Consider the following 72,089-nt stretch of genomic DNA (forward strand, 5'->3'; position numbering starts at 1 on the left):
AAGTAGACTAAAACACTCCCATTCAAGGTTAGGAAGTGTTCAAATGGATAAGCAAGCAAGACCCATATCTATATGTATAAGACATACATTATAAAGTTGAGAGTAAAAAGATCCAAGATATAAACTATTCAAACACTAAGCACAATAAAACCAGTGAGGCAATATTAATGTTAGGCAAAGCAGATTTCAGGACAAAGAATATAATCAGAGACAAAAGAGAGATATTCCATAAGGATAAAAGGGCCAATTCTTTGAAGAGACACAATCATGCTAAATACATCTATACCCATTAACACCGGTCTAACAAATTTCATGACACAGGTAGCAAAACTAGAAAAAAATTAAACAAGGAGTAGGCAGAGTCACAATCAGCCAGAGATTTTAATATCCCTCTCTCAGCAATTAATAGAAACAGTAGTCCAAAAAATCAGCAATGATAAAGAGGACTTGAACTCCACTAAAATACCAAAGCCAAGAAATTGTGTTACGTTAAAGAGGTAAGATTTGATCACCTTAACCCTGTCTCTGGAAGCACCTCATTTCCAGGTGTTACTTGATAAGCAACATCCGCCTGTAGACATTTTGATGTGGTGGTGATTGGGATATGGTCTGTAGAGATCAACTAAAAATTGCTCCCATGCGCCACTTGGGGTGGGAGCCCTGAGGTCACAGAAATACTGCATGGTCTTTATGCTTTAGGATGTCTTGATGTGCCAGTGTTGTGAAGTATTTATTAATGTGACATGTTATAGTATAGGCAGAAAGAAACTCTGACCTTTTCTCTTGTGAACTATAACAAGTAACTAAAGCAGCTTCTTAACACTGAGTGATTTCATCTCTTTGGGTTAGATGCACGAGCTTTCTTTAGCTGAACCCAACAGCTTCCTCCAATGTTACTTTGTGGGCAGAAAGCAAACTCCAGTCCCTTAGGAACAAGGTTGCCAGACTTGGCAAAGAGAAATACGGAGTGCCCAGCTAAATTTGAATTTCAGATAAACAACAGAGATTTTTTTACTTTAGGACATATTTACACTAAAATATATCTGAAATTAAAATTTCAGCAGGCCTTCTGGAAATGATGTTTTCATGTAAGCAGTTCTTTTTTTTTTTTTTAAGATTATTTATTTATTTATTTGACACAGAGAGAGAGACAGTGAGAGTGGGAACACGAGCAGGGGGAGTGGGAGAGGGAGAAGCAGGCTTCCCGCCGAGCAAGGAGCCTGATGCGGGCCTCAATCCCAGGACCCTGGGATCATGACCTGAGCTGAAGGCAGACGCTTAACCAACTGAGCCACCCAGGCACCCCAATGTAAGCAGTTCTAATTCAAATACCAAAGTCAAACAAACGCCTGTTTTCAGGGGAGATCTCTCTTCTGATGCAAAACTATAGTCCTTGTAAAATATGACGGAACAATAAAAAGATGATGGAAAAGGGTCACTCTAAAGGTCATCTTTTTATTTAAATATTTCATGATGATGCACGTACAAATATAATCTCCCAAGGAACAAATGTAAAACCTAATACAAATCACCATTTCAGGTACAAAAAAACCATTTAGAAAATGTGATTATGCTACATACAAGAGAGACAGGTTAGGTTTTCTGAGTCTGTCCAAGGAGGACGGTTAAGACCAAGTTTGGATTTTTGGAGTCCGCAGATCATATTCACATTTCACACAGTAGTGAAATTCCTGTTGCATATATAGCAAAATATAACTACTAAGTATATAATGGGGGGGGGAAGCAACAATTACTAAGTAGAGTAAAAAACTTAGATCATGGAAGACTGACCTTCACCTTGGCCACACACTTAATGATATTTAAAAATATATGCCTTTTGCCCATATCCAGTCAGTAGGGGAAAAACATATCAATCTTTTGTATAGCATAATTCAGGTAAAAAAACACGTCTAAAAAAAGAATTTTTAAAGATTCATTTCCCTCGCAAAATACCTTGAAAAATAAAAAAATTACATAGTCTTTAATTTTGTTGTGGGAAATATTCACATCAACTGTTACTGATAAGCACGCATGCTTTGAAACTTTAAATGAACTATTTTTTCAAGGAGCAATGAAAGCGTAATCTACTGAGAAGCCAAAATACCCAAATAACTTTTCAAAATGAAAGGCAAAAGGATGTTGTACAATTTCAGGCCATATGTTCAACTGAATGATCTTTAATATTTACTATTCACATAGTAAGTCAGGACTGGGCAGTCAGCGACTTTGAGATGTAGAATAAAATCACTTCAAACTCACAATTACTGACAGTATAGGGTTTTTCAGTATTTTTTGCAACTGTAAACAAAAAAGGATGGTTTCTAAAATTTGGTTTGATGCCACAGTATTTATTTGGCATTTATGTCACGTACTGAGGATACATAGCTGTGAAACAGGCAGGTTCTTACCACGGCGGAGAAGAAGCCAATCTGGTGGTTAAGTTAGCTGTACAGAATTAGAAGATAATGTATCCTGAGTTTGTAAAAATAGTATATTACTCTAAAAAGTAAAGTGATTTTATATTTGTGAATTTTGCCCTGGATTATTCAACTGAGTTTGAAGCGTTCATTATTTTCATGATTTTGGGGAGACACAGGGAAGCAATAATGTTATTTTTATGGTCATACAACACACACGCACAGAGACCTACAACGTGTGCTCTTTACTGTGTCGATGTCCCCAAATTCAGTCATCCTAAAATAGATTAAAAGGCCAGGCCTCTAGTCTTCAAACAGTCGTCCCGACTGTGCACGTGGTTTTGGAGAAATGAGGTGCTGATAACCTGCTGGGGGCTGTCAAGTATGGGATACAGAACGGCAACGTTCAAGGCGAATGCAGTAGGCCAAGAGGCCCAGTCAGCTTCATGGGTGGCTGGACTGCACGGCGGAAGCCCTGGCTACTCTGTGTCCATTTGGTGAACTCTTGGAAGCTGGACTGACTCTCTAATTTGCTTTGTGAATATTGTTTGGCCATCACTCACTAAAAGGCACTTGAGACATCGCCTCGTCCTTATGCCTTCAGCAAACCCTGGAGCATTTCTGAAGCCCACCCCCGGAGGCTAGGACGGCGAGGCTGGTTGTGTATTAGTGACTGAGAAGAGTTTTAAGCCCGATGTGTAGGTCTCGCAAGTCTACAGGCTCATCAGAAGACAGGCCTGTTGAAACTGTGAAATGGGACTCCGGGTCAGACCGTGGCGGACTACGGTTCAGGAGTAAGAATGCTGCACGATGCTGTGCTTGGAGACTCTGGTAGACGTGGTGCGAGTAGAATTAGAATGACCAGACTCCTCTAAACTGAAATCTGGCAGGGGGCCATGGACTGCGGCTCCAGAAACCTCTGTCTTTCTGGCCACCACCGAGGTTTTGGCAGGAAACTGGTAACTGGAGGCGGGGATTCGCTCCCTTTCTGTCACTGTCAGGTTCGGTCCCACTGCCACAGCGGCCGCAGCCAGCGGGGGCTGCAGCCCTGAACCGGGGGCAAGGAAGCACTCTCTCTCCCTCACCATAATGTAATGCGCATCTGGCAGATGCTGAGAGCCTTCCAGAGGACCAGGCAGGCCCCCGTTAGGCTGAATGATTCTCTCAGTAACCACACCACTGTTATTAGCATAATGCTGCTCTGCGAAGGGAGGGGCCGGTGCGTACGTCCGCTCCGTCACAATAAGGGCCTGGGACGGGCCAGGCCCCAGGATCACGGTGCTTGGTGGCATCGTGGAGCCTGTGATGTAGGAAGTTTCCGTCACTACAACGTTACCAGAAGCCAATGGATCAGGGAGCAGCGTAGCTACCTTTTGACTCTGCCTAGAAGATACGGAGCCTTCAGTGACTATTTCCTGAGTTACTTTCTCTGCATTTGCTTCATGCAAAGGTTTTGGAACCTGAAAGCTACTACCAGAGAAGTAGGCATTCTCCGAATTAATCCTGGTTTGCTCACTGAATGAATGTGAAGCTGCCTTCGTACTTGACGCTCCCACAGGTTTTTGCCTCTGCTCGGTTTCCCCATCCATATCTATTTTGTGACCCAAGCAAATTTCAGCTAGTGTCCTGAATTTAAACCCTAAATCATCTAGAAAGCGATCATCGAGTTCTCCTTCAATAAAACTGCAGCAGCCAATGGAACCATGGAGAGACGCAGTGTCTTCCTGAGAATAAACCAGAAGGCAATCTTTGCCTATGTGAATGTCATCTTCTTCAGTGCAAGAGGCAGCTTTCTAAAATGGAAATAAAACACAGAGGCGTAGAATTAGTGACACAACTTCATTTAAGAATAAGACTACGTTCTGGGCGCCTGGGTGGCTCAGTCGGTTGAGCGACTGCCTTCGGCTCAGGTCATGATCCTGGAGTCCCGGGATCGAGTCCCGCATCGGGCTCCCTACTCGGCGGGGAGTCTGCTTCTCCCTCTGACCCTCCCCCCTCTCATGTGCTCTCTCTCTCTCATTCTCTCTGTCAAATAATAAATAAAATCTTTAAAAAAAAAAAGAATAAGACTATGTTCTTGCCCCAAATGCATAACCTGAGTCTCCTTATGAGAAAACATCAGAGAAACACAAATGGAAGGACATCCTACAACACGGCTGGCATGTACTCTTAAAAAAAAAAATTCATATTGTGAAAGATAAGAAAGGCAGGACTCTGAATTAGGTCTTGGACGGGAAAAACAATGGCTACGAAAAGACATTATTGGGATAATTGGCAAAATTGAAATATGGAATATGGCACTATTAAATCTCTAAATTTGTTCACTGTATTATATTAAGAAAACGTACATGTGTGTGTGAGAGAGAGGGGGAGAGATTAAGAAAGGAAATAGCAAATAGCAAAGGGTTAATAATTGGGTAGTCTGGGTAAAGAATATACAGGAGTTCAAAATTTCTATTGTTCTTGGAAATTTTCTGGTAAGTGTGAAATGATTTCTGAATAAAAAATTGCTCACATACACACACAGCCAAGTCTGACTGGAGCAGGATTCGAGTGGAGAGGGAAAACTATCAAAATGAAACTAACAGGGCACCCCAGACTGGAGCTTGGCAGTGAGACAGAAAGAGGATGAGGAGAAGTGGTTTTCCTGACATGGACCGCATCACCACCTTCCCGTCAAGCTAACAGGTGGGCAGATGGTCTGAAAGAAAACGCGGGGGGTAGGAGACGGGAAGAGCAAAAGCACTCCGGTAATTGGTTATCACGTAGAGAGGGGACAGAAATAAACTGGCCTCCTTAGAAGCCATCCCTTCACTCATCTCAAGTGTCCTTCAGATGCCCAACACTCTGACTCTGCCCATCCCTGTGTGGGACACATGGGTCTTCTTCTCAAGAAAGGTACCCAGCCCTGCTTCTAATTCCTCGTTCCAGGCATAAGCTTTCTGACTACATCCCATCATCTTTCCTACACCCGTCCTCCTGATTTTTTAAGAACTTCCTCAATAGTGAGGCCAAGTAGACAAAATGTAAACGCACATAATAGACTGTGATTGTTAGGTCACGTATTCTCTCTGCTCCCTGCGGGCTCATCCCTATCAGGTCTGCTCTGGCAGAGGAACTGTGCTCTGGAGCCACTGACATCTGGCTTCGCCGCGCGACTCGCTCTGACCAGTGAAATGTGAGCCCCCCTCAAAGGCAGCTGTTTGAGGAGCCGGTCGTTGCCTGGTTCTGCGTGGCTCTGTTCCCTGTTCCCTGAGGACCGCACCTGCCCAGTCCAATCTGCTCTCTCCGAGTGCAGCTTAGAATGAAGGCAACACGGAGAAGAGCAGAGTTGTGTCAACTGACGAAAACAGGCCTGTGAGAAATAGGCTTCTGCAAGAGGTGAGATTGTGGGGTCATTTGCTATCACTGCAGAATGGAGCTGATTTAATGGGCCACATCTGTCTTTCCTCTCTGCCTATAAGCATTCTCTTAAAAAACGACCCAGTCCTATTTAGATCCAAGGCGATGATTACCTGACTAATACCACAGTCACATATAAATGTCCCCCTGCACCAGCACCTATAAAAACCAACCCTTACCTCAATGAAATAACTTCTTAAGAATTCTTCGTTGCCTGCAACAGTAGCTGCTCGAGCTCCGGCCAGGTCTCTGGAAGACCCTGTGACTTTTGTGATCCTTGTCATTTCAGCGCCTACGTTGGCTCCTGTTGTCCCTGTCACTTCGGTAACTCCACCAGAAATCAGGCTTCTGTGTTCCTCCCATCTTCCATCCACCTCAGCCATCTCATGATGCCCCTCGAGGAAGGTACCTCTACTTTCTTTTGTGGTTTCCTTGGTTGTTACACTTCCCACTCGCATGTCGACGGCTACACCCTCTCCGTGATCTGCTGTCATATGCAAAGGCACCACCTGTGACAGCAAATACAGTGGAGGGGTGAGAAGGACAGAGGGTCAGTACAAGGGGTAAAAGGATCTGAGCTAAGCAGGCAGGCGAAGGGAATAATAAGCTATTTCCACAGAGGCGACCTAGGAAAAATATTTTGGGTTGAATAACTTGTATTTGAGTCTTCTGAAGACCTCCACTCCACCTTCGTGTTTTGTTAGCTGATTATAACCTAAGGGGAAAACAAACATTATTTAAATATGGTCTCAGCTCATTTACTCTATTGGCATCAATGGCATTTCAACTTTCCTCTAGGGTTTAATGCCTCCTTCTATAGTTATTAAATTTTTTTTTTCTTAGCTGGTCGTATCGTTGCTCCAAATAAAGACTATCTTTCCAAGCCTCCACTGCTACTCAGAAGGGCTACCTGACTAAGTTCTGGTTAATGTGATTCCAAGCAGAAATGGGGTAGGCAACTCCTGGGAAGTGTTCTTTAAGAACATTTCTCCCAATCTGCTTTTTGGAATGTGGAGACAGCAGCTAGTGTCTGGAGCATGAAGACAGCATGGGAATGGAACTCATCCACGGAGGAACAACAAGGAAGGAGGAGCCGGGACCATACTGTAGAGGAGTCATCATGCTGGTCCTTGACTGCCCACATTCGTATTTAAGCCTCTGTTATTCTGAGTTCTCTGATGCTTGATGCTAAATCGTGTCCTACTGAACACAATGCTTATTGGAGATGGTGATGACAGGCCCGGGGTGAAGACGCAACAGACAGACAATGGAATCTCCTCCTGTCTATTAAGTAGGGAGGAGAGGAGATTTTGCAAAATCTTATAACTGTTCCGGGGGTGGTGGGTTTACCTCTCCCAACCCTATGTATTGAGAGGAACGGAAATGGAGAAGCACATCCTTCATTCCCTGACCCTTTCTTAACATTCTCTGTAACATAGGACCTATCACAGTAGAATAAGACCACTTCAACTCTGCCCTGGCAACCAACACAAAATATGTGGTCATCTGAACTCTTTGTTTTAACAAAGATATGTGAATGAAATCTATAATGACTACGTTACTCTCTCATGACTTAAAATGTTAGAAACAGTTCCCAAAGGCCCTTAAATGGGGAAAGAAGACAAGTTCCACTGATTATCTGATTGTCTGACCTTGTCTTCAGGTGGCGCCCCTTCATTATTCCAAGGATGCAGCATCTCTATAGTGCCAGGAATGGGGGTGAAGCCTTTGGCGCCTTCTCCACAATGGCACATCAGCAGTAAAAGTGGTACAACTGGACAGAAACAAAATTGAGTCCAGAGAAGGTTAGTCCCGACATATTTCTAAATTTATATTGCCTAATTTTGGAATTTGCATTTTGCTTCCTAATTAAGAGTTCAGTCTTCACTTATTTACAGTCCTATTTTTGCATTTTTCTTTTCTTCACTCTGATCCAGCCTCACCAAGCTTGTTTTGGGGAATCATATCAAAGCCTAAAGGCAGCATGAGGGAGTCCTCATTCATCACAAAAAGGCTGTATGTGCTTGCTGGATGGAGCACCAAGGCTGGATTCCATAGCATACAAATCATCAAAGCCAATTTAGAGACTTAAATCTTCTGTTGTTCTTTTAAATCACTTTTTTAATATAAGAAAATTCACTATCCAAAAAATATATATATGTTAAAAAGATCAAACGCTCCGAGGGGTAGGAAAATTTTAGTATGTTCAAATATTCTAGAACATTGGAACTTCTAAAATACTTTGCCACTTCATCCTGGAGTAGAATTTAGCAGAAGGCATAGCGAACTGAGGATCAAATTAACATTTGAATTACCTGAGGATTATTTTCGAGAATGACTCTACATTAAAAGCCCTTAAAATACATATAACGTTTCATCACGAATTCAATAAGATTTCAGAACTCCCTCCTTAAATTTTATTCTACCTCAGGGAGGAAGTGAAAGCCAAAGTTGTCTTCTTGATCAATGTAGTCAAGAATTAATTACACCTGAGGACAGTCCTTCTCCAATTAGCTTTTACTACCACTTCCATTTGGCAGCTTCCAGTTGATGAATTGACTACTTCCTAGATTCCCTTTTGTGTGAAATAGCCGACAGCTCAGTAAATACAGCCACTGTGAGTAGCTACACTGTGAGTAAAAAACTGGAATTAGCCAGTGGCAACTCAACCATTTCAACAGATTTAGCAAATGCTTACCAAGTGTCTACCACGAGCCAAGCAACACACGGGCCCTGGGGTGTCTGAGATGAGAAGGCAATGCAAAGGGTCTCTGGGTAAAAGATACAGTCCCAGCTCCAGTACCTGGTGACAGACCTGGGAGCCGAGACAAGTCATTTCTCCACCTACGTCTGTATTTTTACCCATAAAACAGAGACGACGGTATAAACGTACATTGTAAACTATTGAGTGCTGTGCATTCAGTTGCACATCTAACACTGGCTTTGACAAGCCCCTCCTTCATCCCTGAGATCTCTGGGGGTGCCTGAGAAGTGGCCCTCGTTCAGGGTCAAGTGGAGTGGGATTCCACATGACCCCAAGCTGCAGTACTTTGCTCTTTCATGAAAGGAAACCAGAGGTCTTCGGAGGCCATGCAGGGAAGGCAGGACTGGTTGTCATTGCCAGAAAGCACAGAAGTGCTCAGAGGTGGGGCTACTGTTGGTGCAGGGGAAGGGGCAAGCAAAGCAGAGGGTAGGAGGAGGCCGAGCCCCGGCAAGTTGAGGGTGCAAAGCAAGAACTGATGGGAACAGGAGGAGTCCGTAAAATATCTTTGTATCCATCACCCAAATTTACCCAACAAATCTTTTCTTTGAGAGCCTACCGTGTGCAAGGCACTGTTCTAAGCAAAGGTGTGGAAGAACAGACAACGTCCCTCATCACAGAGCTTATCACCAACCAGGCTGTCTAGTAACCCCTGGTTATTTAAATCGGGAAATGACATGTTTTTATAAAACAAAAATACACTTTTATGAGATAAAATTCTGCGGAGGGCTAGAATAATCTTTGGTGAATTTATTAATGGTCACTTATTGTTTCCCTAATCACCCTCGGAAGTGTTCCCTTGTGGTGAAAGACTCGCTGTGAAGAAATCAATGACTACTACCGCAGCAAAACACTGGTAGGGCACTGAAAGGACTAGATGAGCCAAAGAGTGGCTTTTAAAATACTTACGTAGCAAGAGCAGGAGGGCAAAAATTATTAGTGCGATGGCTGCGGGTCCCAGGCCAACGTAGGAGTCCCTCAGATTTTCCATGCAACCGCCACCATCCAGACACTTACAGATTGTGAGTTTAAGCACCTGCTTTTCAGGGCAACTGAAGCCCTGGCTATCCGAAATCAGAAACTGAATTTCACATCTCCCAAGCTTTTGTTCCTTTTGTTGCAGTAGCACACTGGTACCTACAGGGGGAGAGGAGGGCAAAAGGAAACAGAAATGAGTGATCACCAAGGAAGGGGTGAACGGAAACATTCTTCAATTACTGATAATATTTAGCGCCAGTGAGAAGCTTTATTCTTGCTTAGCTTCTCTACTGAATTCACATCGTGGGCTTGTTAAAATTAGTCCAGATCCCCCCAAGAGGCAGGTTGAAAGCAAAGAATCGGATTTGGACACATCTTCCTTTTATGATGATTAATTTTAACAAATATGTGTGATATCTACCAAATGCTAGAAACTGTTCTACGTACTAGGACTACAGTAACAAACAAGTGGCAAGTTAAATGACATTTCCATTAAATGACCTTTATTTTACCATCTTGAAAAAACTTTGTTAAGGCAATTTTCAAACAGACAATAATAGAAGAGTGTAGTTAACGCTTCCCCAGCTTTAGTAACTTTCAACAATGGGCCACTCTCATTTTATCTAGTCTCCTCCTTTTTGTTCCTGATACTGTATCACTATAGATTCAAAATTTTGAAAAATTTCAAATCTACAGAAAAATTGTAAGAATATTACAGTGAATACCCTTACCCTTTGTGACTTGTTTACATTTTATAACAGTATTTTCTATCCACTCACTTTTTTCTGAACTATTTGCAAGGAAGTTGCAGATATTATGGTACACACATCAGCACGTACCTTCTAAGACCAAGGGACATTAGCCCTCTCAAAAAATTTAGTATTGATATAACTCATAGTCAAACTTTTCTTTTCTTTTTTTTTTTTTAAAGATTTTATTTATTTATTTGAGACAGAGAGAATGAGAGAGACAGAGAGCACATGAGAGGGGGGAGGGTCAGAGGGAGAAGCAGGCTCCCCGCCGAGCAGGGAGCCTGATGCGGGACTCGATCCCGGGACTCCAGGATCATGACCTGAGCCGAAGGCAGTCGCGTAACCAACTGAGCCACCCAGGCGCCCCCCCATAGTCAAACTTGTTGCAATAATGCCCTTTATAGTTCTCGTTCTTTCTGTTTTTTTTTTCCCCTTGATCCTGCATTTAGTCAAGAATTATGCATTGCTTTTATTTATTTATTTTATTTATTTATTTTTATTCTTATGTTAATCCCCATACATTACATCATTAGTTTTAGATGAAGTGTTCCATGATTCATTGTTTGTGCACAACACCCAGTGCTCCATGCAGAATGTGCCCTCCTCAATACCCACCACCAGGCTAACCCATCCTCCCACCCCCCTCCCCTCTAGAACCCTCAGTTTGTTTTTCAGAGTCCATCGTCTCTCATGGTTCGTCTCCCCCTCCGATTTCCCCCCCTTCATTCTTCCCCTCCTGCTATCTTCTTCCTTTTTTTTTTTAAACATATAATGTATTATTTGCTTCAGAGGTACAGATCTGTGATTCAACATTCTTGCACAATTCACAGAGCTCACCATAACACATACCCTCCCTAATGTCTATCACCCAGCCACCCCATCCCTCCCACCCCCCACCACTCCAGCAACCCTCAGTTTGTTTCCTGAGATTAAGAATTCCTCATATCAGTGAGATCATATGATACATGCCTTTCTCTGATTGACTTATTTCGCTCAGCATAATACCCTCCAGTTCCATCCACGTCGTTGCAAATGGCAAGATCTCATTCCTTTTGATGGCTTATGCATTGCTTTTAGTTGTCACCCTAATCTCTATGAATGGTCTAGGTCAGTCCCACCCTTTTTTTTGGCCATCAAGACCTTGCATCTTTGAAGGCCGCCTGTTTCAAAGGATGCTCTGCAGTTTGAATTTGTCTGATTATTTCCTCATGATCGGATTCAGGTTACACATTTCTGGCAAGAACATGACACAAAGTGTTGTATCAATGAACTTCTATCTTACTATTTTTTTAATGTGACTGATGATTATTTTCAAATTTTTCTTTCACATGAATAAAAATAATCACCAGTTTTCATGTGAGTAAAAATAATGATCAGGTACAAGAGCTTAAAAATTATTTTGACATGTTCATAACATTTATTTAAAAATAATAAACTTGCAAGACATGTAAACCCGGATGAACACAAAGATAAAAATGAGGTGCTTAGGGTTTGTTTTGTTTTGTTTATTTTTAGAAGTAAAAAACAGCCTCTTTTCATTTTAAGGTCCAAATTTTACGGAATTTGATCTGCATAGCTAGAATATAGTTATTAAATCATCCTCAAAGCTTTGGAGAAGGGAGAAAAGCATCTAGTCATTTAAAGGAGTAAAAACTCATGAAACAAAAAATCCATGAAAACATGGCCTGGAAGAAGAACATAATTAAATTTGTGATTGGCTCTGAGGGGGCAAGTTGAGAGGGGAGAAAAGCAAAAAGAGGACCTCTATTTTATCCATTATCATAAAAAAAAGAGGTCTCATTCAAATATAAGAAATTGCTAATATTTCTTAAATTCTAGGTGGTAGGTACAAAGATGTCTGCCATATTGGTCGCTGGAATTTTCTGTGCTTTAAAATTTTCCCAGATAAATAAAAATAGATAAGAGCTATTTATTCTCATGACAGCCAGCCGATCACCTTATTATGTAACCAAGGAGAAAAAATTGGTTTACAGAATCCTCTCTCTCTAAATTGTCTAGGTATACAAAGTATAAATCTCAGTGACTTCCTCTTATAACACTCCAACATGCATATCCTTAAGAGTTTTGTGGTTCCTGAGACTATAAAAAATTCAAGGATCCATCAGATTCAAACATCTTGATCTTTAGATAGAAAACGTATTTATGTATCCAGAAAGATTCCAGAGCTGGACTGCTTGGGTTCAAATCCTAGTTCCAGCTTTTAACTAGCTGTGACCTTGAGACTGGATTTTTTTTTTTTTAAGATTCTATTTATTTATTTGAGAGAGAGAGAGAGAGAGCGAGTGCAACTGAGCAGGGGCAGAGGGAAGAGAAGCAGACTCCCCTGCTGAGCAGGGAGCCCGACTCGGGACTTGATCCCAGGAGCCTGGGATCATGACCTAAGCTGAAGGCAGACGCTTAACCCACTGCACCACCCAGGTGCCCCTGACCTTGAGAATGTTAAGAAAACTCTCTGTACCCTTGTTTCTTCAACTGTAAAATGTTGACAACAGTAGGGCCAAACTTGTAAGGTGGTTAACATTAGTAGAGTGCTTAGGACAGTGCCTGGCATCTCCCAAACATCATATGTTTCTTAGATAAAATAAGTAAGAGTTGGAAACCCAGTAAGTTCAATGCAAAAACATGTTTACACATCTTAGTAAAACAAAAGCCAGCTCCAATTAAGCATTTGACCTGGGTGGGAATCCCAGGCTTCTGTGAGTACAGAATTAGACACTGAACAGGGAGACCAACCACTTTCCAAGTTTTGAGGCCTGTGACTTAATTACCCTAAGAGGAATCATCTGGATGTCTGCCACCCAGGGCTCATGCTAGCTGAAAACTTGATCTTAAGTAATCGGTAATCTGGAGGTGACGGTCGTCCTCAGACGGGAGGCAACTTGAGTTAACTAAAAGCATAACTACCTTCTGCCAGTGAGTACATAAACCCCAAGAAGATTTAAAATTAGTTATAGGATATTTAAGCAAATTAAAGACATGGTTTTAATATTTTTGTATCATGGGAATTATTTGTAATTGTTACTGTGTTTTTACACTTGCATAATTTTTAGGAAAATTAGCCCTATTAACGTGACAGCTTTGTACTCCAATTTAAAATATGTGATTATGTTACTGATTTGGTCTTGTAGCTGTAGGTTGAAATATCACTGGTTTGTTCAGTATGAGACCACTGAAGAGGATTTCAGGTTCAGTGTCACATTTATTGGAATTTTAGAGTATAGGGATCACAAGAAGCGAGAATAATGCATTTGATTTATTAATTCAGATCACTGAAATACACAGGCAAAACCCAAAATATACTAAATTTATAAACGTAGTTTGAGATGTTGAAGGTGTTTGTTTACTCTGTAAATTGGATCAAACATTTTCCCAAAGCTTCTAAAAATGGCTATAAAAATCTGTTAGACTTAAAATAACAATAAATTTGTTAATTAAGAAAAGCTTGGGTCTTATATTTGAAACTTTTCTAAAATGAACACTAATTATTTAAAACAAAATAGTCTCCTGGATAGTTTGTGGTATTCAAAACCACCCTGGAGAACATGCAGAAGCTCACATCAACAAGGGGGTATGTCTAAGACACGATATACACACAAGGCCACCTTGAATGGGAGCGGGGGTCAGACAGACCCTTCCTGATGCTGTGTCCATCACTGACCAGCTTTGTGACTTTGAACAGCTACTTAATTCTAGGTAAGCCAAGATTTCTCAGCTGTAATCAGGGAATCATGTTATAAAGGATTAAATGAGGTAATGCCTATGAAGGGCCAGCAGAGGGCCTCGTACACAGTAAGTCATTCATAAATATTATTTTATTTTATTTATTTATTTATTTATTTTTTAAGATTTTATTTATTTATTTGAGACAGAGAGAATGAGAGACAGCATGAGAGGGAGGAGGGTCAGAGGGAGAAGCAGACTCCCTGAGCCTGATGCGGGACTTGATCCCGGGACTCCAGGATCATGACCTGAGCCCAAGGCAGTCGCTTAACCAACTGAGCCACCCAGGCGCCCCATAAATATTATTTTAATGGAACTGTTACCATAGCTTAAGAATTTAGAAGGCATCTACTCTGATTGCTGTGCTTAGACAGGCCAACCACTCCTCGTAAGACAAAACAACTATTTCAGGAGTGACTTAGGGAATACCCAGGTATCTTTAAGACACCAGGTTATTTTTCTTCTCTCCATCTTCTGTGACTCCAAATGGGGCATCTACTATAGGCCTACGATTGAAAGACACTATCTCTGAATTCCACAACCTCATTTTATCAACTTCTGTACAAAACTGTATCGGAAATATAATTTATGGAAAAAAAACAGCCTATGTTATAACGATTTTAGATTTCTCTCAGGTTTAATATTTAAATATATAGTCCAGTGATTTTGCTTACTTTCTTGGTGTACTATTTGCCATTTTTCTGCCATTCCGGCCGGTTTGTCGATGATGGAGAAACTGAAAGGCTCGCTGTATGGGGGTCCATCCAGGTCCTCTGCGGTCACATTCACGTACTGCACGTCATCACAGAGAGTCTGCACTGGGTCGACCAGCGTGGGACAATTGTCATTGATGTCCCCCACTGTAATAACAATAGTGCCCGTGATGGTTTTTCTTGGATAACCTTAAAAAAATGAGAAAGAAGAAATATGTATATGCTGCTCATATTGCTGACAACAGACACAGTTTGAATTCTCCTTCCGGTTTGGTAAGGAGAAGGTACTAACAAATTACGGCACTTTCCATCCTAGATACGTTTTAATATTCAGATCAAGTCATGTTTTTTAATTCACTAAATGAGTAGAAATGTGAAGGTTTGTCCATTGGAGAGATCTGGTTTTCCTGCAAGAACAAAATGAACGTCCCAGGTGTTCCAAAATAATATTTAGATACACATAACCAAGAAAAATACATTTGTAATAACTTACTTTCGGATATTGCCAAAATCTTTGCAGTGTATGTACCATTTTGGACATATCTGGATTCAAAATCAGGAATTTTTACAAGCTTAATTTCAGATGTAACAGAATCCACAGAGATCCAGTTGTCTATATCTTCCAATTTGGCATATCTGTTACAAAACAAACATAAAGATAATTTTCACTTCTGGATAAATTGATAATCTCTAGTAATCTACAACTCTCTCAAGCTTAATTTTTGGTTCATTATCTATGTTCTTGTTATAGGCATTAGTTTGAAATGTTTTTAATTTCTTGAAACTCTCCTAAAAGGCCCCTCTCTTTACTGCGTATCACCCTTATTTGGAACCTTCCCTATTTCTGTAATATACCCAAGACATATGCAAAGGCGATCCTTTCTTGCCTACAAACCCAGGAAATTTGCAAGTTGTTCTGCAGTCTGTCCTACAGCTTTTGGTCTAGTCTCCCTTAAATTTGGGGTAAACCTTTGGAGAGTAACTTAGTTACCCAACAACAGCTGGTGGAGAAAATGTATTTGCTACTTTCTTGCCTCTAATACTTTCTTTCAGGAAATAAGACAGGTTTAGACAGAATGTAAGACAGGAAGTTTCTTTCTGAACTTTCTCTTTGTTGCTTTTCAGCTTTCTCTAGCCGGAATTACTTGGAGGTGAAGCACCCAGTCTCTGCCGCACACTCAATTGGTGGAGGTTAGGTGGTCTGGGGTGGGGGGCGGATTTCTCCCTGATTCTCAGGTGCAGGTACAACTCTGGATAATTTAATTTCCAGACCTTTGGGGGATTGTAATGCTGGGAGGAAAGGAATAAAGTGTTCATATTTCATTAAGATTTTTTGAAGACCGACATTTAAAGTAATTTAAAATAAGGAAATATATTCATAACTATCTCTTACTTCACACGGGCTACTTGTCCAGTGTCTTCGTCAAAAGCTTGAAATTTTCCAATTATTTGGCTTTGGCTTGATTTATCCATGCTCTCGCTAACATGAACTGAGACTGTGCTGCTTTTAAAACGAATGCCTTCTTTCACATTTTTCACCTTTACTTTGAAGGGAATGGATATAGGCTTATATTTATTCTTAACTGATTTGTGAAAAGCTGCTTTGTTGGTGACAGTAATGCTGAAATCAAGATTCTTTATTTCTTCATAATCTACTTCCTAGGAAGACAAAATCAAAGGGAATTCTTTCAAAAGAGAAAACAACTAGAACACACATAGAGCATACATACACACACATATAGTTTTAATGTTAGATATAACAATTTAACACATGGGGAATACATTAGCACTCAGTACTCTAACTCATACTGATACCAAGCAATTAAAAAATCTGTTAGTTTGGATATTCATCAATGTTAAGGATGATTTAGGGTGCAGCCCCAATTTATCTTTTTAAAGTTCAAATTATTTAAAATATATTATACAGAGCGCCTGAGTGGCTCAGTTGGTTAAGCGACTGCCTTCGGCTCAGGTCATGATCCTGGAGTCCCAGGATTGAGTCCCACATCGGGATCCCTGCTCAGTGGGGAGTCTGCTTCTCCCTCTGACCCTTCCTCCCTCTCATGTGCGTGCTCGCTCTCATTCACTCTCTCTCAAATAAATAAATAGGGCGCCTGGGTGGCTCAGTTGGTTAAGCGACTGCCTTCGGCTCAGGTCATGATCCTGGAGTCCCGGGATCGAGTCCCGCATCGGGCTCCCTGCTCGGCGGGGAGTCTGCTTCTCCCTCTGACCCTCCTCCCTCTCATGCTCTCTGTCTCATTCTCTCTGTCTCAAATAAATAAATAAAATCTTAAAAAAAATAAAATAAAATAAAATAAAATATATTATACAGACACACACACATGTATATTTAAGAATCCAAAGTGATTCTTTTACTTTACTGAAAAAAGTTAATGGACATGCAATATAATATTCCTTAAAATGTATTCTATATGTTTGTTCTGGTGAAAAGGGATACATGCCTAGTGGTAGCAGCCAGCTGTCCCCCTAGTATAGACTTTCACTGCACATGAGCATACCAAAAAGCGGAGACCTCCTGGTTTAACCTGCCTAAATCCAAGGGTTTTCAAATTTATTTAAACAAAGAACCTATCCCCCTCAACATTTCTACAGTATTCTACTATTTAGATATATTTATTTTACTTAGCCATTTGATTATTAGGCATTTGGACTATATGTCATGTTTAAATATAATTAATACTGCTGTGAACATCTTTACACAAATTATTTTTCCTCTGTTGAGCTATATCCCACTATGAAAAGAAATACCTAGTCAAAGGTTATTTAGATCCTGTTGATTTTTATTTCTAGTGGTCCTGACCATTTAGAGTCACGGGCCATTTTTGCTTGTTTCTTCAGTATAACATTAAATGTATTACATGTGTTTACATGAATTACTGCAAAGCTGTTCACTTTGTTTTTCGATGATTTATTACAAAATCATGTTCCTCTCTGTAGGGTTCTGGATGGGTAACAGCTTCTGCCCTCTTTTTAAAATGGGCCACTAGGGTGTTGAGACAAGGACTCAACGGAAAATGACTAGAGAAAATATATGCTTTGTGACTGCAGAATCCTTTTGAAAGTTACTTTCCTTTTAAGCTGCTGTTGCACTTGACATGCTTTTTTAGTAGCATGATGTACGCTGGATGCAAAATAAAATATTCCAGCCAGATGTCATTAGTATTCACAGACCATGGAAGGCCACAACAATGGTAAAAAATGAGCTAGGTACTAGGGCCATAGAAACTGTTTCATGGTGTTTATGATAAATAGCCATACTTCTCCAAAGAGAAAGAAAAAAATTTTCAGCATCATGAATAATGAATGAGGGCAAATACCTCTGTTTTTAAAACTGTCAACATATTTTATCACTTCCAGTTTTGCTACTTTTAATAGCATTAAAGATTTTAAATGTATTTGTGAAATTGTTAACAAAGCTGTGGCTTTTTCTCATACGATGAAATACCAGTATCTGTATTTCCACAGCTTAAAGTATCTGTTCTCGGGGTGCCTGGGTGGCTCAGTCTGTTATGCGTCTGCCTTCGGCTCAGGTCATGATCCCAGGGTGCTGGGATCGAGCCCCACATCAGGCAACCTGCTCAGCGGGGAGTCTGCTTCTCCCTCTCCCTCTGCCTGCCGCTCCCCCTGCTTGTGCTCTCTCTCTGTCAAATAAATAAACAAAATCTTAAAAAAAATAAAGTATCTGTTCTCCTTTTGACAGCTTTATTGAGGTATAATTTACATAGAATAAAATTCACCCATTTGAAGTGTACAATATGGTGATTTTTAGCAAACCCATAGTTTTGCCAATGTCACTACCATCCAGTTTGAGAACATGTTCATCACCCCAAGAAGTTCCTTTTTGCCTGTTTTTAGTCAATCATTACTCACAGCCCCAGCCCTGAGCAATCAATGTCTATATCCATTGTTTTGCTTTTCTAGAAATTTCACAAAGATAAAAGCATACAATATGTAGTATTTTGTGTCTGGCTTCTTATACAAAGCATGATTTTGAGATTCATCCATGCTGTAGTAAGTATGAGTACTCCATTCCCTTTTATTAACCAGTAGTGTTCCATTATGTGGATATACTGCATTTTATCTGTTCATCAGCTGATGGGCATTTTAATTGTTACCAGCTTTCGACTATTATGAATAAAAGCTGCTTATAAACATTTTGTATAGATATATTTCTTTCTTTCTGGACATGCAATGTTTTATTAGTCTTAAGTGTACAACACAGTGATTTGACAATTCTACACATTATGCAATGTTCACCATGATAAGTGGTTACCACTGACATCATACAAGTTATTACAATATATGCTTTTATTTTTCATGGGTGGATACCTAGGGCTAAATCTTTGGGTCACTGAGTAACTACCTGGTGTTTAACGTTTTAAAAAACTGCCAAACTAGCTGTATCATTTTATGTTTCCACCAGCAAGAGATAGGAGTTCAGTTTTTGCATAATGTTGCCGATTGCTGGTGTTGTCAGTCTTTTTGACTATAGCCACTCAAGTAGATGCACTGTGCTATCTCTTATAGCTTTAATTTTCATCTTCCCTAATGACTAATGATGTTGAGTATCCTTTATGTGCATATTTGCTATCTGTATATCTTCTTCGTCTAACTTCCTTTGAATGGAATCTGACTATTGCTCTTAAAATTTGGAAGCAATTCTTTATATAATTGAGAGAGTAAATTTACAATTTTCTCAACCTGCTGTTGTCACTCTAATGCTAATTTTACTATTTTTTGCTATGCCCCCTTTGGTAGAAAGAACTATATCCCTTTTTGTGCTACCATGGTAGAGTGAGAATATTTCTAGAACTTCTATCATTCATCACTGACTTTCTCCTTATGTATTATTGGCTTTTTGTCTTAAGCATCTAGCAAGGTTGTACTCATATTCTATGACTAAGAGGACTGCTTACTTCTATATAAGGAGGCAAATCTATTTGTCTCTGATGCCATTATCCACTTCTTGCATAATCATAAAATGGGTCTTCCCTTTAAACATGAGGTAATCTTATTCTATTTTCCTTTGCTTTATAAGTGGTAGTCTAAGTGCATACAATAGCCTATTAGTAAATGGTGCACATAATTATTACCATGAAAATTCAAGTTAATATTTCTCTATTCTGTTATCATTATTCCTCTCTCTATGGTTGGACTTTACCTACTCTGTCATGTATTAAGTTTTTGTAAAAATTTAGAAACTTTTGGAATCAACTTTGTGTGTGATTAATGCAATAGTATTTTGAAAGCTGTAAGCCATTTAAAAATACATTGACATTCTTCCTTACTTATAATGTTAGATAAAAAAATCCATCCTATAATTTTTGTTTAAAAAATTCTGTGGGGGTAGGGGCATCTGGGTGGCTCAGTGATTAAGCATCTGCCTTTGGCTCAGGTCATGATCCCAGGATCCTGGGATCGAGCCCCACATCGGGCTCCCTGCTCGGCGGGGAGCCTGCTTCTCCCTCTCCCACTCCCTCTGCTTGTGATCCTGCTCTTGCTGTTTCTCTCTCTGTCAGATAAATAAATAAAATCTTTAAAAAAAATTCTGTGGGGGTAATAAATTTCAAATGTATAAGACCCATATGCTTAATAAGATTATTTTTTTTCACTGATTCAATTAAGCACAAGAAGTTAGGCCCCTGTGTTTCAAAATGTGACCCTCATACCACTTACATTAGAATCACAAGTGGATTTCTGTTATAAAGGCATGTTCCTGAGCTCCACCCCACAGACTTGATCAGGGGGCCCAGGAACATGCATTTGGGGCATATAACTTTACAAGGTGACTCTTAGGCATAGTTAAGTATGAAGACAAATGGATTCAAGCTTTGTCAAGTTATTACAGCTTTTGTTTTTAGATGCTATTAGTGAGGTCTGGCTTTATGTTAAGTTGATCAAATAAGAGGTAATAAATTGGGGATAATTAGTAGAGGCAAGAGGTCATGATGTAAGGATGCCCCAGTCAGACACAGGTTGCAAGAAAGACAGGAAATGTGCTGAGCAATAATGATGCTGGTATCATGTTGTCAGATTAGGATTCAAGTTCCCTGATCTGAATTTGGACTGTAGTGTGACCATCTGCTAACTACAGAACTGGGGCAAACAGCGAGGTCTCCAATCTCAAATGTGGTGTCGATTGAGTATATAAAGCACTCCTAAGTGTTTGAGGCTTAAAATACAATCATTTCTTTCTCTGCACCAACTTTTCCCATTCCAATTTTGAACACTAAGTGCTTACCTTAATAAGGGTCACGATTCCTTCGTTTGTTTGAGTATCAGTTTCTATGTGGAAATAACCCATTTCATTTCCTGATACAAATGTAAAATTTGCTAACCAATTATCAGAGCCTATTTCATCTGCATCGAACACTTTTATGCGCATAACTTCTACATTGGCTTGATTTTCTTCAACTACCCATTCAGTCTGCAAAACATGAACATAGGGTTTTTATTTTAATGTAGCACAAACGTAAGTGATGTATTTTTAGGTAGGACTAAAATATGAGTAAGAAGATACATCTGTGGGCGCCTGGGTGGCTCAGTTGGTTAAGCGACTGCTTTCAGCTCAGGTCATGATCCTGGAGTCCCTGGATCGAGTCCCGCATCGGGCTCCCTGCTCGGCGGGGAGCCTGCTTCTCCCTCTGACCCTCCCCCCTCTCATGTGCTCTCTCTCTTTCATTCTCTCTGTCTCAAATAAATAAATAAAATCTTTAAAAAAAAAAAAAAGAAGATACATCTGTTATAAAAATAATAGTTACCATTCCATTTTTGACTACAGGTATATTGTCATTGATATCCAAAATATGAATCTGAACTTGAGCTTGTTTTACTGGTTTATCTGTAATTTGTCCATTGCCGTCTCTTGCTTCTACCGTCAAAGTATAGCTGCTGTGTTCCTGCAAGGCAATGAAAAATATCCATCTGGGGTGAAAATTGATCACTCCCAAATCTGTCTTTCTAGTTCATTTCATCATCAAGAGAATGAACCACAGCATATTTTATTCATAAATATGTTTTATGATCTGTTATTCATGTGAAGATGCTGTTTATTTGCCGTCAGAGCATTTCTAGAAGCCAGAAAAAGCCTAGAGAATTTGTTGGTAGTCAAATTCTTAAATATGGCATTGGTGACATTATCAGGAAATGAGTCCCTCCTTAAAATAGTCTGTGCACAAAGAAGTGCCATTCAAAATGTAGTTTGCTCTACAGGGAAGTGATGCGGAGTGGGGGGGGTGACTATAGGAATTGGTTCTCTCTTTATTTTTAGCTAAGAATTAAGCAAGGAAAACCTAGTCCCCAAGAAAACTTGGCTGGTGAGGAAAAAATGTGGTTGACTTTGTCCAAACATTCTGAGAGAGATGATTCTTAGAGAACCTGTCCTGGAGAATGATGTCTCACATGCTATTCCAAAGTGAGCCCTTCTCTTCCACACGGTCCCCTTATGGGGGCTCCATTTGGTAATGCTGGAGTGTAAGAAAAAGCGGGGGCAGCCAGTGCCAATGCATGGGGGTCCTGTGTGGGACAGAACAGCTCAGTGCAAGTCAGGACAACTAAGGCCCTGGAGCCAGTTGCTTGGATTCCATTCTGTCTTTGTCACTTGCTAGCTGTGCTGGATATACCCTTAATCCTTCTGACCCTTGGCTTCCTTCTGTGTAAAATGGGGATAATAACTGGATTTGCATCACAGAGTTTTTAGCTGGATTAAATGGGTTAATCTATGTAAAAGGCTTCAAATAGCACTTGGCACATGGTTGATGCCCAATAAGTGACAGACATCGTTATTGGCTACACTTGCCCTACTTCACAGACAGCAGCTTGTCACAAATCAGGATAGTTAAAAATAATACTTTTCCATTGTAATTTTATGTGGAAAGGTACAGAGTAGAATTTTAGGGAGTAATAACATTCTTTAGTTTTACAGAGATCCTGTTAGCGATGTTGGGCACAATCTTCTCCCTCTCTGGGCAAAATGAAATCATTTTCCCAAGTAATACAAAATATAGTGACTGCACCTGGATGATGACTTATGTTTGATGACAATACAGTGTTCTTAGGATCATCCACATTTTCCTCGTGCACACTGTTAAAACCTTCATGTATGTAGCATTTAAAAAATCTTCTATTTCCTGTTTTCATCTAAAACTTTCCCTTTGAGTTAGAAATAAAAAAGTGAAATGTTTGAGAATAGCCTGCTCAGGAATCCCACTGAAATTTTCCTCCAATTTGGGATTTACAACGATTCTTTCCTTTACGAATATTTCTATTATCCTGAGTAGGACTCTTACGTCAGTCTCTGTTCCTCCCTCTATGTCTGTATTAGTGGTAGAGGAGACTCCTGATGTTTCATTACAGAAGGGCAAATTATGGAACATTGCTTTAGGATGCTCTAGCAAACAGAATCCTGACTGGAAAGGCCCTAGAACAGAGCTGTCCTCATGTTAAGTTTCCTAACAGTCAAATTTTAAAAAGTTAAAAAAAGGTGATACTACTAATTTTAAACAAATACATTTTATTTAACCCATGGTATCTTAAATACTATTGTGTCAACATGCAATCAATAGAATATTACTAAGGTGATATGTTACAATTTTTAATTCATGCTAAGTTTTTCCAAGCTGGTGACTTTTTTACATTTATAGCACATCTCAATTTGGACAAATCACACTTCAAGTGCTCAATGGCCACATATGGCTAATGGCTACCATACTGGACTGCACATCACTAGAAGAGGGTATTTCTAGGAGTTATCCTATAAATGAAGAATAGCTAAGAAAGTAAGAAAATTTAAAAAGAAATAAAGAGAAAGGAAAACCTGAAAAGATAAAGAAGAGTTTAAAAGATGAGCAACATAAAATACTAATTTACCTCTCTGTCCAAGGTGAAACTGGTTGTATAAATCTCCCCTGTGTCTTTATTTAGATGGAACACTGGAGGATAAGCAGGCTCCTGAGATACGATTCTATAGGAAATTTTAGAATTCAAGGTATTGGGCTCATCTGCATCTGTGGCGCTGATTTTCATCACAAGGGTATCTGGCATTAGAAACAAAGGTGTCCAAGGTGAAGCTCAACTTTAAGCACAAGTTATGTACATTATTATTTTCTTATAATTTCAGCCTGTTCACAAAAGGATTTCAAGTGCTTATCAAAATCACAGTTTACCAAGATGAAAACCTTTAATTGGATGAGAAAGTAAGTGTGAATGGGGTGCAGAAATAGGAAAGATAAGAAGAGGGCAAGCCTGCAAATTTATTTATAATAGTTCTAATAATCAATACAAAGAAAGAAGGATGAACAGGTACAAATACATGGTTAGTAAAATACAAACAATTCAGGAGAAGCATAGCAGTTCTTTATATTATGATCAAAGAGAAATCTCTCCTGCAAGTCTTCACATGGACCACTGCATTGGACCATGTTGTCAATAAACCCGACAATAGGAATAATGTAAGTCAAAGGTCAGTGAACTACGGCCAGTGGGCCTAAGCCAAAGCCAGCCATCTGTTTCTGTAAATAACATTTTATGGGAACACAGCCACTCCCATTTGTTCAGAGGTGTCAATGGCTACTTTCCAGCTACAAGGCATCACAGTTGCTACAGAGACCTAACCCATCCCATTGATCTGCCATGTCTGTTCTTTTTTTTTTAAAGATTTTATTTATTTATTTGACAGAGAGAGACACAGCGAGAGCAGGAACACACACAGGTAGAGTGGGAGAGGGAGAAGCAGGCTTCCCGCCCAGCAGGGAGCCCGATGCGGGGCTTGATCCCAGGACCCTGGGATCATGACCTGAGCCAAAGGTTTAATGACTGAGCCACCCAGGTGTCCCTGCCATGTCTGTTCTGAGGGTAAAAAAAAGATGTCACGTAAAGCCTTCAGAATTTATCACAGAAAAAGCAGTTCCAAACCTAGAGGGATAGGTTTATTACCATTTGTCCTGTGGTAGTACTTAGCCTCCATCAAGATATAGGATTTAGCGTTCAGTTACATAATGGGGTTAATATGACTGGTGGTACTCATTCATAAAATTAACAAGCTCTGACCTGCGGCACTCAGCTCTTCAATAGACCCAGCAAAGACGTCCTGTGTGAACACTGGCTCATTGTCATTGATATCTAAAACTTTAATGCGGAGTTCTAATGGTTTCTCCAGATTGTTTCCTCTTTCATCCAAAGCATAACCAAATAGCTGAAATCATGACATAAATAATAGAAGAGATTAAATGTAAGCTAAAGTAATTAAATTACCACAATATAAAAACAAATCATAACTATTACCAAAGAAAAACTGCAAACTAATTAATGTAAAACTGTTCTCCTTACCAGAAAACTCGGCGTTTCTTCTCGATCAAGAATCCTGGTGATGTTCAATTCTCCCGTGTTTTTATTAAAGACAAACACACCAAACGGTGACTCTGTGATCCCTTTTCCAGTGTATTTGTATGTAATTTTTAGTCCTCTTTCTATGGCAATATCAGAATGTATCTAACATGAAAATAACAGAAGAACGCCCCAAGTTAAACTCTCTGTAACTTACATGCACATATTTTTAATGGAAAATTTCCCTCTGAAGTTGTCATAATGTTGATAGGAGGGAGGGGGGAGGACACAAGCACTCAAGAGAAGATGTGCTGATGTCAGAGAACCTGGGTTCAAATCCTGTCTCAGCCACTCACTGGTTATGTGATACTAAGAGTTACTTAACCTCTCTGTGCCTCAGTGTTCCTATCAGTAGAGTGGGGAGACACTACTGCATACCTCTTATGGTTGCTATGAAACTAAGATATCATTAGGGGTATATCTTGGGAGGACAGATTTCAAATTTAGCACATGAGGAGGGGCGCCTGGGTGGCTCAGTCAGTTAAGCATCAGACTCTTGATTCTGGCTCTGGACGTGATCTCAGGGTCATGAGATTGAGCCCAGTGTCCGGCTTCACGATGGGTGTGGAATCTGCTTGAGATTCTCTCTCCCTCTCTCTCTGCCCTTCCCCCCCGCGCTCTCTCTCTCTCTCTAAAAAATAAAAAATAAATAAAATAAAGTTTATAATTAGCACATGAAGAAAAAATTGCAGTGTCAAAATCACCTCTATAAATCCATTCAATCATCTGGAAAGTCTGAATAAGGCATCCTTCTATAGAAGGATTAAAAAAGTCAAGCACCTTCCCTGCTTGGAATGCCTCAGGAAATTCATGCATCTAACCCATTTCTAATGTCTTTGGTAGTCGTCTTTTTTTTTCTATAAATAATTTCATTCGTGTCCGTAATTCTTCATTAGTAAATGTGTCTCTGTGGTCCCCTATTGGTTCCTTAATATTCTTCTTCAGACATCTTAGAAGCCATGGCCACTCACCTACCTGATCACTTCTTTGTCCTGAAACCTGGGGATTAGTTACACTTCCTTCCTATAGGTTTCCCAACGTGCACTGGGGGTGGGGAACTGCTGTCGAGAATGACCAAGGAGACTGCAGATGGGGGCCTCCAACCTCCTGCTACACCACACCAGCTCTGCTCCTGGAGTGGAACGGTGAACCTGGGGCAGTCCATGATTACCTGAGCTTCTGTCTCCATCTATCTGCCTTTCTCTTTCTCTTGTGCTTCTGTCTGTCTCTGTTTTTTGCCAAGTATATGCATATATATACAAACATGTATGTGTGTGTGTGTGTGTGTGTAGTATTTCTAAAGAATTCTAGGTCTTCATGTACTAGTTATATATATATATATATATATATATATATAGTTATATATTACATCATGCTATTTAGGTTAAAAATAACCTAAATGAAACTGAGTGTGGACATAACTGTTGGTTTGTTTATATTTATGTATATACATAAGAGTATGTAAGTATACACATACTTAAGAATTTCTTAAGATTTAGAGGATACTACACTGTTGACAGTATTACCTTTACAAAGAGAATTTGGAAAGTTGGGGAAATTCAACAAGAACTTTTACTTCTTATGTAAATTTTAATATGTAACAACTTTTTATGTAAATTTTACATATGTAACAACTCATGTAACAAAAATGTACTATAAATGTAAAATTACTAAGAACAACTAATGCTTACTGAATCCCAAAGAATCAATGCATTTTGGAGAAACCTATTGAAAAAAATGTATGAGGGCGCCTGGGTGGCTCAGTTGGTTAAGCGACTGCCTTCGGCTCAGGTCATGATCCTGGAGTCCCTGGATCGAGTCCCGCATCGGGCTCCCTGTTCGGCAGGAAGCCTGCTTCTCCCTCTCCCACTCCCCGTTTGTGTTCCCTCTCTCGCTGTGTCTTTCTCTTTCAAATAAATAAATAAAATCTTAAAAAAAAAAAATGTATGAATGACTCAAACACCTCAGACAACCAAACCAAACCAGCAAATATAATTGCTTGTATACATACTATTATGTAAAGCCATAATTAAAAATTCGAATTTTAGAAGGCTTTTATGAAAAAAATATGTTCCTAGACAGAGGAAATCATTGTCTTCTGTTCTGTAGCTGCTCTTCCTTTGAAGGAGCTCGTTTACAATTTGGAACGATAAAGATAATACTTGGATATGAACATGTATTCATTCACACATGTCTCATGAGCCCCCACTGGATGTTGGCATTGCTTGGGGGTACAGGGCATGAGCTGTGAGCCTAAGAACTAAGCCCCTGCCGCCAGGGAGCTTACACTCTACTAAGGAAGCCAGACAACAAGCAAGCAATGTATAGCATGTCATGTAGTGGAATGCACTATACCCAGGCTGAAATGGGGGGAAAGGGATAGAGAGAGATGGGGTGAGGCAGAAAAAGGAACTCTTTTAAGGGATGACACTTGGGCAAAGGCTTGATGCTGTGAGATACTGCAAGTATCTATGGGGAGGGGAATCCAGGCACAGGGAATAGCAAGGGCCAAGGGTGAGGAGCTGGGAAGAATCTGTTGGTTTAGGGATGTAGGAGAGTGAGAGACGGCGGCGGGTTGGGTTGTTAGGAGCTGAAGTTAGAAAGGAGGTCTTGTATTAGAACTCTACAGGTAAGAGTAAAGAATATTCCTTCCACTGCAGCAGGAAGGTTGAACATTGGGGGTGAACATTGAAAGCCCTTCATAAGGGGGTGAACATGCTTTGATTTGTCTTTTTAAAAGATCACTCTGGCTGCTTTCTGGGGAATGGACTGTGGCAGGGTGGGGGATGGCAAGAGCGAAGCAGGCAGACAAGGTCAGGGGCTCTTTTGCTGGCTCAGGTCAGAGATGACACTGACTTGGACGATGGGGGTGGCCATGGAGAGAAGTGAGCAGATCTGGAATATATTCTGGAGGTAGAACTAATAGTGTCTGCTACATTTTTGAAAAACTGGGTAGAATTATAGTGTCATTGACTGAAATGGGTAGAACTGATGGAGGACAGCTTCAGGGGACAAATTAAGGGCTCAGGTGTGCACATGCTAAGTCCGAGATACATACTAGCAGGATTACCAACTAATTTATCAAAAATAGGACACTTTGAGAGTGAAAGGGGGTTATCAATTATTAGGTCAGGACAATGGGTATACACCAAGGATGTATGGTCACCCTCCCTATTAGATACCAGTTCTTTTCATTTTGAAAATTACTTTTTATATGTAGAGTGGCAGAATATGCCATCCCCAAATATGTCACTTTGGTGTAGTATTAATTTGAGCTGAAAGCAATTGAAAAGCAGATTCAAGAAAAGTTCTCTGCCCTTCCCCTATGTGCCTAAAAGCAGTCCATAAATTTGTAAAGGTGTCCTCCCTCCCTTCTCTACCAGGAAGGACAAAATTTAATCATCAGAGACAACTTCAGACCCTTATCAGCTCAGAGAAGACACCAAGCATCCACATAATGAACTGTATTAACTAGCCTATCTCTATCACTGGCTCCCCATATATTGACCTTCCCACAATTTTCCATCCCTAGAGATTCAAGGACCTTTTCCTTTGTCTTGTCACGTCTCTAAAGTTTACTGTTGCTTTGCTAAGATGCTTTATAAGCCCCAATTCCAACCAAACCTTTGAATTATTCATCTCTGGGTACTCCCATGTGTTATAGGAGCAATACACACATTAATAAACTTGTTTGTTATTCTCCTGCTAATCTGTCTTTTGTCAGTCCAATTTATAGGGCACCAGCCAGAGAACGGAGGGGGGATAGCAGGAAAAAGAATTTTTCCTCCTCTACATATAATATCCTCTTTTGAGTATTGTAGCCCTCTCAATTAAACGAAGATTCAACCAGTGTCAGATCCCTGACTCTTAGGTGAATCAAAGCCCCAGATTCTATAATACATATAGAATATTAAAAGACTCATTAAGTACATTATATTATTCTCTTTAAATTTAAAAATGAACATAAAAGTCTTCTCCCACTATATTTCAACAATATACATATATTTCCTATTTCTCTGTAGAAGGTACCTTGGCAATCGGATTCCTTTTGGACAGATCCTCTCCTTCCCGAAGTGCCACAGGGGCAGTGATCCAGGCACGCTTTTGCCGAACTAAGTGAGTGTGTTTAGGAAGCAGAGTATTTTCATTTCTTGTGTTTAAAACCTACAACAATAAAATATTGTCAAAAAATTATTAAGTATCCTAAAACATTAGTATGGTATTCTGTAATTTACTAAAACTTTAAAAATAGTTATGCAAATCTTAAGGTATAAATTTCATATTTTTTAACAGGGTTCATTTTCAAAGGGGAAGTATATACACTCTAACAAACTCCACGGGCATTCAAGAAATTGTCTCTAAACCAGTAGAACAGTATAGTTTTGTTTTTATCAGTAAGAATAGATTTCCCAGAGTGAAGAGTTACAAAGGCTTATTAAAGTGTCCAGACTAAGGCCTAAGATGCCTTAGGGCCTATGCTAAGCCCCACATCAATACATTGGAACCTAACTAAATTTCTGTGTTTGGATCTCCCAGAAAAGGAAGGCCTAGGCCAAGCAGTCAGCCCTGCCCTGCTCAGGACCTTATCTTATCTGCCCCAGCTCCAAAGTGACTCTGCTCTAATCAATCAGCAAATACCCAGTGTATGACTTCCTATTCTTGCTGGCTTTGGTCTATAAAACCCTCTTACTTTGTATAACTCTTTCCTAGACTGGATGCTTCCCTATTCATGATCACTGAATAAAGCCAACCAGATCTTTTCAAGATTTATGATCACTGGATTGTTCTTTTAACAGCCTAGAGTAATTGAGTGACCATAAAAATTGGCAAATTAAGAAATAATATAGTGTGTCAAAAATTCTTTCCTTACCGAAAATGAAGTTTCATTTTTCTGTGGTGGCTGATAGTTTAAAAATGAATTATTAAATGTTTTAAAACTAAATCTTAGTAACTAACCTGTGGCATCAATTTAACTGAAATCTAGTGAAACTGTCAGTTAATGAATTTATTGTTTAAAGGATGAGGTAAAGGATTAAACTGTCCACTTTTGTTTTCAGAACCTTAAGTAGAAAAGATTTATTCTATATATTTTCAGTTGGGCTTTAATGGACAAACATTTTATGCAAGGAAAATTTCAATACAGCTGACCTAGTATATTAAGATCAGAAATGATTATTATACTAGGTTTATCATCTTACTTATTGTGTTGCTCTATATAACATGTATTTTTTTCAGAATATACTGGTTATCACTAGGTCATTGATTTTTTAAATTTTTAGTTGAAAAAATTTTTCTAGGACTTAAAAAATTAAATTATGTAACAAAAGAGCAAAATAACATTACAGTTCAGAATGTAAAATACAAAACTTTATTCTACTTTTTCTCTTACACTTCAGAGTATTCACTGTTTACTGCTTGATGATCTTGTCTTATGACCTTACAGTTGCACATGTATAAAGCTCTTTGTCCTATAAAAATGGAATTACATCATACATCTTATTCTGCCCCTTGATTTTTCATTCAGTACCTCATCGTGGACATTCTTCATGTACCATAAGTTGTTTTACCATCTATCAATGAACATTTAGATTGCCACAAAATGCTGCATTGAACATCCCTGGATATATGTTCTGTGCACTTGACTGAGTGGGAATGGCTAGCTCTAAGGGACTGTGCATTTTTAATCTGGTAAGGCATAGCCAAATTGCCCTCCATGAAATTAAGCCTCTGAGTCCAAAACACAGAAATGATCCTCTTGGTTCCTTACCTCTAAATGGAGTCCATTTCCAAAGTTAAAGCAGATCTGGAAAATAAAATTATTTATTTGTTGTTTGATATAATTTATCACTCAGTTCAGTTTAAATACTTATTGATAACTTACCACGTAAAGTAGTATAGATATTTAAAAAAGGTTTAACCACCACCATTACTATCCTTGTTTGTAAAAAAATATTTAATTTTCCCCTTTGTCCACCCTCCACCCCCCCATGACCAGGGCCAGAGACAGGAATCTACATTCTTCTTGATCCACACTGCCTCCTCCAGGAAACTCAGAACACAACTAATAGCTGAAAAACAAAAATAAGAACCCTCCATCTCATGTTCTCAGGGACCCACACAACTTTCCTCAAGGCCTTTAGTGTGAAATATACCCTCCACTCCTGGCTCTCCTAACTCCCATCATTTCCAGGGTCACCCACATGACTGCCCATATTCAGATTTCATACTTAAATCCCACCAACTCTTTTCTTTGGTTCTTATCGAGAACTGTCACACTTTGGGCTTCATCATCACACAGAACTACATTACAGTTATGCTTACTCTAAAATCTGCACAATAGGGGAGCACCTGGATGGCTCAGTTGGTTAAGTGGCTGACCCTTGATTTTGGCTCAGGCCATGATCTCAGGGTCGTGAAATCCAGCCCCACCTCGGGCTCCATGCTCTGTGTGGAGCCTGCTTAAGATTCTCTCTCCCTCTGCCCCTTCCCACTATGCCCTCTTTCTTTTTCTTTTTTTTTTTTTTAAGATTTTTATTTATTTATTTGACAGAGAGAGACACAGTGAGAGAAGGAACACAAGCAGGGAGAGTGGGAGAGGGAGAAGCAGGCTCCCCGCCGAGCAGGGAGCCAGATGCGGGGCTCGATCCCAGGACCCTGGGACCATGACCTGAGCCGAAGGCAGACGCTTAATGACTGAGTCACCCAGGCGCCCCACCCTATGCCCTCTTCCTAAAAAAATAAATTAAAAAAATCTGCACAATAAAATCCTATCCTACCCTCTTTTGCTTCCCTTTCTTTTTTTTAAATTTAAATTCAATTAGCCAACATATAAAACATCATTAGTTTCAGATGTAGATTTCAGTAATTCAACAGTTGCATATAACACTCAGTGCTCATCATATCACGTGCCCTCCTTTTTGCCTGTCACCCAGTTACCCCATTCCCCCATGTACCTCCCCTTTAGCAAACCTCAGTTTGTTGCCTAGAGTTAAGAGTCTCTCATGGTTTGGGGTGCCTGGGTGGCTCAGTCGTTAAGTGTCTGCCTTCGGCTCAGGTCATGATCCCAGGGTCCTGGGATCGAGCCCCGCATTGCATTGGGCTCCCTGCTCAGCGGGAAGCCTGCTTCTCCCTCTCCCATTCCCCCTCCTTGTGTTCCCTCTCTCTCACTGTGTCTCTGTCAAATAAATAAATAAAATCTTAAAAAAAAAAGAAGTCTCTCATGATTTGTCTCCCTCTCTGATTTATTCCCATTCAGTTTTCCCTCCCTTCCCCTATGATTCTCTGTGCTATTTCTTATATTCCATAGAGTGAAACCATGTAACTGTCTTTCTCTGATTGACTTATTTCACTCTTGCTGCCCTTTCTTTATAGTCCAATAATCTCTTGGTTTCACTTTTCCCTTGACTTAATTTAAACCAGTTCTTTTTTAAATTTTCTTTTAAAAATTTTTAAAGATTTCATTTATGTATTTGACAGAGAGAGACACAGAGAGAGGGGGAACACAAGCTGGGGGAGTGGGAGAGGGAGAAGCAGGCTTCCTGCGGAGTAGGGAGCCCAATGTGGGGCTCGATCCCAGAATCCTGGGATCATGACCTGAGCCGAAGGCAGACGCTTAACGACTGAGCCACCCGGGCACCCCCCCCTTTTTTTAAGATTTTATTTATTTATTTGAGAGAAATTCTAAATTTTTTAGAATTTATTTATTTATTTGCACGAGCAGGGGGAGAAGCAGGGGGAGAGAGAGAGAGGGAGAAGCAAACTCCCCGCTCAGTGGGGAGCCCATCGCGGGGCCTGATCCCAGGAGCTGGAGATCATGACTCCAGCGGAAGTCAGATGCTTAACTGACTGAGCTACCCAGATACCCCTAAGCCAGTTCTTTCTAACATGGTAGCCACATGTGGCTATTTACACTTAAATTATTTTAAATTAATAATTCATTTGCTCACTGTTCACATGAAGCAAGTGGCTTGAAAACATTTCCAACACTGCAGACAACTCTATTAGACAATGCTAGTAGATTATTGTCAGCCATTCCAAAGATGTTGTCGGTGACTCTGGGACCCCTCAGTCTCTTGACTTTCTAATATTCCTGCCTCACTTTTCCCCCAACCCTGTGAGCCCGTTGCTCTCTTTGACTCTGGCACTGTACTGGCAACAATGCTAGACAGGGCCATAGAGGCTGCATGGACCCATCACATCCATTCACTTTCTAACAGCTGCTCCCTCCACAGAGGTGGTGACTCCTTTCTAGGGTGACCATGTGTTTACTTTTGCCCAGGAGAATCTCGATGACACCTGCTGTGCAGGCTTCCCATCTGTATAACCCATTCATTCTCAAAAGTGTGCTCATTCAGACCATAAATTATATAGTTACCTTATCTTTGTATAGTAGCCCTAACATACCATTCCACACTTGAGGAGACAACCCCAATCACACGGATCACACCTCTGAACCCACTCACTCTTAGATGACCCCACTTTTTATCTGATTGAGATTGTATCTTCAATCCTCCTCTCCTTCCCTGCCTTCTCCAAGACAGAGGTGTCTTGATTCCCTTCCAAGGTTAACCATCATCTGTATGCTTTATCTTCAACTTTCTACTTATTCCCCCACATTTACCTTCTCAAGAACCTTGTTCCTTCCACTAACTTTTTAAAAAAATTTTTTATTGTTATGTTAATCCCCATACATTACATCATTAGTTTTAGATGTAGTGTTCCATGATTCATTGTTTGTGCACAACACCCAATGCTCCATGCAGAACGTGCCCTCCCTAATACCCATCACCAGGCCAACCCATCCTCCCCCCACTCCTCTAGAACCCTCAGTTTGTTTCCCAGAGTCCATCGTCTCTCACGGTTCGTCTACCCCTTCGATTTCCCCCCCTTCATTCTTCCCCTCCTGCTATCTTCTTTTTTTTTTTCCTTAACATATATTGCATTATTTGTTTCATAGGTACAGATCTGAGATTCAACAGCCTTGCACAATTCACAGCGCTCACCAGAGCACATACCCTCCCCAGTGTCTATCACCCAGTCAGTCCATCCCTCCCATCCCACTCCCCACTCCAGCAACCCTCAGTTTGTTTCTTGAAATTAAGAATTCCTCGTATCAGTGAGGTCATATGATACATGTCTTTCTCTGATTGATTTATTTCACTCAGCATAATACCCTCCAGTTCCATCCACGTCATTGCAAATGGCAAGATCTCATTCCTTTTGATGGCTGCATAATATTCCATTGTATATATATATACCACATCTTCTTTATCCATTCATCTGTCGATGGACATCTTGGCTCTTTCCACAGTTTGGCTATTGTGCACATTGCTGCTATAAACATCGGGGTGCACGTACCCTTTCTGATCCCTACTTTTGTATTTTTGGGATAAATACCCAGTAGTGCAATTGCTGGATCATATGGTAGCTCTATTTTCAACTTTTTGAGGAACCTCCATACTGTTTTCCAGAGTGGCTGCACCAGCTTGCATTCCCACCAACAGTGTAGGAGGGTTCCCCTTTCTCCACATCCCCGCCAACATCTGTCATTTCCTGATTTGTTAATTTTAGCCATTCTGACTGGTGTGAGGTGGTATCTCATTGAGGTTTTGATTTGGATTTCCCTGATGCCGAGCGATGTTGAGCACTTTTTCATGTGTCTGTTGGCCATTTGGATGTCTTCTTTGGAAAAATGTCTGTTCATGTCTTCTGCCCATTTCTTGATTGGATTCTTTGTTCTTTGGGTGTTGAGTTTGATGAGTTCTTTATAGATTTTGGATACTAGCCTTTTATCTGATATGTCATTTGCAAATATCTTCTCCCATTCTGTTGGTTGTCTTTTGGTTTTGTTGACTGTTTCTTTTGCTGTGCAAAAGCTTTTTATCTTGATGAGGTCCCAATAGTTGATTTTGCTTCCCTTGCCTTTGGCGATGTTTCTAGGAAGAAGTTGCTGCGGCTGAGGTCGAAGAGGTTGCTGCCTGTGTTCTCCTTTAGGATTTTGATGGACTCCTGTCTCACATTGAGGTCTTTCAACCATTTCGAGTCTATTTTTGTGTGTGGTGCAAGGAAATGGTCCAGTGTCATTCTTCTGCATGTGGCTATCCAGTTTTCCCAACACCATTTGTTGAAGAGACTGTCTTTTTTCCATTGGACATTCTTTCCTGCTTTGTCAAAGATGAGTTGACCATAGAGTTGAGGGTCCATTTCTGGGCTCTCTATTCTGTTCCATTGATCTATGTGTCTGTTTTTGTGACAGTACCATACTGTCTTGACGATGACAGCTTTGTAATAGAGCTGGAAGTCCGGAATTGTGATGCCACCAGCTTTGCTTTTCTTTTTGAACATTCCTCTGGCTATTCGGGGTCTTTTCTGGTTCCATACAAATTTTAGGATGATTTGTTCCATTTCTTTGAAAAAAGTGGATGCTATTTTGATGGGGATTGCATTGAATGTGTAGATTGCTGTAGGTAGCATTGACATCTTCACAATATTTGTTCTTCCAATCCATGAGCATGGAACGTTTTTCCATTTCTTTGTGTCTTCCTCAATTTCTTTCATGAGTATTTTATAGTTTTCTGAGTACAGATCCTTTGCCTCTTTGGTTAGATTTATTCCTACGTATCTTATGGTTTTGGGTGCAGTTGTAAATGGGATCGACTCCTTAATTTCTTTCTTCTGTCTTGTTGTTGGTGTAAAGGAATGCCACTGACTTCTGTGCATTGATTTTATATCCTGCCACTTTACTGAATTCCTGTATGAGTTCTAGCAGTTTTGGGGTGGAGTCTTTGGGGTTTTCCACATAAAGTATCATATCATCTGCAAAGAGTGAGAGTTTGACTTCTTCTTTGCCGATTTGGATGCCTTTTATTTCTTTTTGTTGTCTGATTGCTGCTTCCACTAACTTTTTATCTTTACTCACCACTGGCTAATTAAACATGTTTATTTCCTTTCCATTGGCTAACCAAATATATTAAGATCTTCCCTACCTTAAAAACAAACAAACCTTCCCTGTTTCTGTGAACATTTAATCCGCATGTATTCTTTTTTTTTTACTATGACTTCAAACTGAAATTGTCTATATTTATTGCCTTCACTTTCCCACCTTTTATTTGTGTATTAATTTATGATTATCTGCCTTAAATTTGGATTTTCTGTCTTGTTTGCCTTTTCTCACCTACAATCCAGGTTCTATGAAGCCCTTGCTGATAAATCATGGAAAATAAGGCTTTCTCTAAAATGTCTAAGTCTCTTTCACCTATCCACTTCTCTTTGAAGGCTTCTTGCGGGGTGTGTTCTACATGTGGATCCTTCCCCTTTCTCTTTCCTCTGCCTTGTTCATATTCTTATCTCTACCCCTGTAAAGAGAAACTCAAGGATAGTGGATGTTCAGTCTCTAGTTTGAGCCTCTATGGGGCAGACAAATGACCATGGCTCATTTTCTATTGTATGGCCAGATACATTATTTCTTCTGCACCTCATCCTCTTTATTATTGGCTAAAAATGCCAGAGGTATCTTTAGCCAAAGTTGTGCTCCCCAAATTCATGTATTTTCAAAGATGGCATGGTATGAAAAACAAGTGAAAGCAATGATGAATAGATTACTTCTCTCTGATGGGAATTTTTGAAAGGAAAGAGTAGTGACTGGATCCAACATTCCTCACTGTTACATCATCAGGAAACACTCTTAAAATGTAATATATTTCTTGCCTACCCATTTCTTTAGTTTGTACTGGCCATACTGAGGAATTGGCTAGATCCAATATTTACCACATTTATTCTTCCCTAAAATCTTACTTGGCCTAGCAAAAAAGGTATAATAATTACATGGTATTTTATTAAATGTTATCATTCTGACTAAATATCATGTTTCCTTAGTACATAAATAAAAGGGGGCAGTTTATAGTTCCCTATTCAAATGCAAATTCTTTATCAGAGTATCTCCATTGATTTTTTTCCCCCCTGGAATATCCTTTCTAGACGTTATTTGTTAAGAAACACAGACAATCATATGGTTACAAACAGTGCTTCCTAAACTTGAATGTGCATTTTGCTCACTGGGAATCTTGTTTAAAAATAAAGATTTCAATTCAGTAGGTGTGCAGTTTAGCCTTCCACTCTGCTTTTCTAACCAGCTCTTAGGGGATGCTGACATTGCCAGTTCTTGAGTAGCAAGGTTGTAGAATGTGATGGAATATCAGTTGTTCGCCTATGGTTAAAGACAATGAAGTTCACCTATTCATTACAGTCTCAGTTCTTAACACATGAAACTTTGTCATTCTTAATTACTAATATCTTGAATGCAGAGAATCTTATATTTCATGCATTTAACATTAACAAATTTTAATTGCAAATATATACAAAAGTAGAGTGAATGAACATCCACTAAACAACACCTAGTTTCAATCATCTAGCACCCACTTTCTTTAAAAATAGATTTTTTATTTTTTTAAAATTTATTTATTTGAGAGAAGGAGAGAGAGAGAGCATGAGAGGGGGGAGGGTCAGAGGGAGAAGCAGGCTTCCCACCAAACTAGGAGTCTGATGCGGGACTGATCCTGGGACTCCAAGATCATGACCTGAGCCGAAGGCAGTTGGTTAACAAACTGAGCCACCCAGACGCCCTCATCTTAAAATTTCTGCAATTTGAATTCATTCATGCTTTCAATTTCCTGAGCTCCTACAATATGCTACTAGAATGTTCTTATCCTCTTGGATTCTTACTTGATGGAGAGATAGACAAAAATAGGTTGGGATAGCTGTAAAGAAAACTAAAGCAGGGACAGGGTGATGGAGAGTGATTGAGGACTGTGAGGAGGCTCTCAAAAGAGGTTTTATCTTCATAGAGACTGGACAGAATGGGGGAACAAGTCAGGCAGACTTTCCTGCAAAGGGAAGAGCCAGGCATGAGGTGGGAATGGTACCGGTGATCCAGGCTGGTGCTGTAAGGGGCGGGGTGAGTGAGTCAGTGGAGATGATGTCAGGGCTTTTGGGGTGCTGGTAATCTTGTTTCTTGATCTGGTTGCTGGTCACACGCTGTGTTCAGTTTGTGAAAATTCAGTAATACAGTACACTTGTGATATCTACACTTTTCCACGTGTTACACTAAAAAGTTACAGAAATTGATGTGCATCTTAAAGCCAAGCACATGACAATTTTCTGTCATCAAGTTCCTGTGGAGGATCAGAGAGGTTGTCAAACCAGGGTGAGCTGCTACTGGCACTTAGTGGGTAGAGAGCAAAGATGTAGCTCAACATCCTATAATGCACAGGACAGTTCTCCCAACAAAGCATTGTCTGGCTCCAAATGACAAAGTGCTGAGGTTCAGAAACCCTGATTTCGAACTTGCATCTCTGATTGGAAGTCACCATAATAACTAGAGTCAAGAAAGTCATACAAATTGCAGAGGACCGTGGATTTATGTAAACTTCCAAATGGGTAGCATATTGCAGACAATGTAAGCGGAATAACTGACATTTTCTGACTTCTGTCCTCCATCCCCACTCCTTCCCACTTCCCTTTGAACATTTCCAGCTCTGTAAGTTTGAGTGATGGCCTGTAGGGATGTTGTAAAAGGGTTCAAACATTGGAAGAATGCCTGGACATGATGACCATTATGGTTTCTCCCGAGTATGAAATCTATAGCTTTTTTTCTCACAGGACTTGGTGACAGAAGTCATGTGCAACATGCCTTTAAGACTGAAGAGGAAAAATAAACTTCTAGTCTCTCTAACCAAAGAAGTAATGTTTTTAGATGAAACAGACAAATCCTTCAATCCAATTTACTGAAGTTAAAAACAAGTTTTTGTTTTTACCATTGGATCCTATGCATCTTGTCAAAACTGGCCTTCCCAGTAACTGGCAAGAAAATAATTTTTCTTTTGGCAGAGGCACTAGGGAAAGTCATCACTGCAAAAATACTATCAATGTACTGTTTGTTCTCAAGGTTGGCACTTTTAGAAAAAAGACTTCCTGTTCTGAAGTCACCTTAATGATTTAATAAGCAGAATCCAGGAGGCCTTATGAGTCATCCAATGACAGCTTCTCCTGATTCTGAATTTGAATTTTAGGTAGTTAAACTACATACTTTAAGTCTGAATGCAATAAATTACATGATTTGTCATAATCGTTTACCTGCTTTTCCAATGTTTGGGCTAATCTTAACGTAACAGATAGGATGCAGAGTTAAGTCATGTTGAAGCTACCTTTAAAGAGGAAGATATTTTCCTTGGCAACATTTATTGCCTCAAAAAATTTTAAAATATGGATTTGGCAATGTGTCCTTGAGTTGTTAGATCACATGGTGAATTCTTATTTCAAGTTGAGTTTTGTGTAATCATAGACAGCTCCTATTTCTTCCTTGATAATAGACAAAGAAACTGAAGGTCCAGGAAAGTCAATGTTATTTTATTTAGTGTACATTTTTTGGCCTTTAAAACTTTTTTTATTTTATTTTTTAAGATCAAGACCTGAGCTGAGATCAGAGTTGGATGCTTAACTGACTGAGCCACCCAGGCGCTTTAAAAAAATCAAGAGTTGCTAACAAGTGATTAAATGTAAGCTTTTAAAATATTTAATCTTTTCTCTTCCCGACTATTTTCTAATAGGGATGTTAGCAGTGCTTCTCAAGCTTGAGTGGCATCAGAATCACCTTGTTAAAATACGGACTACTGAGCTCCACCAGTTTCCAATTATCGATTATCGGTCTGGGAGTCAGGGGGCGTAAGAATTTGTGTTCTAACAAGTTTCCTGGTGATGCTGATGCTGCTGGTCTGGGATCACACTTGAAAACGACTGTATAAAAGCAGAGTAGCAAAGGAAAAGGAAGAGAGCCTGGATAATTCATACACTGGATAATAAATCCTCAACTACAAAGATGTGTGAAACAACAGATTCTAAATTAGGAAATTCAGTAACTGAGTGATTTCTATCCCAAGAAGATTTTTCACTTCAGAAGTAATAATATAATAGGATTACTTGAAATAGGGTTTTCCACCGCTTTAAACCTTTTCTAGTTTAAGTTTTACTGATCTTGAGCATTTATTATTTGTGAAATATTTTACCATTTTATTGGTATTTGTTTTCTGTAACTGCTATGAATGCTTTTGGAATCAGGCAAAATATTAGTAAATATATATAATACATCTCACATTTTGATAGACAAAAATGATGGGTTGTTTCCACCTTTTTCCTGCAATACAGTCCTGAAAATTACACTTAAAAAAAAATGAAGAAAACCAGATTCCCACCCACACTCCCCAGAAGTTTAAGAAAACCAAGAGCTTCAGATTGCCACTTTTCACCATTTGATGGCACTGGTCTGTCAGTGGGGCAACAGTAGACTCCAAGGTTCAAAGTGGAAAATAGGCATTTTCAACTGGTCTCAAATAAATGGAGGCAAAATGTAAAAAAGTGAAAATCAAGGGCTTTAGAAAGTTGTATGAATCTTCTTGGGGGGACTACTATCTGTAAAATTAGGCAAATCTTAACTTATATTTCCTCTCTCTTTTCCTTCCTTTTTTGAATAATTCTAACTTGTAATGAAACTAAACCAATGATCTAGAAGTTCAGGCCAGACTGATGACTAACTGGGCAGTAAATATTTCTTTTAAACAAATGAATTTCAGGTTATTCTTCCAGCTTTCCCAAACATAGGAAGATACTTTGACTCTTGGGTTTTTAAAAAAAAAAATTTTTTTTTAAAGATTTTATTTATTTATTTGAGACAGAGAGAATGAGAGAGAGCACATGAGAGGGGGGAGGGTCAGAGGGAGAAGCAGACTCCCTGCCGAGCAGGGAGCCCGATGGGGGACTCGATCCAGGGACTCCAGGATCATGACCTGAGCCGAAGGCAGTCGCTTAACCAACTGAGCCACCCAGGCGCCCGACTCTTGGGTTTTTAAAGAATACTTCTGTGTCCCAGACAGTTAGCTAGTGACATAGACAAGTGACATGTAGATTCTGCTCTGAAACTTACAGTTCAGTAGGAGAGATAAAAAGTATATAAATTACTATAACATAAGGTAGAAAAACTTAACTGTAGGAATGACAGCTGCAAAAACAGCTCTGGGGAACTGGGGAGCTCAGAAAGGGAGAAATCCCTTTCTGCTAGGGAAATCAGGAGAGGTGTAGGGTAAGAAGTGGCACGGGGCTTGGCCTTGAGAGGGAGCAGAATCCATGTCTGTGCAGATTGGAGGTGGAAGGAAATGATCCATATCAAAGGCAGCATGTACCAGAACATGGAGATCGAGGGCAATGAACAAGAAGTTTGGCAGTTTGGCACCTAGACTATGTTACGGTGGCAAGTAGAAAAAACGGGACAAAAATTATGCTAAGATAATTCACTGACAGCTTCTGATTAGGGATGCTGTAACACTAGAGCTCCAGAAAGTTTTCTAGCAGTACTGTGTAAGGTGAAAGGCAGGTGACGGTTTGAGCATAAGTAATAAGCCAGAGGAGATGGAATGAGGACCAGCATAGGGTAATGGCACGAGGATGGATGGGTGAAGCCGAACCTTTCAGAGGACCCAACTAATCCTTGGCAATGCCCTGTGTGCGGAGGATAGGGGAAGGGGTCAGAGATACTGAAATTGTAAGTCTGAGTGGCTAGAAGGATGCAATTCTCAGAGCACAGCTTGTAGACATGCTAGGCTTAGGTCCTGGGGAAAGATATTAGACAATAAAGAGTATGGCACTGTGGCTCAAAGGGAGGCAGGGATTGCACTCACTGTCCTAAAGGCAGTACTCTCCCAGCCCCGGATGTCACCACGCACTCTGCACCTCCCCTGACGTCCACTCATATCTGATATGTCTCCCAGTCGTGTGTGTACAGCATACTCTTCTACTGTGCTGGGCTGGAAAAGGAGATGAGAACCACTGCAGCTTGCTAGAGGTGAAAGGACTCTCAGTAGAATATTATGGAAGCAAAGGAAGGAGATATTTGAAGAAGAGATGATTAACAGTATTAAAACATGGTGATTGACCTAGGTGTCTTGCCCAATTTCTCAGCTAGAACTTTTGGGGTCTAAGGAGAGTAGATCTCTAAGATGAGAGAGGGGGTAAGGGCAATTTAATTTAATGTAATATTTTTATTTTTAAGTTTTTAACTTTTTCACTGAAGAATAATGGATATATACTATTGTATTTGGTTTCAAATGTACAACATAGTCATTTGATATTTATATACATTACGAAATGATCATCACAAGTCTAGGCAGTTAGGAGCTCTCATCATACGAGTTGTTACAATATATTTGATTATATTCTCTATGTATAACATAGAGAATATAGTCTTGTATATTTTCTAACTGGAGGATTATACCTCTTAATCCTCCTCTCACCTATTTCGCCTAACCTCCTAGCTCCCTCTGGCAACCGTATCTATGAGTGCTTCTGTTTGGTTTTTTAGATTCCACATGTAAATGAGACCGTATGGTATTTTGTCTTAACCTGTCTTACTTCCATTAGCATAATATCCTCTAAGGTCCATCCATGTTGTTGCAAATGGCAATATTTCATTTTTTTATAGCTGACTAATATTTCATCACACACACACACACCACATCCATTTATCGATGGACATTTAGGTTGCCTCCATTCTTGGCTTGCAATGAACATAGGAGTGCATATGTTATTTTTGGATAAATACCTAAAAGAGGAATCGCTGGATCTTATGGTATTTCTATTTTTAATATTTGAGGAACCTCCATACTGTTTTCCATAGTGGCTGTACCAATTTACATTCTCAGTCTTGGAAGACTGTATGTTTCTAGGAATTTATCCATTTCTTCTAGGTTGTCAATTTGTTGGCATATGAATTGTTCATAGTAGTCTCTTATGATCATTTGTATTTCTGTGGTATTAGTTTTAACTTCTCTTTCATTTCTGATTCTATGTGGGCCCTTTTTCTTTTTCTCTTGATGAGTCTGGCTGAAAGTTTATGAATTTTGTTTATCTTTTCAAAGAACCAGCTCTTGGTTTCTTTTCTATTTTTTTTTTTAATCTCTATTTTATTTGTTTCTGCTCTGATCTTTATTTCCTTCCTTCTACTAGCTTTGGGCTCTTCTTTTTCTACTTCCCCCCCCCCTTTTTTTTTTAGATTTATTTATTTATTTGAGGAGGGGGGTAGAGGGAGACAGAAAATCTCAAGCTGACTCCATGGCCAGCTCAGAGCCTGATGTGGGGCCTGATCAGGACCTAAGATCATGACCTGAGCTGAAATCAAAAGTCAGACATTTAACGGACTGAGCCACTCAGGCGCCCCTCTTTTTCTAGTTCCTTTAGGTGTAAGGTTAAATTACCTATTTGAAATTTCTCTGGTTTCCTCAGGTGGGCCTCGATTGTTATAAAATTCCCTCTTAGAACTGCTTTTGCTGCATCCTATAGATTTTGGAACATTGTGTTTTCATTTTCATTTGTCTCAAGGTACTTTTTGATTTCCTCTTTGATTTCTTCATTGGCCCAATGGTTGTTGTGTTTGTGTTTTTTCCAGTTTCCTTCTTGTGGTTGATTTCTAGTTTCACACCACTGTGGTCAGAAAAACATGCTTGATAGGATTTCAACATTAAATTTATTGAGACTTGTTTTGTGGCGTAACATGTGATCCACCCTGGAAATGTACCATGTGCACTTGAGAAGAACATGTGTTCGGCTGTTTTTGGATGGAATGTTCTGTAATAATCTATTAAGTCCATCTGGTCTAATGTGTCATTCAAGGTCAATGTTTCCTTATTAATTTTGGGTCTAGATGATCTATCCATTGATGTAAGTGGGGTGTTAAAGTCCCCTACTATTATTCTATTACTGTCAATTTCTCCCTCTGTGTCTGTTAATATTTGCTTTATATATGTAGGTGCTCCTGTGCTGGGTGCATAAATATTTACAAGTGGTATATCTTCTTGTTGAATTGATCCCTTTATCATTATGTGATGCCCTTCTTTCTCTCGTTACACCTTTTGTTTTAAAGTCTATTTTGTCTGATATTAGCTACCTCAGCTTTCTTTCTGCTTCCATTTATAAGGAATATGTTTTTCTATCTCTTCACTTTCAGTCTGTGTGTGTCTTTATATCTGAAATGAGTCTCTTGTAGGCACCATACAGGCAGGTCTTGGTGTTTTTTATCCATTTAGCCACTCCGTGTCTTTGGATTGGAGCATTTAGTCCATTTACATTGAAGGTAATTATTGCTAGGTATGTATTTATTGCCATTTTGTCAATTGTTTTCTCATTGTTTTTGTAGTTCTTTGTTCCTTTCTTCTTTTCTTGTTCTCTTCTCTTGTGATTTGTGACTTTCTTTAGTGTTGTTTGGAATCCTTTATTTTTTGTGTATCTATTATGGGTTTTGGTTTGTGGTTACTAGGAGGTTCATATATAACAACCTATATATATAGCCATCTGTTTTAAGTTGGTGGTCACTTAAGTTTGAATGCTTTCTAAAAGCACAACATTTTTGCCCCTGCCCCTCACGTTTTATGTTTTTGATGTGATATTTATATATCTTATTTTGTGACTTCCTTAACGAATTATTATAGATATGGTTGATTTTACTAGTGTTATCCTCTTCTACCTATCTTGTTGCTGTTCCTTTTTGTGGAGGCTCTGTTGACCTAATTTCTAGGTCCCCTTCACAGGGAATTATTCTATATACAGTTGTAGATTTGTTGTGTCTGTGGAAAGAGGTGAGATCAGGATCTTCCTACACTGCCATCTGAACCCTCCTCCTAGTTTTATTTTATTTTTTAGTTTGCATAGTAGGGAACTTGAAAGAATAATGGGTAGTGTAGAATAGGGGGAATTTGAACTCTCTTACTCTCTTCTCATCTCATCTCTACCCAAATCTACCCTCTCATTCTCCAATCAGCCAGGTAGCACCAACTTGAATGATGAAAATAATTCCCATGAAGGTATAATTTTGATGTGAGACCTAGAAGTGTTCAGCACAGAGCAGGAGCTCAATAATATTAGTTGAATGAATGAACGCATAAAGGCTTAATCAACCAGAGAGATATTTGCAATTTCAAAAGAATAGAGATAAGTAAGATGAATCCCTAATCAGAACCTCTCACTATTCGTCTATCACCATTTCTCAATAGGGGTGCTACTGGCATTTCCAATAAGAAAAAAATATTAATGCGTGGCCAATTCTTCTTGACGGTTCTGAAGAATGCTGGAGGCTTACCATCCCTGGATTTGAGGTATTAAATACCAGTATAATCCCAGGCCTTGTGACAACCAAAGCACACCTTTCAAACCCCGGCCCCCCAACATTTTCTTGAGAACCATTGCTCCCAAACCAACCCTCCTGCCGGGCTGCACCCTCCCTCCCCTGTACTCTCTGTACTTTTCTGCCCGTCCTTGATCACAACATCCCAAATTCTGGAACATCTCCTTTAAAAAAAAAAAAGGAAAAAACTGCTCCTAATCGGTCAACTACTATCACTTCTTTCTTGACCCTTTCCTGACCAACTCAACCAAAATTCATCTTTTTATTTTCTTAATGATTTGAACACCTCCCTAAAAATGCTTACTTATTAATTAGCCTTTTGTGGCTTCCATTGGTATCAAGAAGGCTGCACTCATCTTTCTCCATGGATTTTGTCTCACATTCTATGTTCCAGCTACAATGAAGTCCTTCACTTCTTCCAAAGAACCCACACCCTTGTCTTCAGGCCTTTGCATATACTCTTTTCTCTACGTAGAACATTCTTCTCCCTCCTTCTCTTCATATCATCTTCTCACTAATTTATAATTATTCTCAGATCTTGGCTGGGATGTTCGGTGTTGGAGCTCCTTCTGTAGGCTCCATAGTATTATTTGTTCTTTTATCATTACTCTTTTTACTATAACCCAATTGGAATTTAGACATTTACTTGTTTACTAGACCATAAACACCATGAGGGCAGAACATGTCAGGCTTTTTCATGGTCTCCCAATGTCTAGTATGTTGTTTAAAATTGAGCAAGGCATTACTAAACAGTGGTCCTATATGGTTAGTTTCTACATAGTTTTTCTTGTGAGCATCACCATATTACCATTAGATTATGGTATAAATCCTGCTGTTCTAGCTTCTTTTACTTTAGTCACTAAGCTTTGCATATAATAAAAATCTCAATAATTTTTAATAATTTGAAATAAAAATAGTACAATGTCATATGTGGTATACATTTGATAGTTTAAGATAAACTTATTGTAAGAAAACAATCTCTCATATATGGACTATATGTTTGAAAAGTGTTATTCAGCTTTTAAAACCTGTGGCACTTTGAAAAAGTTGTGATTAAGAAATGCTCAATTTGATCTAAAGCTCATTTATGATTTCAATTAAGGTTTCTGATTTTTCTATAATTTGGCGGTTTAAAAAATACCAAACCCTATTCAATGTGTAATTTTTTTCCATATAAATATTTGTATGCTTCATTCATGAATACAGTTTTGTAAAATTTAAACCAGTAATTCTCACTCTTATAGCTGTCTGATAATTAGATTAACTGCAAAGTTTCTATCAGTCCATATTTCTGGACCTCAACCATGGGGATTTTATTTTATTTTATTTTATTATTTATTTATTTATTTATCTTTTAAAGATTTTATTTATTTATTTGACAGAGAGAGACACAGAGAGAGAGGGAACACAAGCAGGGGGAGTGGGAGAGGGAGAAGCAGGCTTCCTGCAGAGCGGGGAGCCCGATGCGGGGCTCGATCCTAGGACCCTGGGATCATGACCTGAGCCGAAGCAGACGCTTAACGACTGAGCCACCCAGGCGCCCCAACCATGGGGATTTTAATTTAGCTCATTAAGTATGTCTAGGATTGGGGAGAATTTAGCCCAAATGAATGTGCATACCTTTTTGTACAGTACTTCCCTCTAAGTTTCTTATTAAAGAAACTTGTTAAGAGTTGACATTTTCCCATAACCTATTAATTTTTAGAAACAAAAGCAAATGTGAAAGCACATGTTTCTAAAATCCCTGCATATAACTGATTACTTCAGTTAGTTAATTAATAAGCTTCAATATTTATCATCTAATTTATGCTTGAATTTACTCTAAATTCTATTATCCAGTTGTATATTAAAACATCAAGCATAACTCCAATGTTATTGATAATTTGTAGATAGCTGAACCTATTTGTTAGGGGTTGAACTGTGTCTCCCAAAAGAAGATATGATGAAGTCCTAACCCGCAATATCTCAGAATGTAACCTTATTTGGAAATAGGGTCTTTGTGGATTTAACCAAGTTGAGGCCATTAGTGTGAGCCCTAATCCATTATGACCAGTGTCTTTACAAAAAGGGGAAATTTGGACATAGACTCAGACATGTGCAGAGGTAAAATGATAAGAAGAGATTTAGGAAGAATGTGATGTGAAGTTGGAGGATAGCAGTGAGGCATCTAAAAAGCAAGGAATGCCAGAAATAGTTGACAAACCACCAAACACTAGGAAGAGGCAAGGAAGGAAACCTACAGATTTCAGAGGGAATATATAGCCCTGATGACACCTTGATTTCAGACTTCTAACATCTAGAACTGTGAGACAATAAATTTCTACTGTTTCAAGCCACCCAATTTTTGGTACTTTGTTACAGCAGCCCTAGCAAACTAATACACCAGTAGATGTAACTGTTCGTAATACAATTTGTTATCACTGAATCCTTAAAATGTAGTTTGGTTTTTAAAAACAAGCTTACTTAGTCAAAGGCAAAACGGAGGCAACCATCAGAAAATCTACCCCCCCCCCCAAGTGCCCTCTTTAGCAGTCTGGTGAAGCCTATGGACCCTTTCTCAAAATAATATTTTGAAATTTATAAAAGGAAAAAAAACCATTGGATTATGAATGAATTCCAATACAATGAAATAGTCAGAATTTAAGAAACACCAATTTGTGATGTAGTGATATCATGTACTTCATTATCAACACATTAATAATAAGATTTAGAAGTCTGTTAGTGATGAGAACAAATGGTATTTTCAGATAACTGTAGTATGATGTGACAACATTTGTGACAAAGTCACAGTTACTGCTAATGCTAAGGCAGTGTCTTTCTTACACTCAGAATTTAAAGAAATGCTAAATTTCAGATAGAGATTAGTAAACATAGATATGTAATTTATTCCCAGCCATGTCTAAGGACCCTCTGAATTCTATCTGTGGAGCATTTGGTAGTTGGTGGATCCCAGGCAAAAAACTTTTGAAGAGGAAAGACTGTCATGAAATTGTTTCTATTTTCCATTTTGTGTTGGTGCCACTCAGTATCTCCTTTCTTGTGTGTCTCCCCGAACTGCGGAGGAAAGCTAAAGACCACAGGTCATAGACTCCCTTGCAGCTAAAGTTTTAACTGTGATTTAAGTTCAATCAATCAGCATTTACATAAGTTCTGAAAGAAGGAAGTGAAGTAGAAGCTATATGTATGCTGGCGAGCCTAGTATGTAGGACACAGTTGGGTTTTTGCAGCAATCTTATTACTGTTTTAGTGTCCACCACTAGATTACTGGGTGCCAAGAGGCAGGGTCCTGGTACATTTAGGTGGCAGGCATCCTAGTAAATGTGGCATGGTTCTGGACCTGGCAGCAAAAGTAGCATCCAGATCATGGCAATTTCTACATTGTGGGATTGGCAGTGTGGGTTTCTGATCGCCTTAAGTGCTTGGGTTTGGCTGTGTGGCTTGGAAGTCATTACTGACAACTCCCCTAAAGTCTGTTTCCTCAATCCTTCCTATAGTTATGCAATCAACTTAATGCCCTGAAATATATCCCTTCTTGCTTTAACTAGCTAGAATGAATTCTGTTATCTGCAACTGAACTCTGACCCGTGCAGAATACAGTTTATATTCCCTTCTATAAAAGACCCATTTCCTCAAGAACTCCTTCTGACAGATGAGTTGCTTTCCATTCTTTACCAAAGAGTATACTTTCAACTTCAAACACCCGGGGGGGGGGGGGGCAAAATGGTAAACTGTCCACTGTTCTTTGACCAAAAATAAACATACTCAAATTTATATCACAAAAAGCATAATAGAAAATACAAAGAATAGCCTAGAATCTGTTCCAGTTTGCTTAGTTATAATCACCTCATAAGTCAGTTATTGCCTGATAGAGTAAAAATACTGGATTGTTAAAATAGAAAATATGCATAAATTATTAGCTATTTCTCCATAAATATAAGTGACTTGGCCTGCTTGTTATACCATTTGAGAATTAAGAAGATTCTTTTCCTATGTGAAAAGAATTTAATATTTAACCCTCAAAGTAAGCCAGGTGCTATTAGCTTGGTAGTCAACTTAGCCAGGAGGTATCACAATGAGGGAACAGTTGCTCTATTATTTTGGAGGCCAAAAAGAAAATCCTAAATTGTCAGAGAAAAGTTTTATTAACAAAATGAACTTGACTGAAAATACCTCAATGACTTCAGCAAAATGAAATCGATAAACAGAGCATGAAAATGAACTGGTGTGCCAAAGGTCTGGAGGTCTTAATTATGCTATTCCAAGTGAGAGTTCACTAAAATCCCTAGATTGGATTAGTCATTTTTTTTTTCCTGTGATATACACACATACACAAAACAGGAAAAAATATATATTAACATAATTAACTACTATTAATACTATGTAAATATATTAATATAAAAATAGATGTGTATTTTTTCCCCTCCTCCATTGCAACTCTGGGAGAGAGAAGGTACTCTTCCGGAAGTTAGAACTTTTATTATTTACTTATTTATTTTTAAAAGATTTTATTTATTTATTTGAGAGAGAGAGAGAGTGCGAGAGTATGAGCAGGGGGAGCGGCAGGAAGAGGGAGAAGCAGACTCCCCGCTCAGCAGGAAGCCCGACTAGGGCGTCGATCCCAGGGTCTTGGGATCCACACCGGAGCCCAAGGCAGACGCTTAACCCAGCGAGTCACGCAGGCGTCCGGGAAGTTACAACTTTTAATATAGGGAACGAACTGGTGTGGCTTAAAAAATTTTTTTACCATTATATAAGAAAACTGAGTATGATTTTGTATCTAATCTCTCTGAACATATGTTTAAGTCTCAGGAAGGTGAACCCGCACTTACATCAGGGTAATAACTGTCATTTTATCAAAACCCATTTAGCAAAACCCCATAAGCCAGATACATTTCTTAGTCGTGTGCAATTCCTTTACCAAACAGAAAGCAAAGATACTTAAAATCCAATCCGAGCACTGAAACCAAGAATAAGAAATGTAGCTTTAGAGACCCAACATTATTTTCTAGCGGTTCAAGCCCTTTTCGTTAATAACGTCTGGAAAGCCAATTTGACTGTGGCTCCGCACTTTTTCTGTCACCTTTTAAAATGAAAAAAATCTTCAAACTATTACACATTTCATTATCTTTAACACCCGGAAACAGCTTTAGAACACCAATTTTGAGAACTTTAAGTTAAAACTATCTTTATGTGGGTGATTTTGACAATAATGTGGCTTTAACACACAAAAAAGTAGACTCTGTAAAATTTTTACTTTTTTTTTTTTTTAAACCCTATTTTTAGCCCTTTGTTGCCGTCTAGGAATAAAGGCGTTTCTCCGCTTTCCCCGGTTCACTGCCGCGGACGGGATCGTGGAGAACTGCCCCGAACCTGCAGGAAGGCACGGCCTCTGCCTCTCCCGCCTCCATGTTGCCGGTCGGAGGGAGAAGGCAGCAAACAAAGCCCCGATCTCCAGGAAAGGTGCTCCGCGCAGGGCCCGCGACACCCACGGATCCCAGCCAGAAAAGGCGCTAGAGCCGGAGTGTGGCGGCCGAAGAGCAGCACTGCAGGCAGGTTCCCGCCCGCCCGCCAGCGGGCTTTTGCGGAGCCTCGGGGTTCGAGCTCGCCACAGCCTGCCCAGCCCTCCCCCACCTCGCGGCTCAAAGGAGCGCCCCGCGCGGGGCTCTGTTCAGGCGGGTGCGGGCAGGTCGCCGCGCGAGCCCGGCTCCCGCCCGCGCCCGCGCCCGCGCCCGCCCGGGGCTTCGCGTCCTCGCTGCCCGCACTTACCAGGAGAAGCAGCGCGGCACGCTCCGCGCTCCGCGCCATCGCGCCCCCGCCGCCGCCGCCGCCGCGCCCTCGCCTCGGGCTGCTACCCGGCTCGGCGCCCCAGCTCCCCCGCGTCCCCGCCAGCGCGCGCCCCGGCCCCGCCCCGGAGCGCCCGCCCCGAGGGCCGCTCTCCGCGGCCGCCGCGCCGCCCTGCCCAGGGGCGGCCGCCGCGAGAAAAATGGAACCGGGAGCCCGCCCCAGAAGCTGGCGCTGAGGTGGGAATTCCTCGCAGCAGGGAGGCGCGCGGTGGACTCCCGCCCCTCGTCGCTCACGCAGCTGGGACCGGGACGTCCCTGGGCTGGGGAGTTTGGGTGGCAGGCCCCGCCCCACCGTCCTCTCCTTCCCCGTCCCCTCCTCTCAGGAGAGTGGCCAGGACTAGGGAGCTTCTGGGTCACCCGGCGGGGACTCGGCCTGAGTAGCGCGGGCCGCCGAGCCCCGGCCCAAGGGCAAACCTCAACCTCCGCAGCGAGACCCGCGGTGTCCGGCGAGCGCCGCCCCCCGGCCGCCCGAGGCCGCTCACGGGTCCAGCGCTTTGTGAATGTGCGCGGGCCCGGAGCTCAGGTGGCGCCGAGGAGGCTGTGGCGCGCGCACCTGAGTCCTCAGTGCAGCCAGGGCTGCCTGGGGCCTGCTTTCAGGGAGCTCAGGTTCTGGAGCAGGATTTAGGTGGCTGGCTCTGCGAAGGCTTCTTGCTTCTCCCCAGTGCCTCTTCATTGCTTTCAAGTTTGCATTTTATCTGGTTAAGGGAGAAACAGAAAAATCACAGATGATCTAAAGGGACAGTCCTTTGACTCCTTGTTAACTAGACACAGCTAGGAGAATATTCTAGGGGTGTTAAGGGGAAGATAGACTCTTCGATATGATATACAAAATCTCTTACACAAAGAATAACTAGAGGTCAGAATCCTTGCTCCAGTAGTTACTAGTGGTGTGACCTGGACAACCTTTCTGTGCCTTAGTTCCAGATCTGTTTAATGGGATTAATAGCACCCAACACATAAGGCTGTTGTGAAAATTAAACCAGAAAATCCATGTGAAGCTTTCTGTGGTGTTTAGTACATCAGGTTCAATAAATGTAGATGTTAGTAGTATAATTATTATTGTAAGTGTAAGTGTTAAGTTGAACTCTTCTTGAAAAACGGAGACACTGGAATCAGCACCAGGTTAGGAAACGTCTAAGAAAGGTTAACTGTTGATGTTGGAGTAGTGGAAGAGCCTATAAAGTATAAAGGGTTGGTAGGCTGCTAGAAAGAGAAGTTTAGCATTCAATTTGAACACAATAGCGGAGTTCCTTCTGTGGTCAAAAGGGCCCTCTTGTTCCTCTCCCAGTTTATCCTACCCTTCTCGCCCCAGCTCTGATCTTGCCAATTTTTCAGATTCCGTACAGTTGGCATCTCCTCTTTAGTCCCTTTCTTCCCTAGCTGCCAAGGACCGCTCCCTCTGAGTGGAGAGAACCACATTCTCCTCTATTTGGTTAGGGCTTAACTGCTGAGTGACTTGTCTTCATAGTATTATTTAAGTGTTAGAGATTAAGTTAGCAGAGGACTAAGTATCTAGGAAGAGTGTTTAGTTGTCTGCTGTGTTTCCAGTGCCTAGAACAGTGCTGAGTACCAGGGAAGCTCTTAAGCGTTGGATGCATAATTAAATCAGGAGAGAAGTTTGTCTTCTAGTTTCCATTCCTTTTTCTTGAGCTAAATGTGGATGGTAGCACCTTGGTGATAATTCTCATTCCCCATCACTCTGGGAAAATTCCTAAATGAAGAAGGCAGGCTTTACCAAAACACTTTTACAAATCAACCCTGGAGACTGTATATAAATCCTACCTAAAATTAGTGCTCTCGCACCTGAGACCTACAGGCAAGTATTTATGCCTCATTATCAAGAGTTTGGTTTCCGTTTAGTAATGAACATAATTGTAGCTTCCAGAATGAGAAATAGCTAAGGCAAATTTTATTTCTGTTGGATTGTTCATCTCCCCCAGAGGCTGACAAAGTCAGTTTCAGTATTGTATTCTTTCGTAAGACATTTATTCCAAGGCTTTGAGAGAAGGTGTCAATACCTGCATTATCCAGTACTATAGTATGTCATTCTTGAAATCATTCCCCTTTAAAAATTCTGAAACTTATGACTCAGTGAGTTGAAGGCACTTGTTGAGAGTCAGATGAAACACAGCTAGTTCTCTAGCTCCTGACTTCTTTCTCCTGGCATGAAAGTAAATCTGTTTCATCTCTGTACACAGGAATAAACACCGTTACCAACGAAGCACTTGATTGCCTTAAAATGAACTGAGTGTTAACAAGATGTGAAAGATTTCACGTACAGGGTTTTCCCCCTAAATTAGTTGAACATTATGCTAAATGTACTTTTCTTAAAACATGTACTTATAAAAAACAAAAACAAAAACATGTACTTACAATGTATCAGTTTGAATTATACTTTGTGCAAATAATTAGCTTTAATGTCTAGATATATTCAAAATACCTACCTGAGTTATGTTTCCCACAATACTTTACTTTACACATACACACAGACAAGAATAAGCTTCAAGTGATTGGCTTATTAGAGTCATCTCTTAATATTATCTACAACATAAAAATTTTGTAGAAACAAAAATTAATGTGTCCTTTATTTACTATCACTGGCTCTTTATTCCCGACACATTCCAGCATCAAATAACACTTTATGCATCAACAGTTCTTGGAAAATAGTTTGATAGATGACTGACCCTTTAAATCCATTGAAAATCCCAATGACTGTATGAGAATGTCAAAGAGATGAGAGCTAAATCAGGTGATCCTGATTTCTAAATCATAATGTATGGCCATTACCCAACATAAAAAATGGTCATTATGGTCAAGAGGCTTACTTATAGAACATCTTAGATAAAGGGTATGTAGGTAAGGAAAAAAATATGAGATACTTCTACATAATGTGAAAAGGGCAGTAAAAGAAGGAATCTCTTCTGGTGTAGCTCCACTCACTTATTCCTTCATTTATTCAACATTTAATTTGTCCCTGTTCACCAAACATTTCATTTGCATTTTATTGGGAATACAAAGATAAATAAGTATTTCTTCATCCCAAGAAACAAAAATAGGTACTCATGAAATAATATAACTACAGAACTTAGAAAGTATTATAAACGCAGTGGTAGAACTATATGCAGGGTATAATGAAAACCTAGGATTTGCAGCATCCCTAATTCACACTGAGGACCATGATATTAGAGAAGGCTTTCAGTAGGGACTATGGGGGTGGTGTGACCTGATTCTTAAAAGATGAGTAATTGTGAAGGAGACACTGAACCCACCAGGACAGAGTAACTCAAAACATAGACACTGTTGGTGGGGAGTCAGGGGCTTCAGATTTCTGTGAAGAAAGCATTATTTTAATCACATTAACACAAACAGGGGAGTCAGAAGTAAAAGTTTTTTTTTTTTCCCAGTGAAAATTGTATTGAGGTATTAGAGCAATATCCAATTAGAAAAGTCTAGCAAGTAGTTTGAAATGAGAAGGAAAACGCAATTGCAGGTAGATTTAGGAGGCAGAAACAGTCACCTAATTTTCTTTCTTTCTCCATCCATTTCTTATTGTCTGCCCTCCTGTTAAATGCTTATGGCTTTTGAGTTCTTTCCTTTCCTTCTTTTCTTCTTACTTGGTACTGAGATGATTCTATGGGCACTCTCTTAGTGCAAGCTTTCTCTCCTGAGCTTCAAACATGGGAATATTACCATTTGGATATTTCATGGGGACCTCAAAGTACCATAATAATTTTGTAGGGATGTCAAACTAACATACTGACAAAAAAGAGTTCTGCAATCCCTCTACACCTGCCCAATTCAAGCTTACAGCTTCCTCATATGCCTCTCACATGCCTTGTCAACTTGGCCACCCAAGCCAAGAACATGAGAGTCATTCTCAGTTCAACTTTTTCCATACTCTCCATCTCCGATTAGTTACCTTTCCCTTCATTCTCTGTGGTTCTGTTTGAAATGATTCATACAGCCTTTGTAGCAGCAATCACATTGTGGCTAATGGTGATTTCATCCTTGTCTGCTACTCCACCCATTTCTCTTTCTCAAGACTCTTAGTACTTAGAAAGCAGAGACCATATCATATTTATAGTGGGCCCAGCCCCTCGTATCCAGCAAATATTTGATGATCAATAAAGATTTGTTGAACTGAGCCCACACACTAGAAGGAACTGATTATAAGTAAAAAGCAGTATTATAAGGGAAGGTGTTTGAAATATGCCCTGTGGATGAATTAATGATGGATCTGGTCAGAAAATGTTGGTCTGGGATTTTGTGTGTGTGTGTATGTGTGTGTGTATGTGTGTGTGTGATGCACATGTGTACATGCATGCACACATATACATGCACATGTGTTGGTCTGTGTATGTGTGTTTCCCCTAACCACACTGCAGCTCAAGAACAGGAGAAGGATGGCTTACGGTGATGTGAGTTAGGGTTGCAGAGTGGCCTGGCTGATAGTTAAGAGGTGTGTCAGTATACACGTAGAACTGAGTGTGGCACGAGGGGATGGACAGGATGAAGCTGGAGGAGTTTAGGGGCCAGTTGAGAAGACAGTGTATTACATTGGGTATGGAGAAATAGGAGCTGGGGAAGGAGCCCTGGTCCTTTTCCACGGAAGCCGAGGCATCTTGGCACTAGAGTCGGGATGTTGAGATTCTCATGGACTTTCCAGTTAGATGGATCAAGAGCCACCTCCACCTTGGGCAGTGAGAGAGGAGAACTGGCTGACTTGGGGTGGAGGATGGCTTCCCTGCCTTCCTGAACTAGAACTTACAGAGTAATAATCCAAGCCTAGCAGACTGCAAGCCCTGTGGTCTAGCCCAGAGGAGCCAGCACGTCCTTAATGAACACTCACCACACTGGGGCAGTAGCAGTCAGCCCTGGGAGCACAGCGGCAGACACCCACACCCCAAGAGCGAGGGAGCCCCATGCAGTGAGTCACAGTGTCTAGCTCAGTTGTTCCCCACAGGCTCCTCCTTGTGAGTCAATATACGGGGACTGGCCGTTTGGATGCAAGGTCCCCAAACCAAATGGCTGAAGGAGAGCCTTACCATTGTTCACAGGGCAGAGGAGAATCAGTGGGGGGATGCTACAGTCGCAAAATACTATTTGGCTCAGCCCAGAAACCAAAATTGTTTACTCTTGGGTCTAAGTAGAGTACTGATGACATCTTAAGAGGTTTTTTTTTTTTTTTCTGAAATGAATCACACTAGTTTTAAAACGTGATAGGACTGTAATAATGCTGGATCGCAGGGTGCCCAAAGCAGCAGGGTCTGGCCTCAGCAAACCTCTGGGGTCCCATCAGATGCCCCTCCCTCCCAATGACTAATGTCTGGAATCCTTTAGCTGAAGGTCCCCTTAGCTGTTACATGCATCGTACTGGGAGGGTGGCGTGTTAATCTCTTATCAGTCACTTACGCCATAGCAGATACCACAGATTGGCCAGGCATGCTCCACCTCAGAGCCTTTGCGCTCTCTGTTCCTTTTCCCTAGAAGGTTCTGTTCTAGACATGTACAATGTTTACTCCCTCACTCTTCATTTTTGTGCCCCTCAAATATTACCTTATCAGTGAGGCCTTCTCTGAACACTCATTTACAACTCAAATTATTCCCACCCCCAGAGCTTCCCATGTCCCTTCCTTGTTTCATTTTTCTTCTGGCACATCACAATCTAAAAGATTATGCCTCTATGTATTATCTGTTGTCATTTACTAGAATGTAAACTTCATGAGGGCTGGGGTATCCAGCACCTAGAACTTTGCCTGAGCCTTTGTAGGTCTTCAGTAAATATTAGTTGAATACGTGAATGAATAAGTGAATACATCTTTGAGGATATTTTGGAGGCTAGGGTGTGGGTGTGCGCACGCGTGTGAGGGTGCGCCTTTAAAGTGAGAGTAAAGGGGAACGAACAAGAGACAATTATACTCCTGGAAGGATGTCAGTAAATGTCTCCAAACTAAGGTGGACAAAAATCACTTTCCCTCACCCTTTTATTAAGGATGGGCCTTGCTAAGGCCGGCTGAACAGCGTAAAGTGGAGTTCAGAGGCCAGTGGAGAACATTGCTGTGTTAAGACTCCCTTTCTTGCAGGGGGGACAAAGTGTAAAACCATAAACCAAATGGAAAGTCTCTTTCCTTCTGGAGGTGAACAAAGCAAGCATTCATTACCAGGAGTGTGACACTTGGGAATGTTGATTTTATCTGCCCAACTACATTTTCTGGTTTTTTTAAGTTGGCTCCACACCCAGTGTGGGGCTTGACCTCAGAACCCTGAGATCAAGAGTTGCATGCTTTACCGACTGAGCCAGCCAGGTGCCCCCCAACTGCAGTTTCTGGAAAAAAAAAATTTTTTTTTTTCAGAATAAGTTTCTGGGCTTGGTTTTTACCCCAGGATTTATTTATGGGAATTCTTGGAAAGATAAGGAAAATAGCAGTGGCTGGGGACGGTCGGAGGAGAGTATTTGGTTGTTAACAAGAGCTCTGGACTGGAATCCATCCCCAGCATGACAGGACCTGCCAGGCTTACAGGCAGGCATGGGAGTGTTTACTGAGGGTGTCAGGCAGAAACCATCATGCTGACTCAATGTGACTAATGAGCCTACGGAGATAGACAGAAAGAACCCTCAGAAGACAAAAAAGGAGTATTGGTTTCTTGGCAGTTTGTTTCATTCATGTGCACGTAGACAAGGGATGTTCTTAAGTGTAAGGAAAAACTGAAAGAGAAGCGATTCAATAGATTTGGAGAGCAAACTTGGAAGTGTAACAATGGTTGTTAAAGATCTTTCAAAATAATTTGGAGTGATAATTATAAATACTTTAGTAGAGAGAAGCAGAATCTCAAAAACAGTGAACAATTTTCATTTTAAAGAAAAAGCAAGGATTCGAGGAAATGAAATCACTCATTTTCGTTACCTTTCAGAATTCATCTTGGTGGTGGTGGTTTCTTATTTCAGTACCATACCTGTCGATGTAGTATCTGTTAATAATCAAGCTCTGTAATTTGTGAGTGGTTTACTTGTTAAAATGATTAGAGCACATTTAAAGTTATTCAGTAATGATGTTACTTACTTTCATTTGGACATCCGTCTCAGGTGGAGAGAGTTGATTCCAGCTGGGAAGGCCAGTGCAGCCTCAAGGTGATCTTGTCCAGGATGTGAGCTTGTGAATGTCGTCTGTCACACGTGTCATGGAGAAAAAAAATATGGGGAAACCACTATTTTGGAACACGTTTATGTGAGCTGTGCTGACTAAAAGTTATAATGTTGTTATTCTTGAGTCCCAAATTAGATATTGTGAATGGCAGATTATATACGTGTAGTAACTTTACTTTTGTAACAAAAATAATTGAAAATCTCTTAATATGATAAATAATAATTTAGTTAACTCAGTTACATCTATTACACACCCAGGGAATTGGAGAGTTGAAGCAGTCTTTCAGATATAAGAAAAGAAATTCAAAATGTCTCTAGTGCCTGAGCATTTTAGGAAGATGTTTGTTTTTAAACCTGTTTTGTTTGAGCTGTACATTTTTTGTTTGTTTGTTTTTGTTTTTGTTTTGGCAGTGGACCGAATTCGAATTTCATCTCCCTCTCTAGTTCCCACTTAGAGATTTTATTAGACAGAAATATGTTCAAATGCTAAGCAAACCAGTTAAGCAAAACGTTGATACAAAGAAGGCAATGGGAAAAAAAATTGCTCTTGATAATTTAGCTTTATTTTTTTTCTCATTAACCTATGTTTTATTTTGAGTAAATTCATTATTCATTATTTCACATTATAAAAATATTATAATTTAGCTTTAAATATCACAGTAACCCTTACTAGCTTCTCTAAGGACATTTGTGGTTAAAGATATTTTTTTAATTCATAATGATCATTATGAACATTAATATATACCTTGATAGCAGACCTCTTGTTTGACTAGGCAATTGTCTGCTAATTTACTATGACATTTTTTTTTTTCAGGTGGACCTCTCAACTTTTACTGAAACAATATCTGAATGATGTCATACCTTTGGGGGAAGTCACACCCATTTCATGTAAAATCAGCTACAATAGAGGTAAGTCAGTGAACAAAGACTTCTTGTGACTAATACTTCTATGGGTATGAAAGAGGAAGAGAGTGTATCATCATAGTTCTTAATTTTAGAATTAGAGCATTCATCTGAAGTCATCAGGACATTTGATGACAAGTCAACAAATTAAGCAGAGCAGTATTACAGGGAAGACTTAGAGGTGAACAAAGTAAAACCCATGTGAAAGCTCGTGTAAAGAATTGCTTTATGGTTCATGAAAGTGCCATTGTGAGTTGCCATTGTTTGGCACTGTGGGAGAATCAGTCTACATGTTAGAATTTTCAGTAGTTGGAATCTTAAGTCTACAGAGTATGGTTTATGTTCTTTATACCTTAGATTTTTCACCTCAGGAGTATGGATAAGCTGTCTGAAACAAACAAAAAAATCAGAGGAAGACTGTGGCTTCTAGGTTTTGAGGAATAATAAGATGGTGGGACTTCTATGGAGCATGTCATTTACTTTTATTTCTTAGAGACTGGATGCATTAGGTCAGTTCATCAGAATGTGAAACCCGAGTCCCAGGTATGTTCTGTGGCTCTACATGGACAGATACCAAATATGTGATTTGAGGGACATTGGAAAGTGTCTATGCTTAAAACACCTCACCTCCTGACCTGTGACCTATGATAATGGACTATCACTTTGTTTTCTAAGTGAACAGATAACGTAAGTATTGAAGATATATACTCCAAGGAGGAATAATAAAGTGCTTCTGTGATTTATACTTTATCTTGAATTAACTTATCAAAACAATTTAAAAACCTGTGAACTCGTTACGTTCAGCATTTTAAAGGAAGCAGGAAGCATATCGTGTTCTAGAAATAAGGTAAAAAAAATGCAAAGGAAAAGAAAAATTTCATTTCCTTCCATTTTATGTTGGGTCAGCTAGTTTTTGCAAATAAATCTCTTTTTCACGTGGCTAGCAACTTGGCATCATATATCATAGAAACTGAATGTTTCTATTGACATTACCTAGCAAATGGATACTACCCGAGGTTGGGTTAGGAGCATCATTCCTTTCATGCTAATTTTCAAGTAACTTATTTTCCCCAAAGCCACCTGGCTGCCCTATTCTACTTGGTGGAAATGATGTAATTAGAACTCTTAGGGGGTGCCTGGGGGGCTCAGTCATTTAAGATCCAACTCTTGATCTCAGCTCAGATCTTGATCTCAGGGTCAAGCCCGTTGGGCTCCATGCTGGGTGTGGCAACTACTTAAAAAAAATAGAACTCTTAGGGAAAAAAGCCCTCCACTCTGCCTTTTTCCAAGGAAGCTCAACTGAAAAATTATAATCATCTGGTGATCCTCATCATTTTGGCTACATAAGATAACAATTTGATATGAATGGATTCATCTCTCTTTGCTTGTGTGTTCAGAGGAGTTTCAGTGTGGAGTGGCCTAGACAGGACAAGCCTTGTGAATGAGGCAGAAGATTAGTGAAAAAGAAATATTATAGTGGCAGTTTGGAGTTGCAGGAAGAGAATTAACCTAGTCAATTCCTCACTCTACCTTTGATCAACAAGTTGCTTTTCAGCCTGTTTGAACGTCTGCAAAGCAAGGCTTAAAATCAGATAATATGGATGTTTTGAGTTTGTATGGTTTCAATACTTTGTATGTCAGTACTCTTAACTTTGAGTTCATTTTGAAGATTTAAATTATAATGATAAAAACAGTAAAAAATAACAATCTTCATGAGCACTTACTATATCCTAAGTGCATGCTTGTAACCTCTTTTAAGAAACCTCATGATATAGGTAGGGACTGTTATTTCCATAATAATAGTCCGGAGAGGTGCAAAGAGGTTAAGTAATTTGCCCAAGGACACACAACTAGTAAGTGGTGAAGCTGGGGTTTGAACTCAACTAGTTTGTCTTCAAACCTTGAACTCTTAACTGTTAACTTAAAACACACAATTAAAAAACAAACCACATTAAAAAATTCAAATTTATCTTTTGTTAATCATTAAAACATAATACAATTATTTTGATTGACTAATAGTTGGAATGACATTTTATAATTTTCTCATAGGCCCTCAAGTAGTAGCTTTGATTTTGTGCAAAGTTTAGCAGGTTTTCTTTGTCCGGCAACTCAATGCTTCCTATCAAAATATTCAACAACATCTCCTGACTTGTTCTTTCAGTGGAGACATCCTTTCCTAGCCAGAATTGGCAGAAGTAGCAATAGCATGCATTGGCTTGTTCTGGAGGCTCGGGTGTGAAATAGGGTTGTATAGAGTAGAAGAGCTTCTATCATCTTGGCAGCAAATGTCTTTGTTGTTGGTTTGTCTCTTTGAAAGAATTTCCAAAGACCAGTACAACAGACCCTTCTGTTGCAGGGTCCAAGAAAATGTAAGGTGGAAGAGTGGCAAGTTAGAAAATCAACTTCTGTTTCAACTGTAGCAGCCATAACTTGTGAGGAAAAATTCATAGCAATTTATAACAGCTGAGAGGAAGAGGGAAGAAATATTGTCGGAACTTATTAGGCTGAGTGTTTATTACATACTAATTTTTTTGTCATGTAAGAAGTTGTACATAATGAATGTGTATAACTTGATGAGTTTAGAGGTAAGTATACACCTATGAAACCATCACCACAGTCTATGCCATGAACCTATTCATCCCCTCCAAAAGTTTTCTCCCTCTCTCTTATTATTATGATTATTAGTGACAAGAACACTTAACATAAGATTTACCCTCTTAGCAAAGTTTAGGTATACAATACAGTATTGCTAACTATCAGTTCTGTGCTATACAGTAGATCTCTAGGACTTACTCATCTAGTCTAAATGAAACGTTGTGCTCTTTGACTAATCCTTCCACTTCCTATGACACAGTTTTCCACTGATCTAAAGTTGTGGATGTCAGCCCTGGATGAGAATAATTAAGAGTTTGGTCAAACAAGGTCTTTCATTATGCCTTACTGAAGAAAATTGGGTGGAAAATCTAGGTGAGTCTGTTCTTTTTGTTAATAAATCTAGAGAGCAGACTCTGCATGCAGAAACTTTGTATCTGCAACATAGACCAAGCATCAGTGTCTGGTCCATGGGTCTGATGATGGAAAGACACTCCTTCAGCTACACCAAGCTACTTGCTTACCTGAGGTGCGCATACACGTGTACGTGCATGTGTGTGTGTGTGCGTTTTACCTCCAGGTCAGGACCACATAAATCTTACTATCAACATAGTCAGTTGGACATGGGGAGACATGACTGAAGTTAATCTCACTTTTTGTGTTTAAATACTCATTTTTGACTTAGTGACAATGCCTTTTTGCAGGAGTAGAAACCATATCATTATCCCATTTAAATAGATACAAGATTACCTGATTCTGTGCTGCTTTATAATTAAGAGAGTTCTTTGCAATCCTCTCTTGGTTATGAAAGAATATAAATACTTCCTCTGCCTTCTGAAGAAATGAGGACATACATATTCTTTCAATCTCAGTGTTTGCTTATATTAGAATTTGCCGCTCTGTGTTTTCACACAACTTTTACTGTTTGCTAATTTAATAAGGACAAATTCAGCACACAGAAAACATCAGAGATGTTCCAAGGCATAAATTTAAAAATATGATGGCACTTTATGGAATAAAAGTGGAGAGGGAGATAGTGTTGAGGAGTAAAATAGTTGTAGTTGTTCAAATGTGTTGTTTTCCACAAATCATGGAAACACTGAGGTGGAAGGACCCATTTAAAGTTATCATTTAAAAAATATGAAACGGAATAAAACAAAAATCAGGATCTTAGATACAGAGAACAGACTAGTGATTGCCAAAGGTGGGGCATGGGAGCTGGGGAAAATGGGTGAAAGGGGTCAAAAGGTACAAACTTACAGTTATAAATAAGTCATGGGGATATAACGTACAACACGGTCACTATAGTTAATAATACTGAATTGCATATTTGAAAGTTGCGGAAAGGGTAGATATTACAAGTCCTTATCACAAGAAAAAAATTTTTTTTGTAACTATCTATGGTGACGGATGTTACCTAGACTTACTGTGGTGATCATTTCACAATATATATTAATATTGAATCAAAATCTCTCTATATAAAGTTATTTTTATATCTAGCTACATGTCACACATAACTTCTTTTAAATAGTGTGCTATAAAGTAATCCTTAAGGAGTTTACCAGAAAAGAGATTCCATGACTTTCGGGTAGTTTGTTTTTCTTATTAAATGTGGAAGAGGGCGCCTGGGTGGCTCAGTTGGTTAAGCGACTGCCTTCGGCTCAGGTCATGATCCTGGAGTCCCAGAATCGAGTCCCACATTGGGCTCCTTGCTCAGCAGGGAGTCTGCTTCTCCCTCTGACCCTCCCCCCTCTCATGTGCTCTCTCTCATTCTCTCTCTCTCAAATAAATAAATAAAATCTTTTAAAAAAAAAATGTGGAAGAGATGCCATTGTGCCCTGAGAAATAACCTCACATATACTTCAAAATAGCAGCAAATCATGTATTTGCATTCTTTCTATCTATTCCTCTGTCTCTACCTTTTTATCTGTCTCTACCTCCTAATCTTAGATATATATAGAAATATTTAGATTGCCCTGTCCTCTATGCCCAAATAGATATATTTGCCTACAATGTACTGCTTCCTTAATCTTTAGAATTATATCTAGATTTCTAGTCTTTTAAAAATTATTCTCATTGTTTTCTTTGTATTCCTTCCAATTTTTCATGCTCTACTCAAGTCTTGGAGCTGAAAGCAAGCAGATTATTTTGACAGAGTAATAATATGTATTATTATTACTGAATACCTATAGATAAACCTTTACATTTGTGTCACTTTACTGAATGACCTTGAGGAAGTAATTTGCGTCTTGGGTCTCTGTTTTCCTGACTATAATCAGGGTTACTGTAAGAATTAAATTAGAATATGTAATGAACTGTCTTGGCCCCTGGTAGGGCTTTACCAGTGTCTAGTTTCTTCCTGCTCTGGTAACTGTATCCATTTGCGCTTGTTCTTTTAGACCATCATTTTCTTGAGTTTTAATTGTATGTCCATTGTATTTAGATTTTTCTGTTTTGCATTTGTTAAAAAGAAAGTCTATGTATAAAAGAAAAAGAAAGTAAAGGCACCAACCTTGAAGGGCCCATGTCTTTGTCACGGAGGGATCAGGTAGAGCAGAAGGAATCTCAGTATTCACTGTGGAAAACGTGTTGCTTCTGGCACCTGGAAATCCATTATCTTCTTTTCTTTATCAATTATCCCCCTTACTTAATAATGATCTCAGACTGTGCTGTCCAACAAATATTAAACCATATAATCTCTGATTCAGAGTTACTTTTTGTAGACCCAGTAAAGGAGTACAGAAAAAGCTGAATTGCCAATAACAAGAAGGGAAAATCCTTAACGTTTACATGCTTCTTAATTGTTAGTTGCATTGAAGCTTGTCAGTTGAGTGTGTTTTTTTCACACTCTTCCTTGATTTTTGAAAGTTAGGGTACATTGATCTTGCTGTTTTTATTCTTCAAACTTTCTATAAATTGGAGGATCAGGTGATATTTTTGGAATTTACCTACAGGGGCTTCATATTTCCTGGAATTGATTTGGAACATCAGAGTCAAGCCTCCCACTTTTCTTCACTCAACATCCACTCTAATCCAGTTTCTGCTCCTCATACAGCAGATCCAAGTTGAATTGTACAGATTAAAGAATGAGGAAGGTCAACCAAGGCAAGATCTGAAGTTCCAAAGGGACTTTTTGTGGCATCCCTTTAAAGGAAGACATAAAAAAAAAAAAAAAAAAAGACATTTACTGGGAGACAGACCCAGGCTAGGGCTCATAACTGTTACCAGAGCCATGGTACATTTTTCGTCGTGTTAGGCTAGCAACCTTACCTTCTCTTTACTCCAACTTTGCTCTCTGAGTCATCATAGCATGTCAGAACTTTTGCCTGAAAGATCGTTCCAAACTACCAAACAAATAATAAACAAGTTAAAGCATCTAGTTAATAAAAGTCTGCCCTGACCTCATCTAGCACCTCATCCAGCACTATTCCACCTGAAGAAGAGATCTGGAGTCCCCAGGTATTTCTTTCCTTTCTGGGAGGATGGACAAAGGGTATCGGCTGGAAAAAAATGTAAAATACTGATAAAAATACATATGTAAGTCAGTTTCCTACCTTATATTTCTTAGTAACTATTAATTATAGAGAGTAGTTCACCTTTTACTAAATGGTTAAGGAAGTACTCATAAGTTTGTTGCCAAACAGTTTTATTACAACAGTGTTACACTGTTAAAGTTTTAGTGTATACTGTTTAAAATTTATAATACATCCAGTAAAAAGACAGTTTTAAACTTTTTTTTTTTGCTTAAAACAATTTTTAGTTTTGGTGAAAAAATACAGATACATTTTTGCTTTGAATTTACTTTTACATGGCAAATCAATTTGAGGTCCTCCTAGACAAGATGAATCTATTTTCATTTTAAAACACATTTAATTTCAATTTTTCCCTTACAGAGCCTTCACTGCGATGACATAGTTTCCTCTGTAGTTTGGCAAGGCAGAAAATTCCCATTTCATGATAAGTTGGGTTTTAAGAGTCAACACCAAAATACTTTGAGGATCCTGAAAACACTTTTGAACTTGAAATAAGGATTATTATGATTATTAATGTAATTCTCATGCATCATAGAGACACAAATCAACCATGTGTGATCCAGACCCCAGAACAAGCTTCCACTAAGGAGAGGTCTCAGTGGTAATAGCAAGACAACTTCCTCAGGACCTGGTAGCTGTTTCCTGGGGTCTAATTCCCCTCACCTCAAACTGGGCACACTGCAGGTGTTGTTGAAACAGTGGGCTTGTCTTGAAAGAACAGATTGCCTGCACTTCTTGGCCATCCTAGTACATACCTTCCTGGTAGTCATGGCGCCAGGGAGAGGGAAGGATGTTAGATGTAGGGACATTTAGGAGGTGTCTTCCCCCACCCCACCCCGGGATCCTTAGGACTTTTATCCTTCTGTGTTAAAACATACTTTATTATTTTGCATTCCATCTGGAAAAACAAATAGGTTTTGAATATGGCAACAAAACAAAACAAAACAAAACAAAACAGAGAGGAGTATTTTACATACAATTAGAGATAATGGAGTTGGACAATGACCTTGTAAAGACTGAGCTAAGACAAGAATGTTGATAAGAAGGTGTTCCCTAGGGGCTAAAGGCTGAAGGTCTGGAATGAATGACCACAGATGATTTGAAGAACTGCGTTGCTATTAGGGCAACATGCATGAAGTAATAAATTTGGAATGTTCATTGTTATGCTAGAGAATTAAGTTGCTGTAGCTATTTCAAAGGAGTGAGGCTTAATAAAATAATAGAGGTTACTGATAATCCCTTTCCATCTCCCTTTTTGACTTGAAATGGGGCTTATAATACATATTCAAAAATGTCACCATATGTTAATCTAGTCAGAGGCAACTTTTTCTTATGAGAAAAACCAGGTTTTGTATTCTCACAAAGTCTGTAGACATTGTTAGCATAATAAACATCACTATATGTCATATGCAAGTTACATCTACCCACTGACATTTAAAAAATAGAGAGTAATTTTTGAGAACGATTTAACACAGGTTTTGTACTGAGAAGTGTGTAGGAAGGAGCTCAGTGTAAGATATTTTCTTTGGATAGATCCTTTCAAAGTAATTTAGAAAAACACAAAATATTATTTACACCATACTAAACTTTCCTAAATGTTCTACGATATTTTCTTACCAAACTGTCTTATTTTGAGAATTGAGGAATATAGATATAGCAAGTTTAATGCGTAAGCCAATAGCCCTTAACTTGTGCAAAAGATGCACTTAGGGTCTCCCAACACCAAGACGATGGCAAAAACTCAGCTGCAACTACTTCCTTTTTCTAAGCAGCTCAAAATGCTTTAGCAAAGACCTATGACTTTTACATTATTATCAGTGACATAAGAAAAGGTGACAGGGACAAGAACTGGGGCTCTTGACTACAAGTGCTTAATCCACTAAAACATGCTGCATTTTATTTAAAGTGATAAATACCTTTCTTTGGTACTGCAAAAACAGAAGTTTTAAAGTTGTTAATTATTAATTGAAAATTTCCCACTGGATATGATCTTAAGATTTTTTTTTTTTAAAAAAACATCAAGATTTACTACCACTTGAATGGTATTTGAGAAGTGAGAGTGACAGCATATCCAGTTTGGGGATATCAACTAGAAAATTAAAAGAATCAAGCTCAGTTTAGGAGAGTACTAAATAAGTGCCCAATTAGACAAGCACTGTGAGCTTTTTTATGCTCCTTTTAACAATTTGGTCTAAATAATTATATTCAACCAATATATTATTCCAGTTCATTCTGGTCATATTAGACGGGAACAAGGATCTTCTGGACAGATCCTATTATGTGACCCCCGTAGCTCCATCGGAGTTTGTAGGTTGCCAGGAGCATTGGAAATGGGACAAATCACCCTCTCTGTCACTGTTACATTTTGCGTGAGAAGTGGCTCAGAGACTGTAGCGGGAGGTTGCACGAGAGAACCAGAGGCCGAGTAAGTCTCTGTTACCAAATAACTACCATGCTGCAAAGTGTCAGGGATGGAAATGGCTGGTTGGAGAACAGAGCCGGAAGCAGACAAAGCAGAAGTTCCTTGACTGCCTGACAAAGTCTGGCCCCTAACAGATTCTGGCTGTTGGACTCCTAGGGAGTAGCCACAGGATTCAATCCCAAAATGGCTGTCTTTGGAAGGCGGCTGAGATTGTTTGGCTTCATCATCGATCCTGAGGCTTATCTCTGCAAGTTTTTTAAATTTGGGGCCGAGTGAGTCCAAGAAGCTGTCATCCAGCTCATCGGCAATAAAACTGCAACAACCCAAGGAGCCCACGGGAGAACTGGGAGCACCCATTCCTTCGTTATCATAGATCAGCAAGCAGTCATTTGCTTCCTGGGCATTGTCTTCCTCTGCACAGGCAAATGCTTTCTAAAGATGGAGAAAAGTGGAAAAAATGAATTTAGAAGAGTCTCAGTTGAAGAATACAATACTGTTCATAGAACTCGAGGACTGATCATGAATGCATAATTTAGGTAATCCATAGAAGTAAAGGCATACTCTGTATATCAATAATCTTGTTACAGAAATTATCGGGTGTTTGGTTGTGTGGTTGACATTCCTTCAAAACTGAGTCCGGCCTAGGCTCACATTTTAAGTATGGGTTTTGAGGGCACTTACATGGATTTAGACCTACAAAACCAATGTGTTCAAAGCTTGGAAGGTTACTCACTGGGCCAAGTGTGGGGGTCCCTGTGTGTGCTTGTCTTTGTGTTTGTGGGTGGGGGGCAGGCATCCCACTTGCACCATCTAAGCCAGCTCTCAGCCAGTCTGGGGTCTTTGCCTAGACTCCCCAACCCATGCGGGAGCCTGACCCATAACTAAGGCCCACACCACACTTCAGAATATCCCAAGAGTCCTCATCCCAAACAGGCTCTCCCTGCCAATCAGTGTGAGGCTCCACCTTCTCAGCAACAGGTCCGATCCTGGAACTTACCAGCTCTCACACCAAAACTCTGTATGAAATCTGTTCTAATGATGCACCAACCAAGAGGCAAGACCTGCCTCTTAAAGTCTTCTCTGTTCTTAAACCCTTGTTCCTTTCAGTTCTCTGCTTCCTGACACTTCATCTGATCTTTGATCACATCCCTTTTTTCCCCACTTTTATTTTTGGGTAATTAATTAAATGGTTCTTCAGCATTTTGGGCATGGACTCCTTTGAAAATGTGAAGAGTACTATAAGCCTGTCTCAGAAAAACATGCACATTTGACATACTTTATGGTGTAGGAAACACAAAATAAGCTGCTTTGTATTTCTAAAGAGGATGCTGCTGATCCTGACACGCAAAAGATTTTGCTTTCCATTGTTATTTCAGTCAGAAGGAAGAGGTTCCACTTGCTGTATTATCTCCCTTTGTGTCTACCTACCATTTTTCCTTTTGACTAGTAGCCCAATTTTGGCAGCCATCTTAGGTTATCTGCATTATTTCGGCAAAGAACCCTATTTTTTTCTTACATTTTAACAAGCTGTAAGTACAGCAACAACAATGAATTGCAAAACTGAAGTAAAGTCAAGTAAAAAGATCTCTGATGTACATAAGATAACAAAGCCACAGAGCTTTCCACCAAATTACCTGAGAAAAATAGGAGTCCAGGAAATTCATGCTTACTGCTCCTTCACCATAGTCTTTAATGGTTCCTCCGGTGGAATGCCTTGTTCTCATCGTGCCAGACTGTCCTGCAGAACCAATGCCAAGTCCAGTGGCTGCTGCAAGCTTGGTGGTCAGTTCCATTCCCGAGGCTCCTTCCACCACTGTCCCTCCAGCATAGGTATTTGTACAAACTTCTAACAACAGGGGAGAAAATTCTGTAGCATCTTATGCTGTAATTTTTTTTTTTTTTTTTTTACTGTTTTTTGATATCGATAGGTAAACACCAAGTAAAGCAAATAAGTGGGAGAAATTACAGTTATATGACTGGGGATAATAAGAACATCCTCTGGTCTGTTAATGAGAGAGTAACAGAGCAGATGAGGCTGTAACAGAGGGTCTTAGCAGATGGAACAGCTCTGGAAACATACAAATTAAAAAATATACACAGGAAATAGATTTTCAGTGACAACAGCCAGAAATAGAAAAGTAGAAACAGAATATTCAGCACACAGCCGCGGAAAGCTTCTAGTGCAATGCTTATTTGTTTTCAGGAAAAAAGAAATTAAAATTAAGCTATCATATTGCTTTCAATATGGAAATCAAAGAGGAAACATACATAATGTAATCATGCAAATTAGCAGATGCTAATTTAGTGTCTTGGTGCCTGAAGAAAATTTAAAGAGTTATGACTATTCTCCCTATTACCTTTACATTACACTTTCATGGAAAGTTAATTTTTTTCTAGAGAATTCTGAATATAGTTTTTGCTATGTAATTATAATGGGAAAAGCAGGTGAGGATGGGGTAGCTGATAAAGGCAGACATTTTGGGGTGATCTCATGCAGATTTTGCAGGCTAGACATTTAAAAACAATCTATTGCTAAGTATGGAATTAATATAAATTTTAATATTAGGCATTAGGTCTTATTGTTTCTCTAGTTTATGCCTTAATTGTGGCACTGAGACAATATGAATAAAACAGTCCTTTGGCAAACCAAAGAAATAATTTCACCTATATGAGAACATAAACAACCTTGTCCCATTATGACTGAATTAAAATTGGTAATTGAACTCAAATTAGGGTATTGTTAGTTCTGGGGAAGGAAGAAGGGCAGTAGGATAGAGGATGTGCACACAGGAGGTTTAACTGCAAATATTACCAAAGTTAAGAATAAAGTTGAGTGGTAGGTACATAGTATTTGGAATATCTTCCTTTACATTTTTCTACATGTGTGATATCTTTTCTAATTAAAAAATTAGTAATTGACTGAGAGCTATATACTTCAGTTTATTAAAGTTTGGAAAATGTATAACAAATCTTTGGATATTAAAAATGGTGGCATCAGTGGGCAATGAATTTCAATGAACTTACAGAAACCCAAGCTTGGCCCCGGAATTGACTAATATACTAATAGTAAATCATTTCATTGAAACCCTATTTCAGTGGGAACATCTCCCAGCATGTGTACATATATGCCAATTATTAAGAGAATGATTTAGAACACTTATTATTTTTCAGTATTTCTTATTTAACCCAGTATTGCTTTCAAAAATCCATTTGATGTTCACTTACCAGAATTTTCCATGAAATCGGCTTCATTGGCAGTGGTAGGTGGCACGCGAATATTTGTGATTTCCTGCAAACCGTGTTCAAAAAATAAATATATTTCAAAATGAACCAGATTTCATGGTACTATGGGTGAAATGTGGCTCTTTGCAAAAGGTGACTTTAGGAGAAGGCCAAATTCTTGCAGGAGTAACCATTTTTATGATTAGACATCTGAAGAGCTATGATTCTAAAAGGCTCCATTTATTTCAGTACTGACTCACAAAGGTCTTTAAAGGTCAAGGAGTGTCTTATTTTTATACCCCATTACCCCATTTCCTATCTGAATATAAATCTAATTTTGCTCTATATGATTGAAATAAATGTTTTAGAAACTGGGTCCTCACCTTGTCTTCAGGATGGGCTCCTTCGATTCCCCACTGATGAATTGTTCCTTCTGAACCATCAGGAACTGGCATAAATCCTCCTGTCACTCCCCTGATAGGACCCACCCCGCAGTCACAGGTCAGCAGGAAAAGGGGGGCCACTAGTTATAAAGGAAAATAAAATATCGGAACATTTGAATCATTTGGAAACAACGAGACATGACAATTGTCTGAAACATTAGGAAGAAAATACAGTATTTTCAGGACTCAGGAAAATCTAATAGAAAGCAAAATTAGTTTCTACAAAATAAAATGTAAACTAAGCATCCTAAAATTTCATACAATTATGAAACTGGAGGAGACTGATTGGATCATTCTTGTGATATGTATATTTTCTTGAAATAGTCAGTTTGATGAATGATAAAGATGGTTGTGCAGTTGTTCAGGTCCTCAATCCTTTTCTGTAATATATATTATATATATAAATATATATATATATATATTTATTGCATTTATTTGTCCATTTTGAGGCAATGTATGTTATGTCAGGTGAATACACACCTGGATGGTCAGGATTTTAGGTGGGCAGGATAATGTTTCTGTAATCTGGACTCTACTCATCTCTTAGTAAATAGCAATTAACCAGCAAACTCCCTCAGCAACTAGAGTGATGAGCTAATAC

At 39.5% G+C, this 72,089-nt stretch overlaps 2 protein-coding genes across 2 annotated transcripts in view; both read right to left on the reverse strand.

The window, feature by feature from the left end:
- Positions 1 to 1,435: 1,435 nt before the first annotated feature.
- DSG2 (desmoglein 2) lies at positions 1,436 to 51,201 on the reverse strand. The gene is made up of 15 exons (XM_034995808.1): positions 51,153 to 51,201; positions 30,936 to 30,971; positions 29,198 to 29,332; positions 25,112 to 25,273; positions 24,833 to 24,977; positions 23,654 to 23,820; positions 21,547 to 21,684; positions 21,027 to 21,212; positions 16,158 to 16,423; positions 15,258 to 15,400; positions 14,726 to 14,953; positions 9,490 to 9,717; positions 7,472 to 7,593; positions 5,999 to 6,328; positions 1,436 to 4,210 (listed from the first exon to the last, which is right to left on the reverse strand). Exons 1-15 carry the CDS (start codon positions 51,189 to 51,191, stop codon positions 3,206 to 3,208), a joined length of 3,330 nt encoding a protein of 1,109 aa, XP_034851699.1. The 5' UTR covers positions 51,192 to 51,201; the 3' UTR covers positions 1,436 to 3,205.
- Positions 51,202 to 67,637: 16,436 nt separating this feature from the next.
- The window catches only part of DSG3 (desmoglein 3), a 25,785-nt gene continuing 21,333 nt past the window's right edge, over positions 67,638 to 72,089 (reverse strand). Inside the window, exons 13-16 of the mRNA XM_034995809.1 lie at positions 71,429 to 71,568; positions 71,049 to 71,112; positions 69,458 to 69,669; positions 67,638 to 68,255 (exon numbers count right to left, since the gene is read on the reverse strand). Coding sequence (XP_034851700.1) covers positions 67,638 to 68,255; positions 69,458 to 69,669; positions 71,049 to 71,112; positions 71,429 to 71,568 — 1,034 coding nt within the window. The remainder of the gene's footprint in view (positions 68,256 to 69,457; positions 69,670 to 71,048; positions 71,113 to 71,428; positions 71,569 to 72,089) is intronic.

This window comes from Mirounga leonina, unplaced genomic scaffold, assembly GCF_011800145.1.
Source record: "Mirounga leonina isolate KUSES-001 unplaced genomic scaffold, KU_Mleo_1.0 Mir_93, whole genome shotgun sequence".
Lineage (NCBI taxonomy): Eukaryota > Metazoa > Chordata > Mammalia > Carnivora > Phocidae > Mirounga > Mirounga leonina.

Bases quoted from the DNA above. Each gene is read 5' to 3' on its own strand.
- DSG2 (XM_034995808.1), bottom strand. From the start codon at position 51,191: ATGGCGCGGAGCGCGGAGCGTGCCGCGCTGCTTCTCCTG. The intron at 21,685-23,653 runs GTAAATTAGTAT...ATTGCCTTGCAG, and splicing joins GTTTCACCTTGGACAGAGAG to GAACACAGCAGCTATACTTT. The intron at 7,594-9,489 runs GTAAGTATTTTA...GTTTCTGTCCAG, and splicing joins TGCCCTCCTGCTCTTGCTAC to TTGTACCACTTTTACTGCTG.